Genomic DNA, 72089 nt, shown 5'->3' on the forward strand with positions numbered 1-72089 from the left:
ATGCGGAGAGTTTTACTAACAATTATATATATGAACATTATGTTAATACTCTTAAAATATTAGCAACTATATTTAAAAATACGATATGTAAAAATAATATACGATATGTAAAATTATTGTGGTTTTGTTTTCCTCTCAGAAATCCTGTAAAGGGAAAGTGTGCCAGTTATGGCCATATAGGATCCCTATTTGGCCATATGCAAAATTTGGATAACTTTTACATTTTTAATCTTTTTGAATGTTTTAACGTCAAGATTTATCCTTTATTTAACTGTCAAAACACAAAAGACTTTCCAAAATGTGAAGGCATTCAAGATATCACGTATGGCGAAATAGGGAACTACTATGGCCATAACTGGTACACCTATCCTAATACTAGTTATTAGTTACTGGGATTTTGACCCTTACCTATTTTTTCCTTGCATAATGTGATGACGCGTTAGCGCCCCAAAAGCTATTCCACGATGCCCTCCAGACCGTTATTATCAGAAAACAATCCTCATCAAATCTGAGCTCACAGCATGGTTGCGGAAACAGCAAACCCGCCTATTCAGGGACAAAAAGCTTCGCTAGGAAAAGGAGAAATGCCAATAGAAGAAGTTGCTGAAGCTCAACGCATCCCGCATAGGCTTCGTGCCGCGAGCTGAAATGTGCAGGATTTGAGATGGGAGTGTCTTGACGGACAGACGCAAGGTGATTGAAAGGTGGAAGCAGCTCTGCGATGAACATCTCAATAACGCAGAAAACAAAGGTACATACGGTCAGGACAGCGAAGGTGATGGCTACGTCAGCCCAGCAGACCTTAGGAAAAGAACCAGCTCCCACGATGGGGGATGTTAAGGATGCCATTCAACATGTCAAGATCAAAAGATGGGCCCGGAGAGGTTGACCGCTTACTTATTTGTATCGGCTATTAGTCAGAATCTGGAAAACGGAACAGCCTACAGCGAAGGAGTGGAGTTATCTTCCATCGTCCAATAGCAAACGACTTCGTGAGATGTTATCAAGCTGGTTTCTTCGACAGCCGCTCGACAACGGACCAAATCTTTTCCGCGCGGCAAATACTCCAGAAATGGTACGAATACTAGGTCCATAAGCGCCACCTGTTCACCGATTTCAAGGCGGCATACGACAGTATTGACTGTGTAGGAAGATCGTGGACGAAAACAGCTTTCCCGGGAAGCGCAAAAGATTGATTAACCCCTCTACCGGCAGCTTCATTTTTTACCACTAAAAATCGCGATAACCTTTTTGTTTATCGATATTTTTGCACAATTTTTCACAAGATCTCAAAAAACTCTTCTAGTTTAAGAATCCGTGTCGACATTAATCATTGGTGATCTAGTTTCGAAGACATTCCGATGTTCCTTGGGAAACCGACATTCTTCCTATAAAAAGTCTTTGGCAGCCATTTTGTTTTTGGGCAACTTATCAAAAAAATAAAATGTGTACTATACAATGCGCGTCGCGTCTTGTGAGTGCCAGTTAATAAGGTTAATGGTTAATGGTCATCTGGATCCAGAGATATTCCAAAATTCTCTGGATCCAGATGACCAATTATCAATATCGACACATATTCTGAAACTAGAAGAGTTTTTTGAGAGTTTGTGAAATAATGGTGCAAAAGTATCGAGAAACAAAAAAGTAAGAGGTTGTTTCCGAGATACGACCGCCAAATTCACGTTGGATAACATGAAGACCGTCACGAACATATGATAGATTTCTACTGCTAAAAATCCAATCAATTTTCACACTATTTGTTGCATGTCAATTCTGACCTATTATGGACATTTTGTGTTATTATTTGTTTGGTTAGAACCGGTCGATGGAAGAAGAAGCATGAGCGGTAACTTTTGCTCTTGAAACAAATATTCCGGTTGAACGTTAGATCCACACCCCTTTTTTGGTTCCCACTTCCCACTACACGGAGCCAAAAATTACATACGAGTTTCATAAGAAAACGCTTGTGAGTTGCTTTCTTAACTGGGTTTTCCCTCTTTCATAATATTCTTATGAAACAAAACGTCCGATAATCACAAGAAATGCTTGTCGTTGTCATTAGAGACCTTATGAATATCTCTCTTTTCTTAAATTCAAAGAGCGATTCTCTATCTTCTGATATTATTTCCAAAGTTTAATCACCGCATGACTTTATCATTGTGAGCTTTTATTGGTGAAAGCGATACTACTCAAAGTGGAAAGGAGCAAGGAAAGTAATGAAAGAATATGATGGATAAAATCGCAAGCGAGCGACGAGAGAAATGAATAGAAGTTGAAAACTAACAGAGGGTCATATTTATATGAACAACACAATCCAAGCGACAAATCGTTGCCTAACGTCCTGGTTGTGAACGGCTAGATGTTTTAGCGTTGGTCACTACTAACACTAGACAGGCAAAAATTTGTCGCCTCGACCTGTTAACTATATTGTTTGGCGGATGTTTCAGTTCTATCGATCGGTGGCATATTTTCGAAGATTCATATGAAAGTCGCGTTACTTATTGGATTTTTCGCGCCTCGACTCATTTGTATCATGAACGCAATGATCGATGGAAGTTCACAAGTTTTTCTTATGAGTCTCATTAGCTACTTTTTATGTCTGTATTCCATTAGAAATTCGTATTAAAATCGCTCCTCGTAATTCATAAGATTTTCGTATGAATTTTTTACGAAAATAGTACTCCATTAGATTGTCTTATGAAAGACGAATGATTACCGAAAAGAGGTTCTTATAAAATTATATCTGTTTATGTTATGAGTATTATTTTATAAGTCTTTTATGGAATATTATAAGATTCTCGAATGAAAAACAAAATACTTCTAATGCCGTTATTCCAAAAGAAAATCTTGTGTACCTCATACGTTCCTTTCCCTCAGTGAATAACATAATATTACCGACAGAGATTCATAAGTGTGCGTATGACAATGATTAGTAACACTTGTGAAAAAAAATCAACTTCCTTTAAAAAACACGTAGGAATTTCATACGAATTGTACCCCCATATGTTGCCGAAGGACGTTGTCCAACGTCAAAACACATTTGTTAGAAAATTTTGGCACATGAATCAAAGAGGCTGACCGTCGTACTTGTTTTCCTGCATTCTTTTGTTTGGCATTTTCAACATTATTGAAAACAGACAAGAAAACCATGAAAAATGACCAATTTCACCCGAAATTACGGTACCGTAATCCGGGGTAACATTGATCACAATGACTATAAAAATAACATCGCAGAAAACGATCCCGTTATCAAAACTTTCATAAATATGTTTGGGTAAGCATAATTCACAAATTATTATAAAGAATGCCGAATTCCATTAGGAAATTGCCTACCTTTAGGTGTATTCTACAATTCAAGGTGTTTTTAATTTGAAATAACTCAAAAAGAAAATGGCTTGTACTAGTTTGGCCCTCATATTCGACTTCATGACCATGATTTTAGTAAGTAATGATATTTTCAATATTACCGAACGTTGTTTTTATGGGTGATCAATGTTACCCCATATCAGCTAAATAAAAAAATCCCTTAAAACATTGTTTTAAACATGCTTCAAACTTTCAGAAAACAAAATATAGTATATAGACACGAGCATTGGGTGTCAGTACTAGTATTAAAAATATAAAACTTGCAATATGCATTTTTAAATGAAATTTTTAATAAATATTTAAAAAAATATCAATGTTACCCCGGATTACGGTAAATGTAAACTTCAATACGTCAAAACCTTATAACAGCAAGAAATATGTGCTTTTCTATGGAAAATAAGACATGCCTCGATATTTACCCATTCATCAATAGTTTAGTCATGAAAATCAATAGTTTTCATTATTGGAGTCGATTCGTAGAAAGATTTCCAATCGATTGGTGCAAGAATCTCGAAAATCTATCCGGGCGTTAGTATGTTATTAACAGTCAAAATCTAACCACTTTTCGTGACGCGAGCGATTTTCGTTTTTCGAAATTTTTTCTAGAGGTAAAAAATGAAGCTTCCGGTAGAGGGGTTAAAGCAACGATGGACGGTGTGCCAAACTGCGTAAATATTTCAGGCTTCTTCTTCTTTCTGGCGTTACGTCCCCACTGAGACAGAGCCTGCTTCTCAGCTTATTGTTCTTATGAGCACTTCCACAGTTATTAACTGAGAGCTTATTATGCCAATGACCATTTTTGCATGCGTATATCGTGTGGCAGGTACGAAGATACTCTATGCCCTGGGAAGTCGAGAAAATTTCCAACCCGAAAAGATCCTCGACCGGTGGGATTCGAACCCACCACCCTCAGCTTGGTCTTGCTGAATAGCTGCGCGTTTACCGCTACGGCTATCTGGGATTTCGGGCTAACAATCCAGTTTATTCGAATCTCGCCGGGGACTACGAGAAGGCGAAGGGCTTCCGTGCATGCAGTTCAATCTTGCGCTTGAGGGTATCTTGCGGAGAGCCGCACTTAACAGTCGAGACACGATTTTCACGAGATCCGGACAATTTCTTTGCTTCGCGGACGACATGGATATTATTGGGAGAGAATTTGAAACGGTGGCAGATTTGTTTACCCGTCTTAAACGCGAAGCAACAAGAGTAGGCGAATGGTGAATGCGTCGAAACAAAGTACATGCTGGTAGGCGGAACTGAGCGCGACAGGGCTCGCCTAGGAAGCACTGTCACGATAGACGTGGACGTGGTGGACGAGTTCGTCTAGTCGGATTAACGGCTGATAACAACGTTAGTCGAGAAATACGAAAGCGCATCATCTGTGGAAGTCGTGACAACTATGGGCTCTAGAAGAAACTGCGGTCAAGAAAGATTTGCCCCGCACCAATGCTCATATGACCGGTTCTCTACGGGTATGAAACGTGGACGATGCTGGAGGAGGACTTGCAAGCTCGAACGCCGAGTGCTTAGGACGATCTTCGACGGCATGCAGGAGAACGGTGTGTGGTGGCGAAGAATGAACCACGAGCTCGCCCAACCCTATGGCGAACTCGGTATTCTAAAGGTGGCTAAAGTTGGAAAGATACGCTGGGCAGAGCATGTTGCAAGGCCGGACAACAACCCCGTAATGATTGTGTTCGCATCGTAACCAGTCGGAACAAGAAGACGTGATTCGCAGTGAGCTTGGTGGATTGACCAGGTGCACCAGGAAGGGGCCTATCTTAGCTGTGTGGTTAGAGTCCGCGGCTACAAAACAAAGCCATGCTGAAGGTGTCTGGGTTCGATTCCCGGTCGGTCCAGGATCTTTTCGCAATGGAAATTTCCTTGACTTGCCTGGGCATAGAGTATTATCTATTAGTTAATAACTGTGGAAGTTCTCATCAGAATACTAAGCTGAGAAGCAGGCTCTGTCCCAGTGAGGACGTAATGCCAAGAAGAAGAAGAAGAAGAAGAAGATCAGGACCTGGAGAGCATGGGTCGCAGTTGAGGATGGAGTCCTCGGTTTGAAAGGTGTTTTTTTTTTTTATTTATAGTAGGGTACAAAAAAGCTTCAAAAGCCTGGCCTGTTGTGTGTTGGCACGGTGTGGGACTCACGTTAGGCGAGCTTAACCACTAAAAAACTTTCCCTACTGCTCCTGTGCCTCGATCCCCCCCGGAACTACATCAGGCAACTTCATCGGGGGAGGGCTGTGCTCGCGCACTTCTGTGCTCATGCACTTCTTCAATCTCAGCCTCTAACTGTTCTGCTAGTTCGCTGTTGGAGCGTTTTGCCCAATTGGCGGTTGAACACCTCGCCGGGACTTTGGACAGCTTTCTGTGCGACGACGCATACTTCCCTTGGGCTGGCCTCGCGTCAGAGCTCTGTTGATCTTCTACTGGACGCTCATGTGCACTTCGTTGCTCTACGACGACTCGTTCTCCGCTGCTTCGAGCTCTCCTTGTTGACCAGTTGGATGCCGTGGTCGGTCCAGCAATTCCGGTTGGAGGATGACTTCCGGTTCACTGGCGCCCAGACAACCCAAAACTGGTTTGTGACGATCGATGCTACTCGGCTTAGTCCCTGACGGTGGAGCTAGCCTACTCCGGCTACGCGCTTCTTCATGATTCGATACTGGCCGGTGGAGTGCCGAAGTCGATCCAGCGATTCCGGTTGGAGGATGGCTTCCGGTTCGCTGGCACTCCGACGACTCAAGCCGGTGATACGCTACGTACTACTCAGAGTAGTCCCCGGCGGTGGATCTATCCTACTCCGACGAAGATTTCCCCGGCAGCGGAAGATCTCCCGAACCGATGCTATCCGGGCAGATGCCGAGGTCGGTCCTGAGATTCCGGTGGAGGGACGCTTCCGGTTCACAGGCGCCCCGACGATCATTTGCCGGCGCAACAACGCGATCTACTTAACTAGTCCCCGGCGGTGGACTTAGCCTACTCCAAAGCTGGCCGGGCAGATGCCGAGGTCGGTCCTGCGATTCCGGTGGAGGGAAACTTCCGGTTCACAGGCGCCCCGACGACCATTTGCCGGTGCTATTTCGCGAATTACTCAGCTGGACCCCGGCGGTGGACTCAGCCTACTCCGACTCGACGTTGGTCGGCCAGGGTCGGTTGGTGCCAGGGTCGGTTCTGCAATTCCAGTTGGAGGATGGCTTCCGATTTGCAGGCGCCCCGACGACTATTAACCGATACTACGCTACGCCCGCTCTACTCGGTCTAGTCCCCGACGGAGGATCTAGTCTACTCCGATCGCGACCCGGAGCTCTCTGGTCTTCACGCCATCTCCTTTGCAGCAACGACATGATCGCCGTTATTCCCCTGTTCACCGCATTCCAGGTGCTTTCATGCTGGCACATGTTCTGCACGATGTTGTCCGGATTTAGGACGTTTGCGGTTTCTGGTATCATCTCGCTTCGTATATCCCTGAATCGAGGGCAGTCGAATATAACGTGCTCCGGTGTCTCCTCGATATTTGGACAAGCCGGACAATGTGGAGATTCTGCGTGTCCGAATCTGTGCAGATATTTCCGGAAGCATCCATGGCCTGACAGAAACTGGGTCAGGAAGAAGTTAACTTCTCCATGTTTTCCGGTCGTCCACACCGACACGTTAGGAATGAGCCTGTGGGTCCACCTTCCTTTCTCCGAGTTATCCCACTCCTGCTGCCACCTGGCCATTGTGTCCAACCTAATGGTATTCCTCACATTCCTGGTGTCCCTTTGCTGGTAACATGCGATGTCCTCAGCCAGAGCGATGCAGATGGGGATCATTCCGGCGATAACGCACACTGCCTCCGATGATATAGTGCGGTAGGCACTCGCAACCCGTATAGCCATGAGCCGGAACGTACCTGCCAGCTTATCTCGGTTACGTTTGGTTCCCAACGCTGCAGCCCAAGCCGGGACTCCATACCTCAGTATAGACGATGATACGGTCGCTAGAAGACGCCTCGTGCTGCTTCTTGGTCCTCCAATGTTGGGCATGATCCTGGCTACGGTGTTAGCAGCTTTCGCTGCCTTTTCGCAGGCATAGTCTACGTGGCTGTTGAAGTTTAGCCTGTCGTCGACCATTACTCCGATATGCTTTAGAGAGCGCTTCGATGGGATTGCGTGCCCTCCGACGTTGATTTAAAACTGCTGTACCGCCTTGCAGTTGCTGACCATCACCACCTCCGTTTTATGATGAGCCAACTGCAGCTTGACTCCAGTCATCCACGATTCGATGGTGTCTAGCGATTCCGCCGTCAGCATCTCCACCTCCTCCGCAGTCTCACCAGTTATCGCAAGAACGACGTCATCTGCGAACCCGACGATCTCTACTCCATTCGGCAGTGACAAGGTTAGCACTCCATCGTACATCATGTTCCACAATGTTGGACCAAGTATGGATTCTTGTGGAACTCCCGCCGTGACTTCAATTGACATCCGTCCCTGGTTTGTGTCGTAGACCAGTACCCGGTTCTGAAAGTAACTTTGCAGAACTTTACACAGATATCCGGGAACCCGCATTCTGTGTAGGGCTGCGGCGATAGCCTCCCAACTGGCACTGTTGAACGCGTTATTGACGTCTATTGTTACCACTGCGCAGTATCGATTGCCTCTCCTCTTCTGCTTGGACGCTTTCTCCACGCAAGTCGAAGTCTTTTTACGGAATCCGAACTGCCTTTTCGACAATCCGTTCTCGCCTTCCGTGTAGATCGTCAGCCTACCGAGGATGACCTTCTCCAAAAGTTTGCCAAGAGTATCCAGCAAGCATATTGGTCTATATGAAGCAGGATCTCCTGGCGGTTTTCCCGGTTTTGGCAGTAACACCAGCTTCTGCACCTTCCATCTGTCTGGGAAGCAGCCTTCCGCTAGACACTTCTGCAACGCTGTCCTGAATATGTCTGGGAACACCAAGATTGCTGCCCTTAGCGCAACATACCATCTGGTCCGGGAGCTTTGTTCAGCTTCAATCCTTTCGCAACCGTTATCAGCTCGGCGTTAGACACTTGTATACCGGCATTTTCCTCATCTACGTCAGCGTACGGTGTGGGCGGCCACGCTGTTGGAGCATGCGTAGGAAAGAGACCGTTCACTATCGCCCTCAGTTTGTCGGGACACATTTCAGCTGGGCTAACTGGGCCCTTGATCTTCGCCATCACCACTCGATAGGCGTTGCCCCAGGGATTTGCGTCAGCTTCCCGGCACAACTCCTTGTAGCAGTTCGGTTTGAAAGGTGTGTCTTCTAACCACTACACCAGAAAATATGATTATACTAGAGAAACGCGGAGAGGATTTTGACTTTGTTTATAAACAACATTTGCAATGACTATCAATAATTAAGGTCATTCAAACAATATTTTAGTATGCGTGTCATCCTGTCAGTCGCCATAAGAAACGAAGCTTATCAATGACGTCACTAACGTATCGCTGTTCACCATCACACATCCATCGTCTCTTTTGCATAACATCTTTTTGAGTCTCATTGATTTTGCTCGATTGGAACCACGTTTGACAGTTCAATTGGAACCTTTGATTTCAGAATTCGCGCTTCTCTATAATAAACAAATTCTATGCACTACACCAGGTCAGTCTTCATAACTATTAATAACAAATGTGGGACTGATGCACAATTGTGGGAATTTGGGCATCGTTGTTGATGAAGCAAATGATCTTTAACTCCCGTTTTATAGAAAAATGATTAAAATAAATTCAATAACAAAATATGTGAACTAGGTATTTAAAACTATTCCACCGCGGCTTCAACTGCAATCGGAGTAGTGGAGGTGTACAAACTGGCCGCAAACACAATGTCCCTTTTGATGGCATTCGATGCCTCCTCCATTTTGCTATGCAGCACCGGGTCTCCAATGATACGGGCAGCGTCCTTCACGTTACACAGCGTTTCATTCAGTTGTTGAATGCACCGCACGATGATGCCCTCCTTGATGTCGGTCAGTTCCATAATCTCTGCGAAAGGTTTATTCCGAGCCCACTCGTATACGACTTCGATCAGTCCAAAATTTAGCTCGTCCTTTTCCAGAATGTCCGTCACGTTGTACATTTTCTCCACGTACCGAATGTCGTTTTCAACCTCCTCAAACAGCACCTTTGCCTGAAAGGTTAATAGAGATTAATGTTTTTCGCATAATTTCACATCTAAGCTAACGGTTTAACCTTTTTCAACGTTTCCGTCATTTTTGGCTCCACTTCCGTTTTAGCCTGGAACACCAAACTGGATAACAGGGCAGCGATCTCCGCCGGTTGCAAATCGGTAAGAATGTTTCTTAGCACCAGTTCCGTTATCATCAGTTCGTTTTGGCCCATTTCACATGCCACTCGGCCCTTCATAGCCACTGAGGGAAAGATGAGAAAAATATTGTGGATTAAATCGACCGGTGAATACCCAAGACGACCTTATTTAGCCAAAAATGCTATAACTTGCTGTTTTTGGGCACAATGTTCCAAACGAAAAGCGTTCAGTGTAGCAGCGCCGACTCGTATCGCCCAGAGAATATGATTATACTAGAGAAACGCGGAGAGGATTTTGACTTTGTTTATCAACAATATTTGCAATGACTATCAACAATTGAGGTCATTCAAACAAAATTTTAGTGTGCGTGTCATCCTGTCAGTCGCCATGTGAAACGAAGCTCATCAATGACGTCACTTTTGTATCGCTTTTCACTAACACACATCCATCGTCTCTTTTGCGTAACATCTCTTTGAGTCTCATTGAATTTGCTCGATTGGAACCACGTTTGACGGTTCGATTGGAACCTTTGGTTTCAGAATTCGCGCTTCTCTATAATAAACAAATTCTCTGGTATCGCCCAATGCTGAACGCAACGATGTGCGTTTGGAAAGGAAGGAACGAAACGCAGCGAAAAGGAACATTACGGAAGAAGGAAAGCGAGGGAAAAGCGAATGCGAACGCCATTATTAGTTCAGTTTTAATAAAGTTAAATTTTAGAGAAGTTAATTCCTACTCCGATTTATTTCTGACCGCGATTAGAAAGGAAACCCGAAATTCCGCCCGAAGAACTGTACTCTGGAAGTTCCGAAAATACAGTCCACCGAAACACGATTTTTTCCCGACCGAACACGAAATTTTCTTCAAAAATCAAGGGTATGAGTTGTACACTAATAATTGCACTAATTCCCCCTTTTCTTCATTCAATTCCATGTCAAATTCTTATAAATTGTAATGTAGCAGTGTATAACTGTTCATAATAATCCATTCAAATTTTAACCTCAAAGGTCTACAATATACTTGTAACTTGGTGCTTTAAACCCTGACTAAAAAAAATTCGGAATAATTTTGCAAAATAGATTTTAAGCATTTCACAGACCCCCAAAAATTACTATAACGCCAGTGCGATACTTATAGATAATCCAGACTATTTAAACTATCCTTGAGCCTTCAATATCAGTTACAGTTTTGGCATTTATGGACCGAATTTAATGAAATTTTCACAGCGTTTCACAATTTTTTTAGTCACAGGTTCAAAAGCAATAACGGTTTGACTAAAATTATTTTTTGACACATAATGACATTCCGTCGTTGGGGGTTGTTGAAAATAAAACGACTTCTTAAAGACATACTTAGACACATTAAAATCGAACAATGCACTCACACAATTGAACAAACGAAAACATCTAGACAACGGATTGTTGAATCCGTAACAAGTCCTGTGACGCCTAATCTGCAGCAAATCACGTTCCCTCAGTTGACGAAGCGGCGCGTAGAACTGAACGTCTTGCAAAAGTGCAGGACAATCGATATTGCCCATGATGAGATCAAAAACGAATAGCCTTTGCAGGTTGTTACGTCTGGCGTCCAACATCTCCAAATTGATGAGCCTACATCGTGCTGGGTAATCCGGCAAGTTGACCGGATCTGACCAAGGCAGCTGTCGAAGGGCGTACCGAATGAAACTCCGTTGAACTTTCTCCAGCCTGACGATTTGAGTGGTGTGATGCGGTGCCCATACACATGCTGCGTACTCTAATATGCTGCGAACTAACGAGCAGTACAGCGATTTGAGCGCATAAATATCAATAAAATCGTTTGTACTGCGACGAACGAACCCAAGGGCCGCGAACGCCTTAGCATTAATTATAGAGATATGATCGTTGAAACGCACTTTTGTATCGATGATTACTCCAAGATCACGAATTGAATCCACGCGTTCAAGCGGTTCCGATCCGATCTTATAATCGAATTCGGTGCGTGATTGTCGACGGGAGAAAGCGATGGATTTACATTTTTTTATATTGAGCTGCATTCCGTTCTCCTGGCACCACAATTCAAGTTCATCAACATCAGCTTGAAGAGCGCAGCAGTCCAGGTGAGATGCGATGGTTCTATAAATTTTTAGGTCGTCGGCGTAAAACAGCTTTCCGGATTTCAGACGAAAGCACAGGTCGTTTATGAACAAAACGAAAATCAGAGGCCCAAGCACACTTCCCTGCGGTACACCAGACGTTACAGAGATGACTCGAGAATATGTGCCATTGATGTTAACAAATGCCTTTCGGTTTGTCAGATAAGACAGCAGCCAATCAGCTATCCAATTTGGAAAGCCCAAGTGTTTGAGCTTAGAAATGGCGAGATCATGCGGTACCTTGTCGAATGCTTTGGAAAAGTCAAAGTATATGGCATCAACTTGGTGCTTATTTTCAATTTCCGTCGAGAGGAAACTGGTAAACGTCATGAGATTCGTTGTCGTTGATCGCTTTTTAACAAATCCGTGTTGGAATTGAGATATCAGCGGTTGAGATGCAGTGTACAGGACATTATGAACCAGTTCTTCGAAAATTTTCGCCAGACAGCGCAGAATTGAAATTCCTCGATAATTTTCAACACTACGAGTAGAGCCTGCCTTGAAAATCGGGATGACTGAGGCTGTTTTCCAAAGCATCGGAAAAGTTCTGCTTTCGAGCGACTTGTTGAAAATGACTGTCAATGGAATTTGGAAAGAATCGGCACATTCTTTGAAGAGTAACGGCGGAAGATTGTCGGTACCGGGGCCTTTACTGGGGTCCAATTTTTGCAAGGCAGATAATACATCCTGCTGAGCAAAGTCAAAAGGCTCGAGGTTTAGATCGAAAGTGGGACAATTCCTGAGACTGTCCGGCGAGAACGTCGGCGGGTTTGTGCAGTGTACGTTTTCGAAAAAGTCTGCAAACAAATTAGCAATACCTTCGGGGGAGTTAGCGACGGTGTCTCGGAAAGCCATTTCAGCTGGGAATTTGTTCACACGTTTGCGATTCCGTATGAAGGTCCAGAAGGCGGAGGGATCTTCCTTTGCAGTCGTTTCCATGCGAGCAACGTAACGTCGGAACGAGGTTGTTTGACAGTCGATATAGCTGTCTTCTAGGAGACGAAGCTTGTCACGGTTCTCAACAGTTCGTGACTGAAAATAACGCCTTCGAGATTTACGAACAATATTACGAAGGTGTTGCAGCTCGGATGTCCACCATGGATGTTTGAAAGGATGTGTACGTCTCCGTCGTTTACGCGGAACGTGCTCGTCCAGAATGCGATGCAAAACTTCATAAAAAGTACATACCATTTCGTCCGTGTCTTTACCAATGAACAGTGTAGCCCATTCGACGGTAGCGATAGCGCCTTTCAGCTCGTCGAAATTACAATATCGAAAGTCAAAATCGTCGGCGTGGTTTGAATCACCTACTTGCGTGCAGCTATCGTTAACGTCAATGCGGAGAACAAACGGCTTGTGATGGTTGTCCATTCTGAGGAGAGGAGTCGGAGGCTCAAGCAGCTCAACGTCGTTGTTGTCATTCACGAAAGCTAGATCCAGAAGGCGTCCATTTGAGTTAACAATGTTGTTGATTTGCTGCAATCCAGAAGCAACCATTGTTTCAAGCAGGGTGACTTCTTGTTCGGAAGAGGCGTTGGAAGGAAGTAGTCAATTGATGTCATCATCAGTCTGCCAGATTAATTGAGGGAGGTTATAATCTCCAACGACGACGCAAGATCCGTTCACTGAGATGTTGGATTGCTGCAGAGTGCGATGAGTACAATATAGGTTGCGAGTTGGGACGAAGATAGATTCCGCAGATGTAAATTGATGACTTCTGCAGCTTTACACAAGCAATCGCTTGCTCGAGATGGTCACAGTGTTCCAGATCAACTGACCTACAATTCAGTGATGCTTTCACTGCAATTAGTACTCCGCCGCCTCTACTAAGGTCGCTGGTGGCTGAGCTTCGATCACAACGAAATATATTGTAGTTCGGAGCTAGTTCTGCATTCGAGATGTCTGGACGCAGCCACGTTTCGGTGAGTACTATGATGTCATAGTCAGAGGACGATAAGTTTAAAAATAGTTCACGCGTTTTAGTTCGGATGCCTCTTACGTTTTGATAATACAGTGTGAGGTATTTCAAAGTAGCACTGGATGGGTACGATGGGCAGCTTTCTAGATCAACGTGATGGACGACTGCGTTGACATTGCTTGATTGGTCAGGGCCTGGCTCGAAGAAGATGCTCCCGGATCGATGCGCTGCGGGGGCTTCCAAAAATGTCGAACGTTCGAGTCGTGATCAACAAATTCACGGAACTGTATCCCTTGGGGCCAGGTAGCGGGATCCATCGCTTTTGCTTTATTATCATGAGGAACTCCAATCTTGAAGGACACAAATGAGAGCATCGATGCAGGTTTTCCTCTAGGAACTAGTGATTTGACGGTCTTCAAAGATCATCATTGCTGCACAGATATTTTGAAAAGCATGCTTTGAAATTATCAATGATTCGCGTAGGATTCGCGCCTTTTCAATTCAATTGCTCCTGTGCTCACTTGATCAAAAATAATGCATCATTGATTCAAATCATTTCACCGCAAACTGCATACTCTAGCTCTCGGATTGCCAGCCTCGGTAAGCATAAAAACAACCCCTTTCAAAAATGCAGTTTTCAGCGAGCTTTCAATTGGAACTTCTTGAAACCTATCTCAAACCTATCTAAAGGGCAATGTAAACAGTATAGTAAATAAATAAAAGTGCCGTAGTCTAATGTACTTACCATGGGTATAAACTTTTAATTTATATTAGTAATATCATTCGTTTAAAGATTAGCTCTTTCTACGAAAAAAAAGACAGTTTGATGTCAAAGGTCAGTTATATTTTCGCTAGTTGAGGTCATCTATGTAGTCAGTATTCTGCTAGTACTGCAGTATTAGCTTATCATCACATAACTCAGAAACATATTTCCTATTGGCAAGAGACAATTTATAGTGGGAATTCGCTCGCTGGGGGTCCACTACATGGAATGACTCGATGTTCGGATGTTCGCTGGTTGGAAAAAAAAATCCAACTTTAAAGCACTCGAATGCCAAGAAAAGATGTCAAGCTGATTTGACGTCTGAGTACCGGCGCAATGAAGTATCCCTATATAGAACAAATGTGTATGTACGCACATATTTCGTGAGGATTTGCGCTCCAGATGCGTTAGTCTGGAACATTTTCACCAGCTGTTAGTCGCTCCAACTAACGGGTCGGATTAACTTGATAGAAGGCAGTCGTGTTCCAACCAGCGAATGCCCGCTGTTTATGTTTAAAAACATTGCAGATCAGACTGTCAATAATTTTAATTGCTTTGGTTTGGCACCCAGTCTTATGGAATCAGAAGAAATAGGGTAAATGATGGCTTCGGCACCCTGAGGGTGTTTTCGGCAGCACTAACTTATCGTCCTTGTTTAAATTTATCTACGGAACAAGAGTTAACTTCAATGTACTCAACATATTCCTTGAACTATAATCTTCCATGTAAATCACATCTTACACAAAAGTATAATATATCATGGGTTTTATCATTAAATCAAATAAATGCTTACGAAATTATCGTCATTTGTGAGCTGCCGAATAAAACAACACAAGAACAGCTTACAAAAACTCACCACTTTAAAAGGTCCAATTCTCCGCTCCAATGCCATTTTTCTACAAAAGCTACGCACCGATCACTTATGCACTATTGAACTTTTGATTTATATATAAAGCACTCGATAATACTTAATTTTTATGCTTTAAATCACAAATTGAAATTAATGCACTTTGATTTCCTCGGCAATCACTTTTTATTACTGGACTAGGTTGCCAGAAAACCATATTCAATTGCGGTGTATTTATCATTCACGATTTAAATTCACCGAAGAAATCGAACACAACAAATTAATTTATTTGAATTAGGCAACAAAGCATGCATTGGTAACAATTGAGCCTTTTTATACTTTTTTATTAGAAGATTGTAGTGCATAATCTTCAATATATTGAGAAACATATAAAATATACGTCTTTTAATAGTTGAACTATTTTGGCAACACTCCTGTTGTTCTACAGGCAATCAGAGGATGATGTTTTTGTGTCAAGTCATAAGTGAATTGATTTGCAAAGGGCCTATTCTGATTTTCTCATACACTGAGAAAAATGGGAACGCAAATAAATTTTACTGGCAAAGTTTGGATTTTGATCTGAATGAGCCGATCGAACAATATTCATAAACCAAAAAAAAGTCGCATTCGGAATTTTTTTTAATGTTACCATTCATTCTCTCGGTAATAACTTGATGATAGAGCGTTCAAGAGCAGCAACCTTTACAGACCACAACCATATCGAGCCATTCAGCGTGTCAGCGAATAGTTCAACTCATGGTGAAATTATTTACCTTTCGAATTTAAAGAAATTTGAAAACAAATGTGCAAGTACCGTCGTTGGGGGTGAGATTTGGCCAAAAATGCGTTAGTCCTCATTTATTTTTGAACAAATTTCGCAATTTGACTTGATGTGTCCGGCTAAATAAAAAAAAAATATGTATACTCATTGCAAATTCTGAACAAACAATTGAAATTTGATTATTTTCCTTTAAATTGAAGACGTAAAATTTCCCTACCCATAGTGATAGTATCATTTGATAGTATCAAAAGATGGACGTGATAATGATAAATGAGAGGGATAAATTTGAAGCCTGTTACCTGGAATCGAACCAAGAACCTTGTGATCGATAGGCTCGTGCGCACTCCCCTCGTCTATCGGGTTTATGGACAAAAGGTCGAAAGACAAAAGGTCGAAAGAACAAAAGCAGTGTTGCTCAGACTCATTTCCCCGAAAATAACATTTTCCGAACTACGAAGCCACGAACTACTACAACCATGCTCTATCCTCCTAAGCTAGAAAAGCAGATGGTTAAGCTTGAGTACTGCACTCAAAATCGATCAATTTTGATCCCAGAGAGCCACAATTGAAGTTTCGGTGAAATGAAATGAGTGAGTGAGTGAGTGCGAATCATTTCACCGAAACTTGAATTGCGGCCCACCGAGATCGAAACTGTCGAATCCCATGTGCAACACTCAAGCCCAACCACCTCCCCCTCCATCTCAGGAATACAACGCACAGTTATAACAGTTCATGGCTTCACAATTCGAATTTCGGGGAAATGAGTCTGGTCAACACTGATCAAAAGGTCGAAAATGATTTGCTTGGTGGTAAATTTTTCTTTCTTTGAAAAAAGATTTTCGACCTTTTGCCCCCCTATTTTGTTCTTCGACCTTTTGTCATTTCGACCTTTTGTCCTTTCGACCTTTTGTCTTTCGACCTTCTGCCCTTGACCTTTTGTCATAGATTACGTCTATCGACGCCTTGATGTGGGGTGATGCTAAAACGATACATAAAGCTTTTGTATTGCAATAATCGTTCCTTCTTTCTTAAGGCAAAATGTATGAATTTCTATAGTCCAGATCGCCGCGTGTTGAATTGATACGCAATAAGAACAAATCAAGCTAATCGTGTTCGACCATTCCCCCCTCTGCAACGGTCCTTGTATGAAAAACATATATTTTGTGTTTGGGCCGCAACGTTTGAGCCTACTCCCACTCCCCCTAGAGCGTTACGTAATTTGTGGACGGCGCCTTAGTCTGCACAAATTTAGTGGCGTTGTGTATTCAATATGACTCTCAGCTATTCTATTTATACCTGCAATGCTGTTCTCAGTGTAGTCTGTATTTTTCTGCTTTGGCCCTTTCAACAAATAGAACATAATGAGTGACGTTCAATTTCAGGCATTGTCAACAAAAACAAAAAGTTATCAATACATAACCTAGTTTTTGTATATTTTTGGATTGCCGAAGAGAACAATTTTGTTGCCGACAATAGTAATTGCATTGCCGATAAAAGAACAAGTACCTCGTGACTTTGGTGACGAAAAATAGTCGATTTAGAGAACAAAATAGTGTTTTGTGCATAATGATTAATAAATGAAGTGTGCTCAAGTGTAGTTCAGGTGTCTCCTGTTAATTATTGTGCTTTGTTGTTGTGTATAATTGCCTTCCTAAAAGTTCAACTGCTTAGGCTGCCGACAATACGTAAGTTCCCCTACATTGCGCCGATTCATCAACTGGATAGGTACTGACAAGCACTTTTTGACCTTGCAATGGACATATGCACGGGTTCACTATTTGACGTTTGAGCGGTGCCGTGTTATTTACGTTACCATGGCAACAAGTGAATTTGGCACCGCTCAAACGTCAAATTAGTGAACTCGTGCATTGGTCCATGAAAAGAAAACATTCTTGGTTGCTAAGCCTACCAACAATGTTTGTTATCCTCCTGCAGCCTAGTGCGCTAAGTCGAAGGAGCCACAAATGATTCAAATAAATGATGCAGTATTTTCACCGAAATGATTGGAGCAAATCAAAGCCTTGTTGGATTGGAAAATAAGGATCGCGCATTCTCTTTCTCCTCGTTTTATACATCAAAGCAACGAAATGCAAAGGCAATTTTGAAGACTGGGTGTTTGTTTTGATTTGACGGGAGGCACTGCGCACGTAGCTGGGAGGTGCAGTGCAAGTGGAGAGCGGCGAGGTGGGAGATTTTTGGGGAGCAATGGCGGGGGCGATTTTCTCGGACCACACTCAAGCCGACTCGGAATTATGCAAAATCCACTGATCCTACCTGACTGAGTGCTTCAGCTAATTCGTGCGGTGAAAGATTGGTCGGTTGTGGGCGATGTTAAGTGGCGAGGAGCAATAGCAATTGTTGTTTTCGATAACAAATTGATGAAAAAGATAGCACGTCGGAAAACACAGTTTCAAACACAGCAGGGTTGCCAGAATTGAGTCCAAGTATGATAAACCTACTTAAAAGTACGATAGAATCGTACTTGAAAATTGATGAGTTATGAGAAAAAATATATAAACCCAGCAAGTTACAAGTTTACATAAATTTTCTTGTTTATTTTCCTTCAAATTGACTTTATAGTCTCATCCCTATTGCCATAGAGCCTATTCAGTTTCCCCAAAGGTGTACTGAAACAGTTATTATTTTAAACCTTCGCAAATAGTTAAATATCGGTGCGACATTCCACGATCAATACATTTCATACAGTTGTTGACGTCATAATCCTGGTATTTCAGCGATCCAATTCATTTGTGCTTCCGTGAGATGCTTCTGCAATATGAAAACAGTAATAAATAATTAAATTTGAAAAAAAGAAATCCATTTGATTAAATTTTACGTTGTTAACGCGCGAAAAACAGTTGCTGGTTTGAGAAGTTGTCAAAATGCGTTGTATTGTTATTCAATGCACGGAATCCTCAAGTAGACTTGTTTGATGTTTCAGGACGTTGTATTTAGAAAGAATTAACACATCCTAACGATGAAAGGGCTGCAAAATGGTGAGTCGACGGAGTCCTCACAAGTTCCTACCTCATGCTTCCACGGGTCGACGGATGACAAATGACCGCCAGCTAAGAGTTGCGTGCTTAGCTGGTAGTGCAGCGTGGGTCCTGTAGTCCTTCTGATTTCAGCTAGATTGAGGAGGTACGTCCACCGAGCGTCTGTTCACCAAGGAGGTGCGGCTCAAACAGCGTCTGTCTGGCATCCAGCGGCTGAATAAGAAATGCTCTTCCCCGGAAGCTACACCTAAGATGGCAGCTCCATCACGGCGGATAGGGAACCTTAGGCTAACCACCTACTGTTCCCGAAACATCAAAAAATGTTGACTCTTAGCGCGAAACAACGGACACGAATTGGAACATGGAACGTACTAACCCTAGCCCAGCAGGGTAAACTGGCACAACTCGCCAACGAGGCGTGTCGCATGAAGCTGGAGATCCTAGGACTGAGCGAAGTCCGTTGGCCAAACTTTGGAGAACACAGAATACCATCGGGACAGATTCTGCTATATTCTGGCCTGCGAGGTGAACACGCTCCTCGGCACCGTAGAGTTGGCTTTCTGCTCAGCGCCCAAGCTTACGCCGCGCTTATGAAGTGGGAGCCTATAAATGAGAGAAAAGTCGCCGCCACATTTAGAACACGGGTCTGAAACCTTACCATAGTCCAATGTTATGCGCCAACCGATGCTGCCGAATTGCAGGACAAAGAGAACTTTTACAGTCGACTCAATGCTGTCGTGGATAAGATTCCGAAGGGTGATATCAAGATCTACATGGGCGACTTCAATGCGAAGATCGACAACTCGAGCTATGAGCCCGTCATGGGACGCCATGGTCTCGGAGAAATGAGCAAAAACGGAGAGCTGTTGGCAGAGTTTTGTGGCAATAACGACATGGTGATCGGGGGATCGCTCTTCCCCCATCGTCCGGTTCACAAAGTCACGTGGGTCTCCCGTGACGGCTTTACCGAAAATCAAATTGATCACATCTGTATCAGCTGAAAGTGGAAACGGAGCCTTCTTGATGTGCGGAATAAACGTAGCGCTGACATCGCATCCGACCATCACCTTCTCATCGGCGAGGTGCGTCTGCGCATTGCGCGGATTCGTCGACAGGAGGAAAGAGTTGGACGTCGATTTAACACACGCCGACTGGAAGATGTCACAGTGAAAAGGTCCTTCTTCGAAGAACTGGAGACTCGTGCTGGTAATATTTCGGAAGGTGGCAGCGTAGAAGAGCAATGGACCGCCATCAAGAATGCCTTCATCACTACCAGCGAAAATAATCTGGGTGAGCTACGCACTCGGAGAAAACAGTGGATTACCGATGAAACCTGGAGGAAGATAGAGGAGTGGAGAGAAGCCAAAGCCGCGATAGAGCGGGCGAAAACCAGAGGAGCCAAGGCACTTTCCCGTCAACTATACTCGGCTCTAGAAAGGGAAGTTAAGCGCTCATGTAGGCGGGACAAACGAGCGTGGGCGGACTCCCTTGCTGACGAAGGTGAGAAAGCCGCAGCAACCGGCGACATTCGTCTTCTCTACGATATCTCACGACGCCTTAGCGGGGCAAAGATGAATACGACGATGCCCGTGAAAGACACGACTGGACAACTGTTAACCGACTCCACTGACCAGCTAAAACGCTGGTTTAAGCACTTCGAACAACTTTTCCAAGTGTCAACTCGACCACCAACACCTCACCATGATCCGCCTAGGGTTCGGCGTATTAGTCGCGTTAACACCGAAGCTCCATCACTGCATGAGATAGAACCAGCCATCCAAAGTATGAAATCCAACAAAGCCCCTGGGGTCGATCGCATATCAGCCGAGATGCTCAAAGCAGACCCCGCGATATACGCTCAACTGTTGCATCAACTATTCCGCAATATTTGGGACACCGCGACTTTTCCGGCCGACTGGATGCAAGGCGTGTTTAGTCAAGGTACCCAAAAAGGGGTGACCTCACTTTATGCGATAATTGGCGGGGCATCATGTTGCTATGTATTGTTCTCAAAGTTCTATGCAAAGTGATCCTAAACCGGATACAGGAGAAGATCGATGCGATTCTCCGTCGGCAGCAAGCGGGATTCCGTGCCAGACGATCCTGTGTGGACCATATTGTCACGCTCCGTATCATCTTGGAGCAAGTCAATGAATTCCAAGAGTCCCTGTATATGATATTCATTGACTACGAAAAAGCTTTCGACCAACTTAATCACGAAAATATGTGGGGTGCCCTGAGACGCAAGGGTGTTCCTGTGAAAATCATCGGCCTCATCGAAGCGCAGTACGAGGCCATTACGTGCAGAGTATTGCACAACGGGGTCTTGTCTGAAGCTGGAGTGAGGCAAGGATGTATACTATCACCACTACTGTTCCTCATCGTAATTGACGAGATCCTGATAGGCGCCATTGACCGTGAACAAAACCGTGGGCTGCTGTGTGCTCCAGTACCATTCAGTGATCCTGCTTCTGCGGTGAAGAATACATGGTGCCTGATACAACAACAATTGGACGTATTCTGGAAGCGTTGGATTCGGGAGTATCTACCGATGTTGACCAGGCGGATGAAGTGGTTTGGCGAGGTGAAACCTGTAGCTGTGGGAGATCTGGTTCTCATCGTGGATGAAACCCGGAGGAATGGATGGATTCGTGGAAAGGTGATGGGAGTTATGTCTGCGAAAGATGGGAGAGTTCGGCAAGCTACAGTACAGATTGCGAGGGGGATGTTACGGAGACCGGTTTCGAAGTTGGCTGTGTTGGAGGTTGAGTTGTGTGGTAAAACTGGGACCGGTGGCCAGTGTTACGGGGGGGAGGATGTTGCTGCCAGCACTGCTCCGTCGTGTAACCGCAACTGAATAGTCTCTCACCCGTAGACAAAGGCCAGAGACGAAAGAATGATCATTATCAATTTGTGATGTGGAACGTGGTAGAAGTACATGCAAGTGCGTGATGTGAAATTGGTTTAGTTAAACTCATGAATTAACCTTTTCTAAAATCTATTTACAGTTGAACTTATTCCTAAATTTGTAAAGCTAAATTTATCCCTAAAAATTCGAATCACAGAGTTATTATCACAGAAGTAAGTTGCATTTGTACAATCAGAACTAAAACTAACCTTAAAATTAATATCACAGATATACGTAGACGGAATCTACGGCAGGAAGAAAAGTAAAGTTTCCTGAGAAAAGGCTCACCGAAATTTGTAAGTTAGGTTTACATCTTAAAAAACCCTATCTAATGTTAAATAAAACTTTTAGCTTAAAGCTGTACACGCACCACAAATTCGAGTTTGCGTTCTGCTGAAGACGTCGGAAAGAGCCTCTTTTGTTCTAGGAACAGCGAGCTTAAGAAATATTTGGAAGAACAGTCTGATTAGTCAACGCACCAAAATTCGAATATTCAATTCCAATGTCAAATCTGTGCTGTTATACGCCAGTGAAACGTGGTGTGTATCAGCGGAGAACACTCAACGGCTGCAGGTGTTCATCAACAGATGCCTGCGGTATATAATTCGGGCATGGTGGCCACACAAATGTATTTCTAATGCTGACCTCTATCGTCGGTGCCACCAGCAACCGATACAAATCGAAATTCGACAACGAAAATGGGGAGGATTGGTCGGCCACACTCTATGTCGGGGGGGAAACGATATCTGCAAACCAGTCTTCAAAATTGCCTTTGCATTTCGTTGCTTTGATGCATAAAACGAGGAGAAAGAGAATGCGCGATCCTTATTTTCCAATCCAACAAGGCTTTGATTTGCTCCAATCATTTCGGTGAAAATGGACCGATGCACGAGTTCACTATTTGACGTTTGAGCGGTGCCGTGTTATTTACGTGACCATGGCAACGAATGAATTCGGCACCGCTCAAACGTCAAATTAGTGAACACGTGCATTGGTCCATACTGCATCATTTATTTGAATCATTTGTGGCTCCTTCGACTTAGCGCACTAGGCTGCAGGAGGATAACAAACATTGTTGGTAGGCTTAGCAACCAAGAATGTTTTCTTTTCATTGCAAGGTCAAAAAGTGCTTGTCAGTACCTATCCAGTTGATGAATCGGCGCAATGTATTTCTTCTGATTCCATAAGACTGGGTGCCAAACCAAAGCAATTAAAATTATTGACAGTCTGATCTGCAATGTTTTTAAACATAAACAGCGGGCATTCGCTGGTTGGAACACGACTGCCTTCTATCAAGTTAATCCGACCCGTTAGTTGGAGCGACTAACAGCTGGTGAAAATGTTCCAGACTAACGCATCTGGAGCGCAAATCCTCACGAAATATGTGCGTACATACACATTTGTTCTATATAGGGATACTTCATTGCGCCGGTACTCAGACGTCAAATCAGCTTGACATCTTTTCTTGGCATTCGAGTGCTTTAAAGTTGGATTTTTTTTTTCCAACCAGCGAACATCCGAACATCGAGTCATTCCATGTAGTGGACCCCCAGCGAGCGAATTCCCACTATAAATTGTCTCTTGCCAATAGGAAATATGTTTCTGAGTTATGTGATGATAAGCTAATACTGCAGTACTAGCAGAATACTGACTACATAGATGACCTCAACTAGCGAAAATATAACTGACCTTTGACATCAAACTGTCTTTTTTTTCGTAGAAAGAGCTAATCTTTAAACGAATGATATTACTAATATAAATTAAAAGTTTATACCCATGGTAAGTACATTAGACTACGACACTTTTATTTATTTACTATACTGTTTACATTGCCCTTTAGATAGGTTTGAGATAGGTTTCAAGAAGTTCCAATTGAAAGCTCGCTGAAAACTGCATTTTTGAAAGGGGTTGTTTTTATGCTTACCGAGGCTGGCAATCCGAGAGCTAGAGTATGCAGTTTGCGGTGAAATGATTTGAATCAATGATGCATTATTTTTGATCAAGTGAGCACAGGAGCAATTGAATTGAAAAGGCGCGAATCCTACGCGAATCATTGATAATTTCAAAGCATGCTTTTCAAAATATCTGTGCAGCAATGATGATCTTTGAAGACTGCTGCAAACAAGCGCTGGAATGGAATCCAGCAGGACATCGCAGCAGAGGCAGACCCAGAGGATCATGGCGGCGCAGCCTCAACAAAGAAATAAAAGAAGTCGACGGCAATTTGACCTGGCCGCAGGTCAAGACGATAGCTGGTAAACGCCCAGGATGGAAATCTTTCACGTCGACCTTATGCACCAGAATGGGTGCCCAGGACCCATAGGTAAGTAAGTAACGATGAAAGACTACACACGGCACCGTAAAACGACAAAAACGTAGATTTTGTGATTTGAGTCACAATCGTTCTTGTATGATCCAATCTCACCCCCATTTTTAATGTTTTAGACACCGTACCGAAAAATATTAAATTTTTGTGGAAAAATAAAACAGATTCAGGAAAATACGATTGAAATGTATTGAAAAGACTTTCGACCTTCTACTAATAGAACCATAGAGGTTAAAGTACATGCGTTATACTTTGCACAAGAGAAATTTAATGTTGTAAATTTTCTTTAGTTTCAACATACAAGTTTATTGATATATCAAACAAAAACTACTACCTATTTATAAAAATGTATATTGTGATCAATTATGTGTAATTATTATTATTATTATTATTATTTATTAGAGACACTTTACACCGAAGTGCATTCATGTCGAAGCTGTAATAATATGTTCCCTAACATATGAATTATAAATTTTAGTAATATCAGTGTTATTAGCTGAAATATTTCATATATCATATTTTCCGTTTTGACCCAATCTCACCCCCTAGATCCATTGTCACCCCCATCGACGGTAGTTAAAAAATGAAGGAGTTACTTCATATCCTCAGCAAAGTTGTAAATTTAGATGAGATGAACAAGTTTGCCAGGGCTTTCATACTTTCAGATGAATCGTTTGTAATGTTTCGTCAAAAATTTCACTTTAGTCAAATCGCTAATTTGAACGGTACCTCATTAAAATGAGGCAAAATTAATTTGGAATAATCTACGTGATTTTTCACGTAACAATGACCTTTAGATTATTTTGAGTGTACCGCATGCGTGGAATGAATAGAAATTACACTAGAACGTGTAGATCTTGGCCATAACTTAAAGGTAGGCTATCTACTTGATTATCCAAAAAATACCATAATGCCGTTCTAGTGATTTCTTCAGGGTCTGAGAATAGGCTAAAATCTACTACGCAAACTTGCCCGCAATTTTTTTATTTGTTGGCTATTTAGGATTGAAACAACACACTTAAAAGTATATTGGAGGCCTTAGAATACAAACTGGAATGGACTATTATAAGTACATAGTTATATATTGCTAATCGATGATCAGCCAGAATCATTAATAATGAATAAATTTATAGGGAAAAGACATAACATGAGAGCCACGTAATTTTAGCTGCCAGAAAAAGGAGTCATGGTGCTAGGGAGGAGGCACTGTGTACTCGTTAGCATAACTAATCCCCATGATTTTGAAGAAAATTATACCTACAAGTTTTAGCATTTTCAGAAAAATAAGATCGTCCTGAGTATTATGGGTTAAGTACGATGATATTGAGGGGACAGGATCCGTCATTGATTTGAAAATTTTCAAAATCAGTTTTTTCGTTCAAATTCAAGAATTCACTGTATTCTATTCACCAACTTCTACACAGTGAACACATTTTTATCGAATAATTTTCAGTTTTGAACAGAAAAAATGATTTTGAAGTTTCTATGATGACGATGATTACAATGACGGATTTTTGAACATTAAACTGAAAACTCACCTTGTTGCATGTCATCAATGTATTTAAGTTCCTGAAGAACTTTCAATTTGTTACAGTAATCCGGATACAGCGACATACTCTTGTACGAGACCTGAAACTTGAGATCATCCAGCTTCTTCTCCACCTGCTTACGGTCGAATACGATTGCAAACTCGTGAACGAAATCAGCGATATCTGTATAGGGCAGATATCTATCTAGAACATCCCTTGCCTTCTGCAGTTCTTCATTTTGCTTCAACTGGGTCAATGTAAGTTGGTACTTCAAACTCTCTAGTTTGATACTTTCGTTAACTACGGCAGTGTTGAGTTCGGTGAGTGCCGCCATGGCGTCCAGCACAGATTGCGAAGGTGGTTGATCTTTAAATCTTGGAATTTGTCTGTTGTCCCAATTCTGGATGATTTTGGCTGGGTCACATTTGATGGTTTGTTTCGTTACATCCACCACATCTTTTTGAGTGATTTGCAGCACACAATGTCCCCCGATGCCCTCCGGAATGAACTGGCGAAATTGAGCCGACAATGCCAGAATGCGGTGCCAAAGTTCTCCGCGTTCAAGGGTTTCCACTTCTGCCGCGTTGGTATTTTGGTGGTCTAGCACAAGAACTTTGTAACGAGCGGATTTGTGATCCTGTTGTAGAACTGAAAGCAGAATCGCTAACTTATTGCGATGAGTCTTATGGGTGATTACCAGAACTCGGCCCGGTTTCATTTCGTTGGACACTTTTTGCGTTAGGAACACCAGAGGCTGTTGGGGAGAAATATTCGTTATATGATCGTTATACTTGAAATACTGTTAAAACTTCTGTCTGTGCCTTGGTGTCATGTTTACCCCAAATTCATACCGCAAAATTTAAATGGATTTCCGTGAAAAAAAAATGACGTAATTAGATACTTTGGACGATTATATCTCAGAAACAGTTTTATATAAACAATTGGTCGATGTTCAAACAGATCGGACTAGATGGCGTGCTAAAGATTCACTAAGGGCTTCATCAATTCTGATGTTTCCGATGCTCTTTTGATACAGATGTATCCTCAAACAGATAAGTTGCATTATTACAGGAAACAAAGCAATGATTTTGATATTCCGATGGCCTGGGGTATGTTTTCCTGAAACCATTAAAAAACGCTTGTACCAACCTATTTGAACACCGACCAATTGTACATCTTCATTTAAGACAGCGAAAATTAGGCCTTTCACTGCTTGATGGCATAGAAACAATATTGCTCATTGGATCACGGCTGATAGCGACTGCGTGTCTCTAAAAATAGAAACTTTAGAAACCTCATGCTTGGAGAACAAAAACCAGAGGAATAAAAATAATGCAAACAGGAAGCAGGATATAAGCGTTTTTATAAGATTACTAGCTTACCCGACGTGGCTAGCCACGTTCCAACCAATTTTTATAGCGAACGGTTACGTATAATCTTTCAAATCGCTGGATACTGATGACCGCAAAATCGCCTAAATTTATGCTCTGGCCATACTTCTTCGAGCACGTGGCCTCAACACTGTTGTAGTGTTTTGATCTGAAATAATTATAGCCTTATTTGCTGTTGTAGTGTTCCTTCTGTTGTGAAATGTTTCAATAGTTCCAGAAGATTCTATGAATTTAAGAGTAGAATTTTACCAAAAATTCTAGCATATTCTCCCGAATAGCTGAAATCATTGCCATTTTTCAAAATCTCAGTCTTGGGGAAAAGACCATCGACACAGGGAAATATCGAATCATGGAACAGGAATGTTTTGGAAAGCTGTTTTAAGGGATCATCACAGAAACCATAAAGTTTTGTTTTAAGTATGCATCCATGAGTCGATATCGAGTCATTCAACATCGACTCAGAGAGGTTTCACTGTAAATTAATTAAACTCGAATATTTGGCGCACATTCACCTCATTCATGTTTGTCTTGCTTTTACACATGTGACATGTCGAACTCGTTTTTGAACTGGCGAAACCCGTTTCACATTTCTAGCCCGATTCAAGTTCGACCGAATTACAATTTGCATGAAGTTGATTCCTAAAGAGACGACTATTATGAAGGGTTCGAGAATATTCCACGAATTGGAATGAACATGTTCCTGAAAACTCCAGAATATTCTGTCAAAGAGCTATTGTAGTGCTCCGCAATTTGCAATAGTAATGTTCTAATATTAAAACAGGCTGTTGTACTGCTCTTAAATTGCTATGTAGTGCTCAATGAAATATTTCGGTGAAACTTTTCAAAGCGTTACTGACAGACAGACAACTCTGGGATTTATATATATGATAATACAACACATACACGGAGAAAATGAAGTACTCAATTTGGGTTGTTTCAACCCAACTCGGCACGTTCGTGCGTTACCCCAAATTTGAGTAAATAGCCTAGTACTCAAATTTGAGTAGTCGCCATTAAATTGCATCAGTGGGTAGTATTTACCCAATGTAACCTCGAGTGGAAAAAACTCAAAAATAGGTAGTTGTTTTATTCAAAGCGAAATTCAAAACAAACAAATAGTTAAAAAATGCACAATCTTATTTATTTTAATCATACGTGGGGATGACCAGAATTCAACTATATATTGTTTTATTTAACAACATTATTATCACATTTTATTTTATTAATTTCATCACTTTCAAGTAACAATTATATCGATCAACTTGTCGGTTCCTGCAATCGTTCTCCGGGAACGCAAACGAACGATCTGGAAACGAACGGATGGGCGGCAGCAACAACAGTTGGAAGCAGTAACCAGCTTCTCGGTTCCGGAAATCGTGCATGATGGATGCAGGAACGGCGAACAGAAGTTGAAACGGGGTATTAGTAATTGGGAACACCCACTTCTTCAGACAATCGTTGACTCAAGACAATTGAACTCCTGAAAAAAGAAAGAAACCATTTGACATTATTACTTTTTCCGCACACCAAACACTTCGACGGACATTTACCTTTTTCCGGAATATTTGTTGACCAGATGCCGCAGCTTTATTTATAACGATCAGGAACATTAATTTGGCACAAATAACGTTTCTTTAACATAATTTTAACAATTTTGGGATTTTATTTTGAAGAAATTTATCACTTTTCCACTAATGCATGTCACTTTGACGGTGGCTGTTTTGAAATGATCAGCGTTGACATTTCAAAATGGCTGGCTTTTTTTTCATCCAAAATTGAGTTTAAACTACTCAACGGCTAGTACGCAACTCAAATGCCACACGTTGAGTTATTTCTACTCAACTCTGCGTTTTCAAAGTGTTTGGCAAATTTGATATAGTTTTGCATATTGTATGAATAATCGGTAGGAGTGCTATTTGAGGCGATTTCAAATAGGCTGAATATCTGCAGTAATGTATTTAAGCATAAAAGGTTTATTATTATATTTTAATAAAGGAAGTACCTCAATTCAAATAATAAAAATTTGTACGGCGCTATAAATAGAACAAGTAATTTTTAACTCAAATTTGAGTTTTCGCCAAACAACTCAATGTTTGGGTTATATTAACGTATTTGGCAGAATGAAAATCACCCATTTCTTCAGTTCGACTGCCTTTACTTATTTTTGAGTATAAAAAAACTTATTTTTGAGTACTTCGTTTTCTCCGTGTATCAATAGGGATAGTATTTTTTTATTACAACAAGCAATACTGTATGCATTTTTTCATTTTTTTATGGATTCCATCAGAAACTAATTCACATGTTTGACCATTGTTTCCTTCTGGTGGCACTCCAAAGATTGCACTTGGATTGTACTTGGATTGGCACTTCCGAAACATCGTCAGCCGATATGAAAAGGACCCGCTGCTAGCAAAGCAATCCAAGATGACATCTCTAAACTGAACTCAACTGTTGCAACCTTGTCTGCTAGAATAGAATCCAATCATCTAACCCCACAACCAACTACTTCCAAAGGATTCAAATGGGGTGACCACATCACAACGACGACGTGGAAATAACGGTGATTTACTGGCTCCAGTGCCACAACCCAAGCAATGCAGTGAATTTGTGCCTCTGTTAGGACGATTAGCTTACTGAGAAACTTATTTTGGCTTCATCTTTTGGGCTTCCACCCAACTACCACCTAAGATGATATTAGCAGCCTGGTTTGCGAATGTTTGACGAAAATCAACAGATAAAAGTCGTCAAACTCGTCCCGAAATGCCGTGACCCATCGACTCTAAATTAAGGTGAAACAGCTTTGAATCAACTTCTAAGATTGCACTAAAACCTTAAAGGCACAAATCTCGCGAATAAAGCATCAAACAACAGTGCACTTTTTATTTTGGCTCTGTGCACTAGCAGAAAGTTTAAAATAAGAAGATCAGAAATGTATTTCAACTATTTCTCTAGTTTAGTGCCTTCGAAAACGTGAGTAGGGGCACAAGTCGGCCATTGTGCCGGCCATCTTTGGATTCCGAGATGTTTCACCTTAAGGAACGATGCCCTCTCACGCGAATCTTGGCCTAAAAATGTGCTGTTTCGCGAATTTGAAGACCTCCGTTAAAAAAACATGCCAGCCATTGTCAGAATTTCACCAAAACCAGCTCAAAATCCAGCAACGAGCGACTCTGCAAGCAACGCATCATTTCCTACGACAACGAGTTAGAATCGTCTCCTGCTGAAGCGGAATGCATAACATAAAGCCTTTCGGAAGACCCTTCTTACTAAGACACAGTCGTGCCAGCAACCAGCGACGTTCTTCGTTGTAATTCGTTCACACATCAACCATGTTCCAGCCATGTTCTGTGTTTGTGTATATAGAAGGGGTCTTCCAGACCGCTTTCCCAGGCAAACATCCATATCGTAGAACCTCTTCGCTTCCTGACATAGGTACAAGTTTCAGCTCCCAACTTCATGTTCGGCTGCCTTGATCACGCAGCCTGAATTCAACAGCCGCATTCGTCGGCTCTGCAACACTAGGCGGACTACAACCGAGACGCATTTTGGAAAGCCTGATGGAAGCCCCCAATCTCTTCAACCCAGTCCGGTCCTATGCAGTGTCCGTTCATCACATCCGTCTCGGTCCTGTGGTTGCATGTAGGATCTTCCAACCCTTCCAACAAGCTTTCACAGGCAAGTACCAATTCCGTAACTGTTCTTTGTCGCGCGGCTGGGCTTAACGTTACTCCTGCATATTGTTCGTTTAGTTGAGGAATAGATTATCGTGCACATCTTCAACGAGGAAAAATAAATACTCACACATCAGTTTATATGGCACTTTCATAGAAGCACGCACCTTGCATTCAATGTACAATCCAACATAATGCGTTACATGTGCGTTACTTGTTGGTTTTGTTAGCTACGACGCCATCCAATATATGGCAAACATGGTGGGAGAATATTTTGGTGGGACAAAATTATTTAGGTGTGAGTCTATTGGAGGGCAAAATCCTCAATACAATTTTCTACACAACCGATCAAATCTTCAGCCAGGACACACCGTAGGAAGCTTTTTGGAAGCCCCTAGTTCCTCTAACACAGTCGTGCATAATCCTGCCAGCGCTCATCAAGCCGTCTTCTAGTCTGCTTTGACAGGCAATGCTGTGACTGATGGGACACTCAGTTTTCGGTTCAAACTATGAAATTTTTCGCTGCGACCGCAATCGAAGCCGTAAGCCAAACATTAATAGCTCGTCCAATGAAAAACGATTCATGGACCTGCTTGGAACAAGTTTGGATATCCATAAAATTAGCAAACCGCCCGCTGTTTTTACCATACCACCATACGTGCGTACGAAATTCATTGTCGATCAGTTCTGGCGGTTGCAGAAAATGCTTCTGCTAACGACAGGTCATCGTATTGGGTGATTTCAACATGTCTGGCATTTCATAGTGCTCATCCGGAAATGGTTTTCTATATCCAGATCCCCCGCGTTCAACCCTGCATTAGTGAAGTCAACCATTCACCATATCCCTCTAGTTGTTTCCGTCGAAAATCAACTGATTTGCGAGTTTACTATCGTTCCCACGGCTGTTCACTATGACTTCTCAAAAGCCGATCACCAAGTATAGCCAATCTGATTTCTAGCCTGGATTGGGACACTGTTCTTGACGCCGAAGATGCAGCAGTGGAAATCTTCTCGAACGTGCTCTACTACGTTATCGATCGACACGTTCCAAAACAGTTTTTTCGGGAAAAAATCGCGTATCCCTTGGATGACCAACGAGCTTCGGCGACTAAAAATTACAAAACTAGCCGCCTTATGACAATACACCAAGCATAGCACTCCTCAGCTAAAATTCCGGTGCCTCAGATTGAACAAGGGGTATAAGCGCGTGAGTCAACGCTCCTACTCACTTCATCAACGTGGAATTCAACGAAAACTGAGAGCTAATCCGTAATCATTTTGGAATTTTGTGAATGAACAGCGTAAGTCAACTCTTTGGTGCCAAATTCACCGAAGTGTTTTCCACCGAAACGTTGAATGCGGACCAAGTCAACCTTGCCGTCAATGGGCTGTCTATGTTTAGTCATTCGCTGAGAACCCTCTATATTGATGAATCGATGATAGCCGACGCTGCTTCCCAACTTAAAACATCATTTAATCCTGGACTTGACGGTGTACCTCCAGCTTTTCTCGAGACAAATATCGATCATTTACTGCGGCCTCTTTGTCGGCTGTTCCAATTGTCATTATCATGCGGAACTTGCTCTTCGCTCTGGAAGAAAGCACACATGTTCCCGGTTCATAAGAAAGGGTGCTAACGAGACGTCAATAATTATCGTGGAATCACATCGCTGAGTGCTGTCTCGAAGTTATTCGAAATAGTAGTCATGGGACCACTACTTTCCCACTGCAAACAGTATTTGAGCGATGATCAGCACGGTTTCATCGCTGGTCGCTCTACAACCACCAACCTGTTGTGTCTTACTTCTCACGCAACTGAAATTATTATCGAAAGAGCGCAGACAGATGTGATCTACACTGATTTGTCCGCGGCCTTCGACGAGCTAAACCATGCCATAGCGATCGCAAAATTAGAAACGTTGGAATTCACGGAAATCTTTCATAGCTATTCCACAGACCGCCATCTACTTGTTGCCATTGGAGACTATCACTCCGACACTTTCTCTGCATCATCGGGTCTCAAGGAAGCCACCTGGGCTCTCTGATATTTTTCCTGTATTTCAACGATGTGAATTTGGCGCCTAAAGGACCACAACTGTCTTACGCGAACGATCTCAAAATATTATCTCATACGGTCCATCGACAATTGCCGCTTTCTTCAACAGCAACCTGCCTCGGGTTTTGCGTAACAGTGCAATGCTGCGACTGCCCTATCGTAGCCCGAACTACGCAATGCATGGATCTATCAATGGACTCCAGCGAATCTTCAATCGCCTTTCGTCACTTTTTGACTACCACTTGTCTCGCGAAGTACTCCGTAGTAGATTTTTAGAATATTTTAGTAGATAGTTGTATTTCTAATGTCTGTTCTTGCTTTCATTTTTTTTGTAAATTTTGTTTGCATTTATTGTTTGATCAGTGAAATATCATGTACTTGTTTTTTTTTTATTTATCATCATTTGGGCAAATCGACCCAATCAGCCTGTTGATGAATTCCAATAAACATAGACATACACAAGTATCGCATCTACTACAGCGACGGCGACAGAGCGAAACGTGGAGTTGGCTTTATAGTGGTTGGGAAACAGATAGAAGCGAGTTATTCGATGGAAATCGGTTAGCGACCGAATCTGTGTGTTGAGAATGAAGACTGGTTTGATGAAGAGTGCCAGAGCGTGACAGACGTGATGAACGTACCCTACAGAACAGCCAGTGCCGAAGAATAGCGAATCCACCGCAAAAAGAAAAGCCAGCACAAAGAAAGTGTGATAGCTGAAGCTCAAGATAGCATGAACCGGAACGATATGCGGAGAAATGTGCCAAATTCAGAGGAATTACCGTGTTAAATTTGGCGTACAAAATACTGTAGCGCATCCTGTTTAACATTGAGACTGCTCCTCGAGTCCTTCGTCGGCGAAATCCAAGCTGGTTTTCGTGAGGGACGTTCGATAACGGCCAGATGTCTGCGAAAGATCTCAGATAAATTCCGGGAATATAAGTCAACTTGCAAACTCATCATCTGTTTACTGATTTCAAGGCGGCGTACGATTCAATGAGAAGAAACAGTGGCAGATAATGTCTAAACATGGTTTTCCAGTGAAACTAATTCGGCTGCTAGTGCTACGCTGGATGGTTCGAAATCAAGTGTTCGGATTGCGGTCGAGGTGTCAACTTCGTTTGTGGCGTTAGACGAATTGAAGCAAGGAGATGCACTTTCGAATTTACTGTTCTCGAGGTTGCTGTTAGGAGACCTGGCGTGCAGAGAAACGGCACTATCATCACACGGTCGCACATGCTCCTTGGCTTTACGAACGATATCGACCTTATTGGAATCGATCGCAAGTCAGTGGAGGAGGCCTTCGTGCCACTGAAGAGGAAGACAGCGAGGAGAGACCTGACCATGAGTCCTTCCAAAAAGAAATACATGGTTGCAGGTAGAGATAGAAGTAGGCTTGGTGGTGAAGGTGCTGAGGTAGTGTTTGATCGGGATGTGTATGAAGTTGTTGAAGAATTTGTTTATCTTGGAACACTTGTGACATGTGACCACAACGTTTCCCACGAAGTGAAAAGACATGTTGCGGCTGCGAACAGGGCCTTTTACGGCCTACAATACGCCCGGCACGTACTACTGTTCCCCTTATCAATATTCTTATGATTTTTATAAAACTATACAAAAATTTCAATTCTTAAAACAAATCGAAAATCTGTTCAAATTTCGCAAGGTTTTCGCGATTTAAATTTGTGGTCATTTTGATTCCAAGTCACAGACAACGTACTCTAGTCAAGAATACTACTTTAGACAACTTTTATTCAAGCTAATTTCAATTGGTAATTGTTGAAATATTTCAAAAATAGGTTCATTCAAAAGACACAGCTCTTCAGAGGGATATATAGACCCCTGAACACAACCAAAAGGTTAAATAGAAACTTACCATGAATTCGTCCCACTTAGCTAGATAATATACAGCGGCATCGTAGAACTGACATAAAGGTTTCAAGTGCTCACTCAACTCATTGAGTTTGGAAATTTTTTCCTCCATCCTACTGAGCTCCGATTTACTTTCCGGCAGTTTTTGGCGTTTTTCAAACTCCCTAAAACTATGCAGCATCATGTTCTCAACGGTAACAAGCTCCACTCTCAACAGGTACAATATCATCGCATAGGTTAGCCTAAACTGCGATTCCAGCCGCATGGGTTTTCCGAGAATCATGTTCCGTAAATCGCTTTCGCTAGGGACATCCACTTTACAGATGATAATGACGGTTCCGTTCTTGTCCAAACCTCGCCTTCCGGCGCGACCTGCCATCTGTGTGTACTCTGCAGGTTGCAACAATCGCGACGTTTGACCGTCAAACTTCTTAGTGGAATCGAAAATGACCGTTTTAGCCGGCATGTTGACACCCATGGCAAAAGTCTCAGTAGCAAAAAGGATTTTGACGAGTCCCCGGGCAAACAACATCTCTACAATTTCCTTCAGAATCGGTAGAATTCCACTATGGTGGATTCCAATGCCACGTTGAAGGCAATTCTGGACCTGAATCACCTGAGGCAGGATACGATCCGGAGGCTTGAGCTTTTGCAAACATAGTTGAAAGAAGGAATTGATGAAGTATTTTTCGCTTGGGGTCGTTAGATCACACGACATCAGAGCATTAGCATTGTTATCGCAACGGTTTCGCGATAGTGTAAAGGCCACAACGGGCATTTTTTTGTTCTTTTCCAGATGGTGGATCAAACCGACCCATAGGGTTTGTTCCTGCTTCTGATTGAACTGTCCTTGTCGAACAGCATTTTTGGTGGTGTTTTTGGCCAATTTTGCCTCCTTGGCCTTCCGATATCCATCCATTAGGAAATTACTCTTCTCATCAACGACGAGAAACAGGTCGTCCTTAGTCTTGCCTCCGCAACCTATACAGGATGGAATAGAAGATAGAAAAGTTAGTCGGATGATGAAGGGGGAGTTTAGTGTGAACGAACGGAATCAAGGATAATATGAAACGGATGAACCTACGCAAGGCCCTCGTTATCAAAACTGAGGACATGAAATACGCCTCAGTCTTGAAAGCAATGCGCGGCACGGAGAAGCTATCGCCATTAAACATTGCATCCGAGGTATTAGACGACATCTCACATGAGAAAGAAGACGTTGACAATTTCCCGCCATATACTTACCAGTGTAAAGATAATGCTCCAAAGGCACCGGTCTCTTGGGTGTGCTCACGACGTAGACGCGTTTCTTCTTGGTTTTGCCCACCCAATTGGCAAACTCCAACGTGTTGGGAACCGTTGCACTCAGCATGACAATGCACACGTGATCCGGTAGGAGAATGAGCACTTCCTCCCAAACGTGTCCCCGATCGGCATCCGTCAGATAGTGAACCTCATCGAAAATTACGTATTCCAAGTCGCGAGTTATGTCACTGCCACAATACAGCATCGATCGAAGAATCTCCGTGGTCATGATCAAGCAAGAAGCGGTGGGATCAATTTGTATGTCACCTGTAATCAAACCAACATCTTGAAATGTGGTCTTAAAATCCCGATACTTTTGATTCGATAACGCTTTTATCGGAGAGGTGTAAATCGTTTTGGTCATATGTTTCTTGGAAAGAGCTATGGCATACTCTGCGACCACCGTTTTGCCGGCAGAAGTATGTGCCGCCACGAACACGTGATTATGTTCTTCTAGCTTGATGATGGCCTGTTTTTGGAATATGTCCAACTCGAAAGGATATTTGTGTGCCATGTCTGGAATTTTCGTGTAAAAATCTACAACCGGCTTGGATACATCTAAAATTTCGGCCCACTCGGCTGAAGTCGCTGAATTTGATCCAGTTTCACCTAGAAAAAAAAACATAAAAGTTATAATAATAATTGCATTACGTTCAATACAGACGTGGTAACGAGTCATTTGTTAGTGATTTGGTTGGTCACTTTGAAAGCGGTCACTATAAAGTTTTTTTTTTTTTTAGCACTCCTTCATTTTTCATTCATTTCATTTTTTATTTTTTTTTCATTTTGCCATGTTTCCGTATCGTGTGAGGCAACAGCCTACAAAGAGGGTCAGTTTGTCTCAGTCACCATCTGATACTGACGAAGGTTGGATGTGTTTTTCCCCAATACACGGTCCTTTGTGCGGCGTCTTCTGGTGGCTGGACGGAGTTTTTGTGTGGGGGGATAGGGAATCGAACCCTTGACCTTCCGCTTGCGAAGCGAAAGCGTAACCTCGAGGCTACGGCACCCCCCTATAAAGTCTCTTGTTGAAGGCATTTCTCTAAAGTCACTTTTTCCGACAACTGTTTTGCGAAAAAAATCAAAAAAAAAAAAAGTTTTGAATCGACCATTTTTCTATAAAGGTAGGTATCTCCAGGTATGTCCAAATCATAAACTTACATGTAAGCAAAGGTGTTTGAATGCAGTGAAATCATCGAGGATAATAGTAGAATTTTAAGCCATGCTGGGAATAAGGAAAGTTAATGTATAAGACCGTGATACCACCGTCGTTGTTATACGGAACTAAAGTGTCTGTTATGACTAAGAAAAGCAGGTTAAAAATAGGTAATTATGAAAAACGTATACTCAGGAATATTTATCAATATTGTAAGAAACCAAAAGATTTAAAATTCAATGCTAGAAAATTATTAGACGGAAAAACCATTGACAGAAGAATTAGAGAAGGAAGAATAAGATATTTTGGTCATGTAAAACGAAGAGGAAAAAAATCCATTGAAGTTAGCATATAAGTTGAAATTTGACAAAAAGAAAGAAGGCAGACCATCCTTAACATGGCTAAAATCATTAGATCAGGACTTTGAAAGGTATCAGAATATGAATAGAAGTAGTTGGGAGGAGCTATCAAAAGACCGAGAAAAGATTAAAAAGAAACTAGATGACATTTATAAAAATGAGGAGAGCGAAAGTTCCGATGGGGGTCTTCAGATGGGGACCAAAATTCGAGATACAAACATTTGAAATTGAAAAGGAGGAACGAGAAATGATTTGATTCAGAACGACGGGAGTTGAAGAAGAGAGGGGAGAAGAACACCAAATTGTGCATTATCAGAAAAAAGGTATTGTAAGTCAATGTTTTATATATGTAAAAGGAAAGTCAAACAAGTATAAGTTATACTGGGAAGGTTTAATCTAATAATAAGTGAATTAATTACAATACATTATCAATAGCATCAATCGTAACTATCATATATTATATATCAAACAGGATACAAACAAACCTCAATGACTCTTTCGCGTGAAGGACAATCCCAAAAAATTACTTATGATTAGCCCCACAATTCGAGCATATGAACTAGGTGGTATCTTCCTTCACAGGACAGACGTCCTTGGCGTGAGAAGAACCTCCGCAAATCATGCATTTAGCATCCATGCGACAATTTTTAGTACCATGACCCCACTTTTGGCACCGACGGCACTAAGTGGGGTTCTGAAAACTTCTTCCAGGTTTCTGGAAATATTCCCATGTCACACGGACATCGAACATAAGTTTAGCTTTTTCTAAAGCTTTAATATTATTTAGTTCTTTTTTGTTAAAGTGAACTAAATAATATTCTTGAGAAAGCCCTTTCCGAACAATGCCAGATTGGTTCTCTTTTTCATAATAATCACTTGGACTGGGGAAAATCCAAGTAAATCATTTATTCCATTTTTGATCTCTTCAGTAGTCACTTTTGATCTCTTCTTATAGTCACTTGAGAGACCTTTCAAGACGACTTTGAACAAACGTTCAGTTTTGTCCTCATAAGTAAAAAATTTGTGCTTCTTCTCTTCAAGATGTTTGAGAAGAAGTTCGCGATCTTTAAGAGTTTCCGGCAAAACGCGACTGTCGCGTTCCCCTGATGGAGTTCAAGATCTCCTGCCTAAATCCCCCAAATTCGGAACAACTGACCACGATAGGCGGCACTCTTTGCTTCCTTACTTGAATCAAGGAGCCTAGGCTAGAGGCTGCTTCGATTTGGTGTTCGGAAAATTTGTCTAGAGCATCGAACTGATTGCTCATTTCGATACAATTATTCATTTCACCCTTGGAAGAAAGATTGCATTCCGGGGAAACGTCCTTTCTTCAATTCTTGCCACGTGTAGCGACAGTTTTAAAACCCACTTTTTTGGAAGGAAGTTGTGAATTCAGAGATTCACTCTTCCTTTTGTTTGTTGTTGATACCATGTTTAATAAATAAACGAAAGAAGACGAAACCTTCGAGAGGTTTTTTTTTCCCAAGACGGTGTCCAAGAAGGATTACCACCGCTAGCTTTCGCCAACGGGTCCAACGAAAAATCGAAGGCACGGGTCCAAACAAGGATCGTAAAGGGATCAATAGTAGAAAAATAGTACTGAAAAGTACTGTTTTAGTAGCACTGAAAAGTACCGTTTTTAATTTTAGCACTGAAAAGTACTGTTTTTGTAGCACTGAAAAGTACTGTTTTATTGCTTCAGGTAGTTTTTAAGAAAACTTCCAAGAGCAGAGAGAATTCGTGTACGCACAGACAGCACGAAGGTACGATGCGCACTAGAGACAAGATATGATGTACAGTCATTTCTCCATAACTCGATAATGAAGGGACCATCGAGTTAAGGAGATATCAAGTTACAGAATACTAAACCAGTGCAAATGTGCGATTCAAGGGACCATCGAGGTAGCCATTAACACCAAATTTTACTATGGTTCTCTAACTAAATATTGGGATACGGAGGTCGAGTAAGGGAGAGTTGACTGTACCTAAGAGCATACTTCAACCTTCGAGTTGACAAAAAAATTGTGAAGAACTATAAACGCGTTTAACTCCCGAAGACATTTTCATCTGAATACGAGCAACCGCTAATGTAACATGGACGGCGACATATGGCGAATCGATCTATGGCGCTGATCAAGAAGGAGTTTATGTAACTGACCTATGATCTCGCTAATATGCTCCATACGCTGTACATCATGCAAAGATTGAACCCACAAGGCATGTTCTGACATACGAAGCACCCCTCTGTGTGTTTGGTGTAAACTTTGATGGTGCTAATCATAGTGTCCGAGCATAGAGGACAAAGTGTCCGGCCATAGATGACACATTTCAGTGCATACAATTTTTGGTACATAATGTAATCCATCATAAAAATGAAGTGTAAAGGTTTATTTTTTTTCTCATGTTATTTTTATTTGCAATGCAGGGACCGATTCCGGAGACTCGATTATCCGGGGACTCGATTATCCGGGATTCGATTATTCGGAATTTTAGACTCGATTATCCGGAATTTGTTTTTTGATGTTCTGTTTTCCAATTTTTATGCATAAATCTAAGATAATTTGGTATTGCAATACAGTCAACTTTCGTTCGTTGCACTAAATCCGTGGCCCATCTAGTGAAAGACTTTCACTAATCGGGCTAAGTATTGAGCTGTCAAATAACCGATTACAATAGAAATTCAGGGCTACCAACATTGACAAATTGCGGTTTATGTCAGAAAGTGACGTTTGCCTTCGTTTTAGGTGGGCTATAGCCCACTTAACGGGAGCCCAATTAAAACGAAGTGCAATTAACGTAGTGCAACGAACGAAATTCGACTGTATACAATATGAATGGTTTTGAAGTTTTAAACGTATTCAAGAAAAGGGGGGTTTGAAAAAGTGTTTTTTTGTGTATGCTGGTCAAACTTTTTTTTTCTTGTAGAGACCCCTACTGTTCCTAGAAATAATTTCTGGCTACACCACCGCATCATGTAATTAAAACAACAAAAAAGATAATGTTTAAGTTCTTTTATCGAAGATTTAAATATTTTTCTTAGTGATTCGATTATCCGGAGAATTCGATTATCAGGAGTGAAAAAAAAATCGATACTCCGGATAATCGAGTCCGACCTGTATTGTTAATTTGCAATATTGTTCATTTTTTAGACTGTACAAAAATAAACGGTAGGTTTTGAAATATCACCAAAAAACAAAAAGTGTCCGGGCATAGAGGACTTGTTGGGATTGCTGCAAATATCTCATCAAGAATTTGCCATGAATCTTAATGGAATTATATAAAACATCTCACCAAGAATCTTGACAGATATCATAAAATATCCTTCTACAATGTTTTCAAGAATTTCAAGGATGGTCCATAAAACCTTTTTTGGATTCTGCTCAATGCCTGGCCGCCAGAAATCTTCAAAACATTCACAGACAATTGATAAAAAATTGTAAGCAAAATTTTCTAGAGTCAGGAAATCAACAATTGTTATTTGCAGGATTTTGCTTAATAAACTTTTAACTATCTCTGTTAAAAAAGTTAGGCGTGATGCAAAGCGCGAGTTGTCAGACAGTCGCACACCTCTTGGCAAAATTTTCTAGTTTCGTCCGTAGTGCTCCGAACGGAATGGTATTCTCATGCTTGAAATACATATTTTCCCGGTGTATTCTGAAAATTCCCAGGTATTTCCCGTGTTTTTCCCGGTCGTTTATGATTCCCTGGTGGGCTTCAATCCCACGACTCCCAATACGCTAGACTGGGCGCCGTATCTATCACTCAAAACAATCCAAACGTCATTGTTACGTGAAAACATACGTGGTTTTTTTTCCATCACACTTTCCACGTAGCTCTTACGTGAATCATAGGTAGCCCAGAATGAACGCATGAACTTTTGAACTTCGTCCATTCCACCGGCGCTACACGTAAGAGTTACGTGGATTTTGCATTAAATTTATTTGTAATAAAGACCAACTTTATTTCTAATAGGCTTTGGAAGAAAACTAATTCCCAATTGTAAAATATAAACAAACTTAAAAGATTGTGATATTATTATATTCAATCATAGCATTTTGAATCCTGTTTCCCAATTTTTGTGAGTTTGGTCTGTCTTGTTGTAGCCTTCGCGTGCTATAATTGATAGAGGTTATAAATCATGTAAAAATATGAAGTAATGCAGGGATTCTTCGGTTATAAGAGTCGCGGATCGCGTGATTAGTGTTAGTAGTGTTTGATCTTTTGGTCGCGTTGCTTGCTCTTGCGAGGGCGAACGATGAACACTTGTTCGGCATACAATTCATTTATCGAATAATATCGCGAATCCGGTCAGGCGTGAATATATCAAGGATCGCATCATCAACTAAAGATGACACCCAGATCCTTACCTTTTCCCACTAACCCAATATCCTTTCCATGACAACTATGGAGATGCAGAAGATTCTTCGGTCTCTAAAACCAATGGTTGTCTAACTAACATGCCTTCCCTTCCCCGATGACCGTAAGGACGTGGCCGGCACCGTTATTGATTTCTAAAGTTTGAGCTCTCGATTTGTGCACATTGAAGAATGGTAAGCTAATACCAAGCCCCATTCACTAAATCCCTGTGCAACTTCGGTTGCTCTGGTCAATCATGGAGTAGCAACTATGAATTGTACGGTCATTTATGCTCATGCTCATGCTCAGTAATGCAGGGATTCTTCGGTATTCAAAGCATATTTACCTTGAAATCAATCTTACACAGGGTTTAAAGTTCACCAGGTTCTGAAGTTCTTTAAAAATCAAGCGGGCGCTATCTTAGGATTTGAGCTCAACACCGAATGTACGTACAATATGCAGATGTCAAAATGAACTTAGGCACCTACGTGAATTTCACGTAAGTGCGATAGGTAACCTCAGTAACAATTACCGAGTCACTGTTTGGTGGTTATGAATGGCTTAGTGATCTTTATCTATGTCAGGTGAAGTGGAGGTAAAATGAATTTGAAATGATCTACGTGATTTTTCACGTAGCAATGACATTTGGATTATTTTGAGTGTATTACTACGTCCAGAACGGGAAATGATTCTGCAGCGCCGTCGGCCAACCTGAAACCAAAGTCCGTCATGACCCCGCATTCTCCTTCTCAACTCTACATCTCCTTCAGCTCTCTTAGTTGCCCATATCGACTCTCCTTAGCATACCTATTAACAACAGTGAGTGTTTTGGGATACAAATTTGATGTTTTGTTAACAAGTTTTCGAGACCAACTTTTGAAAAGGGCTTATAGCGGAAAATGCGTCTTTTACTAATGATTAATCCAGCTTTTTACGCTAGCAAGCCATAAATTTTAGAATCACCCCCGTTAGACATTTCTTGCATATGGACCTATGCACGGGTTCACTATTTGACGTTTTAGCGGTGCCGTGTTATTTATATGACCATAGTAACCGGTGAATTTGGCACCGCTCAAACGTCAGATTAGTGAACTCGTGCATCGGTCCATACTATGAACCGATGCACGAGTTCACTAATTTGACGTTTGAGCGGCCGAATTCACTTGTTTCCATGGTCACATAAATAACACGGCACCGCTAAAACGTCAAATAGTGAACTCGTGCATTCGTCCATAATTTCTATGGCTTGATCAAAGCAAACTGAGCGATGAAGAAGTTGTTATGTTGATATAGAAAAGTCAAGCCTAAAATTTGTGTTTTTGGAAATTGGAATGGATTTTTTTTTTAAATTACCTATTTTATTTGTATCTTTTTCTTGTGTTTCTCTGAGATAATCGGCTGCCCTTCTTCAGTCTCTATCCTGAGGCTTAATAAGGGTGGGATTATGAATATGTTGACATTTAATTTAAATTATCACCTATATGGATTCGCATTATGCGTTTTACACAGTGTATTCTGTGCTCTTTCGCCTTTGGCGACTTTAAATAGATACCGATCTGGTTTTTTCGTTGCTGGTCTTTTTCGTGCTGAGATTGCAAAACAGCTTAATCCTGCCTAGTTTGGGTAGTGGCTACGGTTAGGTTAGCTCAGATCAATCTTCAGCATAAAAGAACAGCAACGATCAATCTTTGCAGACTCATGCAAAATGGTGCAGCCCAAGTGGCGCTAGCTCAAGAACCCTACTTTCGTAGAGGAAACTTCTATCTAGGTAACCTTGTGGACCCAGTTTATGCTACTTTCAGCAAACTTGAAATGGCAAACTCGCGCTCCATGCCCCGCGCATGCGTGCTCGTAAATAAAGCAATCGTTGCTACACTCATTTCTGAGTTGACGACCAGAGATGTATGTGCTGTTACAATTGATGTTTCTGTTGGTGACCTCAACAGGAAATACGTCTATTGTTCGGTATATTTACCACATGATGAACCATCCCAACGGATGACTTCAAACGAGTTGTCGTACACTGCGTAACAAAAGGCCTTCCGCTGATTGTGGGCAGTGATGCCAATGCTCATCACATCATCTGGGGCAGCTCAGATATCAATTTGAGAGGCTCCAGTCTGATGGAATACTTAAGTAGTACAGACCTTGGATTACTTAACATAGGCAATCGCCCAACCTTCATGGTTTCTAATAGAGAAGAAGTGTTAGACATAACGCTCTGCTCGAATAGAATCAGTCACGAGTTGACGAATTGGCATGTATCAGATGAGGAATCATTATCTGATCATCGCTACATCTTCTTTGAACATTCAAATGTAACTGCGCAGACTTTGCGTTTTAGGAATCCCCGGTCAACAAACTGGGAACTCTATATTGAATTGGTTGCGACCAAATTTCATGGATATTCTCCGTCCATTGAAAATCCAAGTGATCTGGATGATGCCGTTGATACTACAACATCCTACATTATGGAAGCTTTTGAAGACTACAAAGACTACAAGAGGGACCCCATGGTGGAATTCCGATCTGACTAGACTCAGGAAACAATGTAGAAGGAGTTGGAACAGACGCCGTTCAGCTGGATCAGAGTCGTTCAAGTCGGCTCGCAAGGCTTACAAGAAGGCTCTTCGTTCTGCTGAACGATCCGGCTGGAAAAACCTTTGTACAAATGTTTCCAGTTTGAGTGAATCAGTCGGCTGAACAAAATCCTTGCAAAATCTAAGGATTTCCAAGTGAACGAAATTCGCTTACCTAATGGTGACTTTACTTCTTCCGATGAAGAAGTTTTAGAATGTTTATTCAATACACACTTCCCCGGATGTGTGGACATAGCATCTACGGATGAACCAAATGTCTTTTCATGTAGTTACGAGTCTCTGGCCTCGGCTCGCAGTATCGTAACTACTGAATCGATTCAATGGGCACTTAACAGTTTTGCTCCTTTCAAATCTCCAGGAGCGGATGGGATTTATCCTGTTCTGCTCCAAAAGGGATTTGAGTCTATCAAACATGTTTTGAAAAAGCTACTTGTAAGCAGTTTTGCTACCGGGTACATTCCCAGATCCTGGCGTGATATTACTGTAAAGTTTATCCCGAAAGGAGGACGTGCGTCTTATGAAGAAGCGAAGAGTTTTAGACCAATCAGTCTGACCTCTTTTCTTCTGAAATGTCTGGAACGCATTATCGATCATCACATCCGTGATGTTTATTTGGCAAACATGCCTCTTCATGTGAATCAACATGCTTACCAATCTGGAAAGTCCACTGTGACTCTTTTACACAAAGTTGTATACGATATCGAGAAAGCATTCGCTCAGAAGCAATCCTGCTTGGGTGTTTTCTTGGATATTGAGGGTGCCTTTGATAACGTGTCTTTCGATGCCATATTGGAAGAAGCACGAAACCATGGGCTACCTACAATGATCACCAATTGGATTCATCAAATGCTCAAAAACCGACATCTCTTCTCGACATTGCGTCAAGCAGCGATTCGAAAATTAAGTGTTTGCGGATGCCCCCAAGGGGGAGTCTTATCACTACTTTTGTGGAATCTCGTAGCAGATATGCTATTGAGGCAACTCAATAATAGCGGTTTTCCAACATATGGATTTGCCGACGACTATCTAGCTCTGATAGTTGGTATGTGCATAAGCACCCTATTCGACCTGATGCAAAGTGCTCTTCAGGTAGTCGAGAGTTGGTGTCACCAATATGGCCTTTCGGTTAACCCGAATAAAACATCTATTGTTCTGTTTACGGAAAGACGAAACCGCGATGGAATTCGACCTTTACGTCTTTTTGGCACAGAGATTAATGTGACTGATCAAGTAAAGTATGTCGGAGTCATTCTAGATTCCAAACTTTCATGGACACCTCACATTGATTTCAGAGTCAAAAAAGCTTGCATGGCCTTCGGTCAATGCCGGCGAACCTTTGGTAAAACTTGGGGCCTCAAACCCAAATATATCAAATGGATTTACACAACAGTTGTTCGACCAATATTGGCATATGGATGTCTTGTGTGGTGGCAAAAGGGCGAAGTGAGAACAATCCAATCAAAATTGGGCCATCTCCAAAGAATGTGCTTGATGGCGATGTCTGGTGCGTTCTCTACAACTCCCACAGCGGCGCTCGAGGCCCTTTTCGACGTTGCGCCACTACACATATATCTTAAACAAGAAGCACTTTCTTGCTCTTACCGTTTATGGGTACTGGATCTACTGGAGAAAAATCCAGTGAATCGTAGATCTACACACACTTCGTTGTTTCCACTTTTAGTGAATTGGGACAAAATTGTCCTTGCTCCAAGTGATCTCACAATTGCTTGTCACTTTCCTTACAGGACATTTATCACACAATTCCCTTCACGGGAAGAGTGGACGTCTGGCTATTTGGAAAGAAGTATATCAAACAATATAGTATGTTACACTGATGGCTCCCTTCTTGAAGGTAGAGCTGGTGCAGGAGTATATTCTCGTGAGCTAAGGCTGAATCAGTTTTACTCACTTGGTAGAAACTGCACCGTTTTCAGGCGGAAATATTTGCCCTTATGTGTGGAGTGCAATCAGCACTTCAACAGCGCGTAATGGGTAAAGTCATATACTTCTGTTCAGATAGTCAAGCTGCTATAAAAGCTCTCGCTTCGGCCAACTCAAGGTCGAAGCTTGTTATCGCATGTCGAACTCAAATTGAGGAACTGAATTCAGTCAACTCTGTAAACCTTGTATGGGTACCTGGCCATTCTTCCATCGTTGGAAATGAATTGGCTGATGAGCTAGCTCGCGATGGAGCATCGCATGACTTCATTGGCCCTGAGCCGGCTATTCCAATTTCGAAGTGCTGGGTGAAGCTTCAGATAAATTCTTGGGCGGCAACTCAGCACAAGCAATATTGGAATAGTTTGGAGTCATGTCGTCAAACAAAATTGTACATTACTGAGCCATCTCCAAGGGTGGCGAAGTATTTAACAAATCTGTCAAAGCAGAATTGCAGTCTCTTGGTCAGAGCGTTGACAGGACACTGCCGACTCAACTATCACATGGCAAATATTCAGCGTGCTGACTCATTTGTGTGTGATAGTTGTGACTCCGATTATGGAACTTCGTATCACCTGATATGTAACTGTCCAGTTTTTGCGCAAATGCGATTCCAATTACTTGGTAAACACTTATTAAGGTGAAACAGTTTGGAATCAACTTCTAAGATTGCACTAAAACTTCAAAGGCACTAATCTCGCAAAGGAAGCATCCAACAAGAGTCAACTTTTTATTTTGGCTTTGTGCACTAGCAGAAAGCTTAAAATAAGAAGATCAGGAATGTTTGCCTTCTATTTCTCCAGTTTTGTGCCTTTGAAAACGCGAGTAGGGTCACAAGTCGGCCATTGTGACGGCCATCTTTGGATTCCGAGATGTTTCACCTTAAGTGAAACTGAATTCAGAAGCTTGAATCTTCAGGACATTCTGTTATTCTTAACCCGCTGTGGTAATGAGCTATAGGCTCTCTACGCTCATGCGTTTTGCAGTGCCCTTCTTAGGGCGCTGTTCGAACCCATTGTGGTATGGAGCTACATGCTCTCATTTCGCTTATGCGATCTTCCCTCTTCAAGGGACCCCACTCCTATTTCCTCCCATCTTTCCCTTCCCTTTCCTCTTCCATCGGGTAGATGATGAAATAGGCTCAAATATGGCGATGGCACAAATCTCCCAACTGGTGGGGAACGTGCCTTTGGAGCCGGCCTTCTGATACCTGATACCTGATCTTTTTACTTTTTAGGTCGATGTTCAACTGTCCGCCATCAAGGAATTTTTGCCTTTGGTTCAAATTCATGCTAGATACAAACCAAATTTTTCAATGATCCAACAACGTCATATTTTAACGTGCGTTGTTTCATTGCAAGACAATCTGTTTCGGAAAGTACTTGGGAATGTTACTGCATTATGTGCGATTGTGCAAGGTCTCGTCCCCTCAACTACGTTAGAAGTAGCGGCGCATGAGGACAGAATCATGACTGCTATCAACAAATCGAGAGGGATTCGCGATAAGGGCCTATCTGACAAATCAATAACAATGAGAAAATAATCAATGAAATTCTCATGTGCAATTTTAAATCCCAATTGGAGAAAATATACTCAAACTTTAACCTTTTCACTTTAATACACATTTCATAAACCTAGTTTTAAAATCCTCATCAATACCACACACATCTCCTACAATTCCCCTAGCTATTTCGTACTCAAAAAAATCTTTAAAGGTTTCGCCTAAAACGTACTCGAGAATGCCAGTATCGCCCAATGTTATGAGCCTGTAATCGATATTATTTTCAGTGTCGCCTATTACTTTTGCGCCGTGTTTATATTCTGGTTTCAAGTTAGCCCACTATGTACGCCTTGTTTATTTTTTGTTTGCAGTGTCGCCGTTTACTCTCGCCGTGTTTTGATTTCGATTTCAGATGCGCCCATCACTTTGATAAACAAAAACACAGGCGTAATCAATAAAGTGTGTGGTTTTGCATGAGGTGAAGTTTCGTCTTCTACAAATTTGCGTTTTTTGAATAGTTAAACTATCGATAGGGGAAAAGTTCAAGTGCAGTGAATAGACAATTAAGCTACAATTTCAACGCTATACTCTCTTAAATTGTGTACATTTTGTCAGTTTCGCCTAGTTCGCGAATCTTTCTAGAAATAATTCCACCAGCCCTCATTTATGATGGAAGTTATCCAAATATTATCAATAGTAATCATTCAAATTTTCGTATCAATTATTGAAGATTTAAGAGATAAGAGCCTAAATCTCCAGATTCCAGGAGCTTGATCTAATTTAGATTTGGCATAATCACAACGGAACTTCCGTTGATTCAACCAAGTATGAAGAAAATAAATATGTTAATCTACCGAGTAATAGAATACGATATGCAGGGAATGTTGTGCTCGGAAAAGTACGGATTTGTGCTATGTTTTGACCTTTGGGAAGACACATCGGAAGCCATGACAAAAGATAAATTCTATTGAGACTGCTTCTATAACATTCGACCAATTGGGTTGTTCAGTGATGCAAAATTCACAGTTTTTTGTAGTTAGATCGAAAGAGCTCATTTTTCTAAGTGTAATACGATTTTATTGCCCTCTAATATCTTAATTTTAATATAATAAATGATTAAAAAAGATTTCATTCCGTCGACTCAATAATATTTCAATTCAGGCAGCGTCCATTTATATATATATACGTATATATAATACGTAACGCTTAAATTGGAAATTTTTGACCCCCTCCCCCCCTCCGTAACGCTTTTTGTATGGAAAATTTCAAATTTTTGTATGAGCCGTAACGCTTGAGCCTACTCCCCCCTCCCCCTAGAGCGTTACGTAATTTGTGGATGCCGCCTTACATAATGACAGTTCATCCCGAAGCAAAATTTGCCGAGGGGTGATTCAAACGCGATTTCCATACTAAATTCAAACGTGTTTTAAAAATAGTTCCAGAAAACGGAAAATTATGAAACTTTGGATTCTGGCTCAGTTTTTAACGTAGAATCAGAAAATGTAAAAAACAGGATACCCCTAAACAAGCCAATTAAGACCCATCCTTCATAATCCTCTTGGAAAACCTAAAATTATGTAAAATAAATTAGTTGAATGAATGAATTTCAAAGAAATTAGAGTTTCAAATTACAAATCCTGAGTGCATTCCAACTGTTGTGAAAAATTTTGACATTCTAATCAACAAACTAGAATTACAGCCTACTTTGATTTAACTATAAAATCTGTTGGCAATAATTGTCAAAATCGAATCACCCCTCGCAGTTTTATAGCCAGCGTAAAAAGCTGGATATGGGCCACCTATGCAATTAACGTTGTGAAAACCATTATAAATAACAAAACTTACATAATAATGATGATATGAATCATTTAGCCATATTCCATTATCCCCTGAAATTATCTTTAGCTGATAATAAAGAAAAAAAGCCAAAAATATTGAAAAAAGTCAATGAGCCCTAACTGAAAAAAATGCAAATATTTGCAGCTAAATTCTTCACGATCCTTTATTTTACATCTTTGAATAATCTTGGAAATGAATTTTAGCCTGGGACAACTTGGGACAAAAAAGTATGGGATGTGTCAAGTTTTGGTAAAAAATCGAATATGTTTTTTTCAATGTAGTCCCCACATTTACCTGAACTAAAGTACGAATTTTTATTTCATTTTTTTTTCTAAAAGAGCTCTTTTAGTAAGCTTTCGAACAGTGTATAAAGATATTTCATCCAACGTATACCTTGTATTTGTACTGAATTTTTTGTTTTTCTTAAAAACTCTAACTTTGGCATACTGTATCAATGAAACTACAAAGGATCTTGCTCTAGTATTTCAGGAGTATCTTAATATAAGTGTTTACTATGTCTTTATGTACCAGAAGAAGCTATCATTTTATTTTTCGATTATTGGCCACCTGATCGCCGTTCTACTCATAAGCCAACGTTGGCTAAATCCATGAATGCCAAAACATCTTTTCAAAAATCTGGACGTTTTTAAAATTTGTCTGGAAAAGTCTGGATCTCCTTACAAATTAATGGAGAATCTTACAAATCAATTTCAAAACCATACAAATTTTATCTGGATCTTCCAGATTTTTGTGAAATGGGGCCTTACAAATCTGGAATATTTATTCCTGAAAAATCTGGAAGGTTGGCAACGCTAACTAGGCGCATTAATCCTGTACGACAGACCTACGGATTTATCGGTTCACCATTCGGAAGCGAAAAAAAAAATTACATAGAATACTTTATTGAAGCGTGCGAGTAATTTTACCAAAGTATCAGGTATATTTACTCCACAGTGTGATTGAACTTCGGCTAGTTTTGATCACTATAAACGTCTACTTTCCAACTTCACGGATAGTCTTTAAAATATATAATTGAAAGGTTTAGTAAATCTATCTAACCATCAAATTCAAACTCTATACATTGGGATAAAATTTCAGATTATTAGCACCACCATCCAAAGGTTTTACAACTGAGCTGGAAGGATTCTCAAAGTTATTGTGAAGAATTTAGTCGAATTTCTATGTTGCTGGTGGACGCATAGCTGTCCCATGTTACAAAACTGACATTCGAGAAAATCGCGTGGAGAAGTGCAAATTGTTGTATCACATTTATCGAATAATTCCCAAGTTCAATCTTGTAAAATCTTGCCTGGTGATAAACTTACACTGTATTTTGTGTGGCCCGATAGAGTTTCACGTTTTTGTTCGAAAAATCATCAAATTTTTTCTATAAAAATATGTAATGGAACGCTTATGCCACGAACCTTGGTAGATTTTCCTTGAAGTCAAAATTGCATTCGTTGATAGGATAAAATAAATGCATGCAAGGTGATTGTCACGACACATGCCCTTACTCTTGCATCACACCTTAGGGGTTTGTCGATTTTAAGGCCGTAAAATAATTTTCCAACAAATCTGAAGGTCATTCTACTGGTCTTGCTCATCTAGACTTAGAAAAAGCATTCGACAGTGTTGTTGTGCATGAAGGCTTGATTGTAAAATTATTTCATTTTCATTTTCATTTTGCAGCGTTTGGTGGGGCAATGAGAGCGCAAGTCAGTCCAAAGCCGGGGGAAGGGATAGGTAATGGCCGTAATAGTCTATGCGGACCACTTGAACACCATCGGAAAGGATAAGAAGGGTTGGGGTAGGGTATAGGGAATTGGAGAAGACTTGACACAGTAATGCGATTAATGCTGCAAAATGTAAATGTGCTGAAAGCAATTTAATTTGAGTTTTGAAGTTTGATTTGACTTATTAAAAATCCAAATAGATCGGTCATTGTACAAGCAAGAAAGAATATGCTGATCGCTTTCTAGAAATTTTATAAACAACAAAATAATAACAATATGAGAGTGATGCTAAGGGCTGCTGATGGCACGATGCGACGCTTTAGGAGATTTTGATACTGATTGAACATTACTATAAAGAGCGCAATTCAATCGATGGTGATAGCTTTACAAACTTTATCTGTTTTTGCACTGATTGACGATGCTGATTTATATAAAAATATTTGATATTATTAGTTCATTTGTTTGTTTAATCTATGAGTTTATAATGAAAAAAATTAACATACCCTTGATGATAATACTTCCCTGACCAGAAATATTCTATTTTGAGCATCCTTTTCGAAGGTATTCTATCCAGGTATCCATGTACTGCTTTCAATCCTGAAATTATTCTTATTGTGCATGCTCATGCATTATATTAGTGATGCTCATAATCATGCAACAGATAAGAAGGAGAGAAAAAGAGAATATAGGAACGGTGATTAGTAATGAGTTAATTATGTAGTTTTGCTAGAATTATAAACAATTAAACAGTAGTAATGAATAGCTTACAAAAACTTTGCAGCATAGCTGAGCCTTTCGGATCGTAAGACCGATGTATAAAAATGATTTGTTTCGAAATTGTCCGCGTGGTCTTCTAGTGCCCCTATTAGATAAGAATCAGTCATAGACATACATACCGAATGCTCGCCATGACCCTATGACCAACATTTGTATATGTATAGCCTTAGCTGATGTGGCTTTTCTAATAGGTAGTTCTTTCACTCATTGATTGTCTTCAAAACCTTGTCAAGTATAGAAAATTGATTTTATTTCATTTATTACTACATTGAAGCTACATTGTACTTATTAAGTATTAGGTATTATTTTATGTTTTTACCACTATTGATATTATCAAGGCCAGAATTCCCAGTGAGTGAAGAATTTTATAGTACTAGAACACCATAGAAGATCACTAAACATTACCTAATCATGGAACGGCTTTTTGCTCTATTATTTTAGGTAGATGCTATTGATCTCCCTTTGCTCCTATCCGCAACCCGGTGCACGCGCCCTGTTGGTTTTCGAAAACCTCGTAGAAGATTACAAACCGTCAATGGCAAACAGCGATCAATTATCAAAATTCATCGTCCCCTGGAAAATATAATTCCAAGCCCAGGGGAAGGCTTGATTGTAAAATTATTGAAAAAAAAACTTTAATTTTCCAACATACATTGTTAGAATAATCCAAAGTTATCTGTCACATCGTACACTTCAGGTTAATTATCAGAACTCCAGGTCTGAAAGACTTCCTGTAGGAGCTGATATACAATATTTTCACATCTGACTTACCTGAGTTACCTCATGGATGCCAAAAATCCTTGTTTGCGGATGACACAGGCCTCTCCGCTAAAGGACGAAGTCTGCGTATCATCTGTAGTAGATAGCAAAATAGTTTGGATATTTTTTTCTACATAACTGCAAAAATGGAAGATTTCTCCTAATGCTTCCAAAACTCAACTAATAATATTCCCACATAAACTCTTTATTTGAAACCTTCAAGTAGACATGTTATCACGATGAGAGGGGTTCCAATAAATTGGTCAGATGAAGTTAAGTATCTAGGGCTTATGCTAGATAAAAATGAAACTTTCAAAAATCACATTGAGGGCATTCAAGCCAAATGTAACAAATATATTAAAGTACTAGTGGTCCCGGCAAACTTCGTCTTGCCATCAAGTAGGCTGTTGAAAAATGTCATGGAACCTCCCATACAATATGACATATCAGTACTATCCCACTGTACCAAATTTTCCGAACACTTCCCTAAGTTTTTTCGTCACACGAACACGTCGGAACCCTTCAAGAACACAACAGTGAAAGAATTGTGCACATCGGTTGTCCCGTTCTCAAGCCATTTCGTGACATACAAACATTACTCCATTTTTATTTATATATATAGATATAGATGTATCCACTTATTAACAGAAAATCGATACTTTGTCTTAAGAACAAGTTTTTGTGATCTTCAAACAAATTTTCTGGCCGTCCATATTGTATGTCGTACCAATATAGACTAGCTGTTGTAATACCAGGAAGATTGGGGTGTTATATATTTAGATTAAGTTAATTGAGAGCATTTTTTTTCTATTATATTGAAAACAACTCATCTGTAAACATTTTGAACTGCTACGGCATGTGAAATGTAATATATTGTGACCAAAATGTTGATAAAAGCATAATTTAGTTTTACCAAATTATGATGATAGTGTTGTCTAACACAGAACACCTAGATTAAATAAATGAATGTAATGTTTGAAACAATACTTGTAAAGGATTCTAAAAATAATAATTTAAGAGAATCGAGATAATGTGAAAAAAACATTAAATAGAATAGGGCGTCTGTACCAGTGATAGTGGCAATAGTAACGGGTTGAGGAATAAAAAATCGCCAAATAATTACGGAAACTCGTTTTTTTATATCTGAATACGTCATTCGAAACCTTTTTATTTATATTTCACGTTAAAAATAATCTTAGAATGATAAAATCATTGAATCTATCAAAAAAGCATTTCCTCCATAACTGGAACACGTTCCAGTAATAGTGGTATTTGCTAACTTCTGTTCCTATAATAGTGGTTTACATTGATTTCCCATTGAGACTCACTATTATAGGAACGCCCCACTATAACTGGTGCAAAGGAGCAAAAAAGTTAAGCATTTTAATTGTTTTCTACTATTTCTTTACTATTTCACAAGATTTTTTTTCACACATTCATATAATTTTGACAATTTCCATGTTAGAAAAATACACATAAAAATAAAAATTGCCTATAACGCCTATAACACGCTTGAAACGGCACTACCACTATTATTGGTACACACACTACGACTGGATCAGACACCCTATACCTAATTAAAACATAAATATGCTGGAAATTTAAATTTACTTTCAAATAATTAAAAATGGGATAGATGATGAAATAGGCTTAAATTTGGCGCTAGCACAAATATTCCAAACGGCGGGGAACAAACCTTTGAAACCGGCCTTCTGATACCACTAAATGAACTTTTTTTTTTTATAAAAAAGGTAAAACATAAAAATTTCAACAATTACTCACCGATTTTTAAAACTTTCGTAGTTTTCTGCTCAACATCCAGTAACGATTCGTCCAGATTATCATCCATGGGAACTTTCTGCAATGTGCTGGGGTCAATTCTAGGCTCATCATCATCATCTTCACTATCCTGTGAATCCCACATTGTAAAACCCTCCATCTCCTGTTCTATGGCAGAGAGAAGATCCACGATGCCGTCGTCGGAACTTTTCACGTCGCTAAAATCCATCCCATTCGCAAATCCCGGAGGACAGGTCTTGAGATTCTTTTCAAACACCGAATTGTCAATGTCCAGCATTTGGATGGCTTTCTCCGGCTCATCGAAACCGCCTGGCCAGAAGGGAAAATACGATGCCGATCCGCGGGTTGAATCATCTCCCGGACCCGGTTCCCTTTTCAGGGACATGGAATTTTTCGCATTGCTTCCGGCATTCTCGATCGGGATTTCAACGAAATCGACTATCTTTCCCGTTTCCTGACACCGTTCCGGAACGATGCGGGTGCTTAACGGAGCGGACGGGATATCGTACAGCGAGTCCACGTTTGGCATCCGTGGCAGGAAGTGGGGTTTTGGCTCATTTACCGGAATGACCGGCTCGAGGATATATTGTCGTAACACATCTTCAGTGCTGTCCACTATTGGAGGAGGTTTTTGCCTCCACGAAAACTGAGGAGGTAGAGGTACATAATTTTTTTTTACCTGAACAAAATACTTAATTATTTTATACTCACATCTATAGACATTTTTTGTAGTTTTGAATCTGAAATAAGGTGAAAATTTCGATCTTTTCTATTTTTTTGTGTTTCAAAACTGTCACCGCACAAACAAAACGAAAAGGAAAACAATTTTTGACAGGATGAGTCGGAGCACAGCTATAAATTGGTTGAATGTTATACCGACTCTTTTGGGGAGTAATACCAGCGGTCGACACAAGGGTAGACCGACGAGAGCACGGGAAAAAAATCTGACACGAAATATGAAAAGTTTTTTCAAACTGCAAGATAACTCCAACTTGCCAACATAAGTACCATATAAATACCCATTTCCAACTAAGTGGCTCAACTCATTAAATAAAAGAGTATAGTATAAGCCTGATTTGCTGCTGAACAGGAATCGCTAAAGGATTTTCTCGCCGATTCCTTGCAGAAATTTTCTACAGCGACTCCCGTTTGAACTGACAGTTCTTTTCAACTGCATACTGCGATCAGAAAAAAAACGCTTCCTTGATCGATTCCTTGCAGGAATTTTCCATGCTCAAGATAGGCCAAGAAATTACTTGTCAGCAGCGAATCTTAAAGAGTATTGGCTTTGAACTTCAAATAATGGGTATTTTTCACTCTTGGTCTTTACAATTAAAATGAGTAATAAAACCTCATTTATTAAAAGAATGTTGCCGCAGATTGAGGTTAGGGATCCAGAAAAAAAAATCAAAAGACCATCCAAAAACCAAGGCCAAGAAATTACTTGTCAGCAGCGAATCTTAAAGAGTATTGGCTTAGAACTTCAAATAATGGGTATTTTTCACTCTTGGTCTTTACAATGAAAATGAGTAATAAAACCTCATTTATTAAAAGAATGTTGCCGCAGATTGAGGTTAGGGATCCAGAAAAAAAATCAAAAGACCATCCATAAACTTCATGAATGTAACATACTTTATTTATTATTAATTTTTATTATTTCAATCTACAAATTTAACAAATCATATCATTATTTTGTTTCTTTTGTCGGAAGTTCCCAAACATATGGCGCTTGGAAATGAAGACTCTGGATCACTTTCTGCTTCAAAAACATCCTCCTTGGAGCCGACCCGAACCGTTTGGATGAATTGAAACAGATGTCGAAGGATCTGCAACAAAACGGCCCATTCACAAATTTCATAACGCTGGAGGGGGTGGGTGGATGTCCTAACGATGTTACGGCCCATACAAAAACTGAATGATAGTCATACAAAAAGCGTTATAAGGGGGTGGGTGGGTGTCCAATATGGCCAATTTCAGCGTTAAGCCAAGTACGGGCCTGAAACGTAAATCACTCAAGTAAAATTTCTCCTTTTTACCAAAGTAATTTTGACAGCTGATTCAGTATGGACGAAATGTCACTTTTACTTGCGGAATAATTGAGCGGCACATTTTTCCGTTCGGAAAAGTGACAGCTCCCTTTGATTTGTTTGGCAGGCGTTACCGACGTTATGAAATCAGCTCTACTTCTCAGCTGCGTACAGCTAAAGCAATTTCGGTAGCGGAATCATTCCTTGACCGTTTCTTGTCCTATCCTTTTGCACAATACTTATGATCAGCGTACCGGCCTATGAAATAAATGAATGAGCCCAAAAAGCAATTTGTAAAGATGTCATTCAAGAGAAAATCGTCGCATTACTTACATGCCAGAAAAGCATCGTATGAAACAAAAATAATAGGAATGAAATTGGTCACTGGATTGGTTTGAAATAACGCGTGAATTGCACTTTGTACAATTTGTTTTTTCATTAATGCTGGGTGGCAATGAAACAAAATCGAACAATGGCGGATTTGATGATATCAAACTAGCATATATACAATGTACCCATTATTTCCACGAGAGGGGAAACTTCGAAATGGAACTAAAGTACCCTTTTGTATGTCATTGAAAAATAGCCTTTTTCTGACATTCTCATTCGTCATCAAACGTCAACATCCCACCGCAAAATCGCTAGTGTTTGGAGAGGATTTTAACCTCCAAATTGCCAAATAACCTCCAAATCATCACCTCCAAGTTAGTTCTAATACCCTCCGTTAAATGAAATATGGTGGCGCGTCAATCGTCACAAGTTTATCGTTAAACAGTCTATACTGATTATGAAAATGGGTACATGGAACTCATATAAAGGGTACTTCTTCACGCTAAGAAGACAATCAAGGTAGACTTGATGAAAATCGCTAGTTTCTTGCACTTAAAACGGCCTAAAACAGCTTACAACGGCTTAAAACTCTAAAAACGGATTAAAACAGCTTAAAACGGCCTAAAAAGCTGAAAACGGCTTAAAACATCTAAACACGGCTTAAAACAGCTGAAAACAGCTTGAAACAGCTTGAAACGGATTAAAATGGCTTAAAACAGCTTATAACGAGTTAGAACGGCTTAAATCGCTTAAATTAAGCAGTTTTAAGCCGTTTTTAACTGTTTTAAGCTGTTTAAGCCTTTTTAAGCCGTTTTAAGCTGTTTTAAGCTGTTTTTAGCTGTTTTAAGCCGTTTTAACCCGTTCTAAGCTGTTATGAGCCGTTTTTAGTTTTTTTTTTTTTTTTTTTTAAATCTTTATTTGAGTGTATTTTAACGCACGAGGGCTAGTTCTACACTCGTTTTTAGTTGTTTCAAGCCATTTCAAGCTGTTTTAAACTGTTTTTAGCTGTGTTGAGCCGTTTTAAGTTGTTTTGACCTGTTTTTAGCTGATGTAAGCCGTTTTAAGCTGTTTTAAACTTTTTAAGCCGTTTTAAGACGTTTTAAGCTGTTTTAAACCGCTTTAAGCTGTTTTAAGCCGTTTTAAGCCGTTTTCAGCTGTTTTAAGCCGTTTTTAGCTGTTTTAACCCGTTTAAAGCTGTTTTAAGCCGATTTTATGTTTTAAGCCGTTCAAGGCGTTTTAAATAGCTTGAAACGGTTTTAAGCCGTTTTGAGCTGTTTTAAAACTGTTTTAAAGCTGTTTTAAGCTTGTTTTAAGCCGTTTTAAGCTGTTTTAAGCCGTTTAAACCCGTTTTAAGCTGTTTTAAACTGTTTTAAGCTGTTTTCAGCTGTTTTACCGTTTTAAGCTGTTTTAAGCCGATTTTAGCTGTTTGAGGCCGTTTTAACTCGTGTTAAGTCGTTTTAAACTGTTTTAAGATGTTTGATGCCGTTTAAGCTGTTTTAAGCCGTTTTAGCTGTTCTAAGCCGTTCTTAGCTGTTGTAAGCCGTTTTAAGCTGTTTTAAACTTCTTAAGCCGTTTTCAGCAGTTTTAAGTCGTTTTTAGCTGTTTTAAGCCATTTTAAGCAATTTTAAGCCGTTTTAAACCATTTTGAGCCGTTTTAAACTGTTTTAAGCCGTTTTTGGCAGTTTTAAGCCGTTTTAACCCGTATTAAGCTGTTTTAAACCGTTTTAAACCGTTTTCAGCTGTGTTACCGTTTTGAGCTGTTTTAAGCCGATTTTAGATGTTTGAGGCCGTTTCAACTCGTTTTAAGCCATTTTAAACTGTTTTAAGATGTTTGATGCCGTTTTAACTCGTTTAAGCTGTTGTAAGCCGTTCTAAGCTGTTTTAAACTTCTTAAGCCGTTTTCAGCTGTTTTAAGCCGTTTTTAGCTGTTTTAAGCCGTTTAAGCTGTTTTAAGCCGTTTTAAGCTGTTTAAGCCATATTTTGCTGTTTTTAACTGCTTTAAGCCGTTTTTAGCTGTTTAAAGCCGTTTTAAGCTGTTTTTAGCTGTTTTAGCTGTTTCAAGCCGTTTATGTCGTTTTTGGCCATTTTCAGCCGTGTTTTGACGTTTTAAGCTATTTTAAGCTGTTTTTATCCGTTTCAAGCCGTTTTCAGCTGTTTTAAACCGCTTTCAGCTGTTTTTGCCTTTTTAACTCGTTTAAGCTGTTTTAAGCCGTTTTTAGCTGTTTGATGCCGTTTTAAGCTGTTTTAAGCTGTTTCAAACTGTTTTAACCCGTTTTAAGCTGTTTTAAGCCATATCTAGGTGTTTTAAGCTGTTTTAAATTGTTGTAAGCCGTTTTAAGCTGTTTTAAACTTTTTAAGCCGTTTCAGCTCTTTTAAGCCGTTTTTAACTGTTTTAAGCCGTTTCAACCCGTTTGAGCTGTTCTAAGCCGTTTTAAGCTGTTTTAAGCTGTTTTAAACTGTTTTGAGCCGTTTTTAGCTGTTGTAAGCCGTTTTTAGCTGTTTTAACCCATTTAAGCTGTTTTAAACTTTGTTAGCTGTTTTAAGCTGTTTTAAACTGTAATAAGCCGATTTTAGCCGTTTTTAACTGTTTTAAGCCGTTTCAACCCGTTTAAGCTGTTCTAAGCCGTTTTAAGCTGTTTTAAGCTTTTTTAAACTGTTTTAAGCCGTTTTAAATGTTTAAACTGTTTTAAGCCATATTTAGGTGTTTAAGCCGTTTTTAGCTGTTTTTAGCCGTTTTAACCCGTTTATGCTGTTTTAAACTTTGTTAGCTGTTTTAAACTGTTATAAGCCGATTTTAGCCGTTTTTAACTGTTTTAAGCCGTTTCAACCCGTTTAAGCTGTTCTAAGCCGTTTTAAGCTGTTCTAAACTGTTTTAAGCCGTTTTTAGCTGTTGTAAGCCATTTTAACCCGTTTAAGCTGTTTTAAACTTTTTAAGCTGTTTTAAGCCGTTTTAAGCAGTTTTAAGCAGTTTTAAGCCATATTTAGGTGTTTTGAGCCGTTTTTAGCTGTTTCTAGCCGTTTAGACTTTTTAAGCCGTTTTAAAGTGTTTTAAGCTGTTTTAAACTTTTTAAGTCGTTTTAAGCTGTTTTAAACTGTTTTAATCCGTTTTAAATGTGTTAAACTGTTTTAAGCCATATTTAGGTGTTTAAGCCATTTTAAGCTGTTTTTAGCCGTTCAATAGTTTAGCTGTTTTTAGCCGTTTTAACCCGTTCATGCTGTTTTAAACTTTTTTAGCTGTTTTAAACTGTTATAAGCCGATTTTATCTGTTTTAAGCCGTTTCAACCCATTAAGCCGTTTTAAGCCGTTTTGCGCCATTTTAAGCCATTTTAAGCCATTTTAAACCATTTTAAGCCGTTTTGAGCCATTTTAAGCCATTTTAAGCCATTTTAAGCCGTTTTAAGCCGTATTAGGCCATTTTAAGCCGTTTTAAGCCATTTTAAGCCATTTTAAGCCGTTTTAGGCCATTTTAAGCCATTTTTAACCGTTTTAAGCCATTTTAAACCGTTTTAAGCCGTATTAAGCAATTTTAAGCCATTTTAAGCCATTTTAAACCGTTTTAAGCCGTTTTGAGCCATTTTAAGCATTTTTTTTTTTTTTTTTTTAAATCTTTATTTGAGTGTATTTTAACGCACGAGGGCTAGTTCTACACTCCATTTTAAGCAATTTTAAGCCATTTTAAGCCATTTTAAGCCATTTTAAACCGTTTTAAGCCATTTTTAACCGTTTCAAGTCATTTTAAACCGTTTTAAGCCATTTTAAGCCATTTTAAAACCGTTTTCAGCCATTATAAGCCATTTTAAGCCATTTTAAACCGTTTTAAGCCATTTTAAGCCATTTTAAGCCATTTTAAGCCATTTTAAGCCATTTTAAGCCGTTTTAAGCCGTTTTAAGCCATTTTAAGCCATTTTATACATTTTAAGCCGTTTTAAGCCATTTGAAGCTGTTTTGAGCCGGTTTAAGCCGTTTTAAGCCGTTTTAAGCCATTTTAAGCCATTTTAAGCCGTTTTAAGCCATTTTAAGCCATTTCAAGCCGTTTTAATCCATTTCAAGCCATTTTCAACCGTTTAGGGCCGTTCTAAGTAGTTTTAAGCCGTTTTAAGCCATTTAATACACTTTAAGCCGTTTTAGCCAATTTTGAGCCATTTTAAGCCGTTTTAAGCCGTTTTAAGCCGTTTTAAGCCATTTAAAGCCATTTCAAGCAATTTTAAGCCATTTTAAGCCATTTCAAGCCGTTTCAAGCCGTTTTAAGTCATTTTCAGCCGTTTTAAGAAATTTTAAACCGTTTTAAGTCATTTTGAGCTATTTCAAGCCAGTTTTAACCGTTTTAAGTAGTTTTGAGCCGTGTTAAGCCGTTATAAGCCGTTTAATACATTTTAAGCCATTTTAAGCTGTTTTAAGCCATTTTAAGCCGTTTTAAGCCGTTTTAAGCCATTTTGAGCCGTTTTAAGAAATTTTAAACCGTTTTAAGCCATTTTAAGCTATTTCAAGCCAGTTTTAACCGTTTTAAGTAGTTTTGAGCCGTTTTGAGCTGTTTTAAGCCGTTTAATACAATTTAAGCCATTTTAAGCTGTTTTGAGCCATTTTAAGCCGTTTTAAGCTGTTTTAAGCCGTTTTAAGCCGTTTTAAGCCATTTGAGGCCATCATTTAAGCCGTTTCAAGCCATTTTAAGCAATTTTAAGCCATTTTAAGCCGTTTTAAATCATTTTAAGCCGGTTTAAGCTGTTTTAAGCCGTTTTAAGCCATTTTAAGCTGTTTTAAGCTGTTTTAAGCCATTTTAGGCTGTTTTGAGTCGTTTTAAGCCGTTTAAAGCCATTTGAGGCCATTTTATGCCGTTTTAAGCCATTTTAAGCCATTTTAAGCCGTTATAAGCCATTTTAAGCCGTTTTAAGCCGTTTTAAGCCGTTTCAAGCCGTTTTAAGCCGTCTTAAGCCGTTTTAATCAATTTTAAGCCATTTTAAGCCGTATTAAGCCATTTTAAGCCATTTTAAGCCGTTTTAAGCCATTTTAAGCCGTTATAAGCTGTTTAATACATTTTAAGCCGTTTTAAGCTGTTTTGAGCCATTTTAAGCCGTTATAAGCCGTTTTAAGAAATTTTAAACCGTTTTAAGCCATTTTAAGCCGTTTTAAAGCCATTTTAAGCTATTTTAAGCCGTATTTAGCCATTTTAAGCCATTTTAAGCCATTTTAAGCCATTTTAAGCCATTTTAATCCATTTTAAGCCATTTTAAGCCATTTTAAGCCATTTTAAGCCGTATTAAGCCATTTTAAGCCGTTTTAAGCCGTTTTAAGCCGTTTTAAGTAGTTATAAGCCGTATTCAGCCATTTTAAGCCATTTTGAGCCGTTTTAAGCCATTTTAAACCATTTTAAACCGTTTTAAGCCATTTTAAGCCATTTTAAGCCATTTTAAGCCATTTTAAGCCGTTTAAAGCCGTTTTAAGCCATTTTAAGCCATTCTTAACCGTTTTAAGCCGTTCTGAGCCATTTTAAGCCATTTTATGCCGTTTTAAGCCATTTTAAGCCATTTTATGCCGTTCTAAGCCGTTTTAAGCCATTTTAAGCCATTTTAAGCCATTTTACGCCATTTTAAGCCATTTTAAGCCATTTTAAGCCATTTTAAGCCATTTTAAGCCGTTTTAAGCCGTTTTAAGCCGTTTCAAGCCGTTTTGAGCCATTTTAAGCCATTTTAAGCCATTTTAAACCGTTTTAAGCCATTTTAAGCCATTTTAAACCGTTTCAAACCATTTTAAACCGTTTTAAGCCATTTTAAGCCATTTTAAGCAGTTTTAAGCCATTTTAAGCCATTTTTAGCCGTATTAAGCCGTATCAAGCCATTTTAAGCCATTTTAAGCCGTTTTAAGCCGTTTTGAGCCATTTTAAGCCATTCTAAACCGTTTTAAGCCGTTTTGAGCCATTGTAAGCCATTTTAAGCCATTTTAAGCCATTTTAAACCGTTTTAAGCCATTTTTAACCGTTTCAAGTCATTTTAAACCGTTTTAAGCCATTTTAAGCCATTTTAAACCGTTTTCAGCCATAATAATCCATTTTAAGCCATTTAAGCCATTTTAAACCGTTTTAAGCCATTTTAAGCCATTTTAAGCCATTTTAAGCCATTTTAAGCCATTTTAAGCCGTTTTAAGCCGTTTTAAGCCATTTTAAGCCATTTTAAACATTTTAAGCTGTTTTAAGCCATTTTAAGCTGTTTTGAGCCGGTTTAAGCCGTTTTAAGCCGTTTTAAGCCATTTTAAGCCATTTTAAGCCGTTTTAAGCCATTTTAAGCCATTTCAAGCCGTTTCAATCCATTTCAAGCCATTTTCAACCGTTTAGGGCCGTTTTAAGTAGTTTTAAGCCGTTTTAAGCCATTTAAAGCCATTTTAAGCCATTTTAAGCCATTTTAAGCCGTTTTAAGCCATTTTAAGCCGTTTTAAGCCATTTTAAGCCATTTCAAGCCATTTTAATCCATTTCAAGCCATTTTCAACCGTTCAGGGCCGTTTTAAGTAGTTTTAAGCCGTTTTAAGCCATTTTAAGCCATTTTAAGCCGTTTTAAGCCGTTTTGAGCCATGTTAAGCCATTTTAAGCCATTTTAAGCCATTTTAAGCCGTTTTAAGCCGTTTTAAGCCATTTTAAGCCGTTTTAAGCCATTTTAAGCCGTTTTAAACCGTTTTAAGCCATTTTTAACCGTTTCAAGTCATTTTAAACCGTTTTAAGCCATTTTAAGCCATTTTAAACCGTTTTCAGCCATAATAAGCCATTTTAAGCCATTTTAAGCCATTTTAAAACCGTTTTAAGCCATTTTAAGCCATTTTAAGCCATTTTAAGCCATTTTAAGCCGTTTTAAGCCGTTTTAAGCCATTTTAAGCCATTTTATACATTTTAAACCGTTTTAAGCCATTTTAAGCCATTTTAAGCCGTTTTGAGCCGGTTTAAGCCGTTTTAAGCCGTTTTAAGCCATTTTAAGCCATTTTAAGCCGTTTTAAGCCATTTTAAGCCATTTCAAGCCGTTTTAATCCATTTCAAGCCATTTTCAACCGTTTAGGGCCGTTTTAAGTAGTTTTAAGCCGTTTTAAGCCATTTAATACACTTTAAGCCGTTTTAACCAATTTTGAGCCATTTTAAGCCGTTTTAAGCCGTTTTAAGCCGTTTTAAGCCGTTTTAAGCCATTTTAAACCGTTTTTAACCATTTTAAACCGTTTTAAGCCATTTTAAGCCATTTTAAGCCATTTTAAGCCGTTTAAAGCCGTTTTAAGCCATTTTTAACCGTTTCAAGTCATTTTAAACCGTTTTAAGCCATTTTAAGCCATTTTAAACCGTTTTAAGCCATTTTAAGCCATTTTAAACCGTTTTTAAACCATTTTAAACCGTTTTTAAGCCATTTTAAGCCATTTTAAGCCATTTTAAGCCGTTTAAAGCAGTTTTAAGCCATTTTAAGCCATTTTTAGCCGTATTAAGCCGTATTAAGCCATTTTAAGCCGTTTTAAGCCGTTTTAAGCCATTTTAAGCCATTCTAAACCGTTTTAAGCCGTTTTGAGCCATGTTAAGCCATTTTAAGCCATTTTAAGCCGTTTTAAGCCGTTTTAAGCCATTTTAAGCCGTTTTAAGCCATTTTAAGCCGTTTTAAGCCGTTTTAAGCCGTTTTAAGCCATTTAAAGCCATTTTAAACCGTTGTTTTAAGCCATTTTAAGCCATTTTAAGCCATTTTAAGCCGTTTTAAGCCATTTTAAGCCATTTTAAGCCATTTTAAGCCATTTTAAGCCATTTTAAACCATTTTAAGCCATTTTAAGCCATTTTAAGCCATTTTAAGCCGTTTTAAGCCGTTTTGAGCCATTTTGAGCCATTTTAAGCCATTTTAAGCCGTTATAAGCTGTTTAATACATTTTAAGCCGTTTTAAGCTGTTTTGAGCCATTTTAAGCCGTTTTAAGCCGTTTAAAGCCGTTTTAAGCCATTTTAAGCCGTATTAAGCCATTTTAAGCCATTTTAAGCCGTTTTAAGCCATTTTAAGTCATTTTAAGCCATTTTAAGCCATTTTAAGCCGTTTTAAGCCGTATTAAGCCATTTTAAGCCGTTTTAAGCCGTTTTAAGACGTTTTAAGTAGTTATAAGCCGTATTCAGCCATTTTAGGCCATTTTGAGCCGTTTTAAAGCCATTTTAAGCCATTTTAAGCCGTTTTAAGCCATTTTATGTAATTTTAAGCCATATTAAGCCATTCTTAACCGTTTTAAGCCGTTCTGAGCCATTTTAAGCCATTTTATGCCGTTTTAAAGCCGTTTTAAGCCATTTTAAGCCATTTTAAGCCATTTTAAGCCATTTTAAGCCATTTTAAGCCATTTTAAGCCGTTTTAAGCCGTTTTAAGCCGTTTTCAAGCCGTTTCAAGCCGTTTTGAGCAATTTTAAGCCATTTAAAGCCGTTTAAAGCAGTTTTAAGCCATTTTAAGCCATTTTTAGCCGTATTTAGCCGTATTAAGCCATTTTAAGCCATTTTAAGCCGTTTTAAGCCGTTTTAAGCCATTTTAAGCCATTCTAAACCGTTTTAAGCCGTTTTGAGCCATGTTAAGCTGTTTTAAGCCATTTTAAGCCATTTTAAGCCGTTTTAAGCCGTTTTAAGCCATTTTAAGCCGTTTTAAGCCATTTTAAGCCGTTTTAAGCAGTTTTAAAGCCATTTCAAGCCATTTTAAGCCGTTTTAAGCCATATTATGTAATTTTAAGCCATATTAAGCCATTTTAATACATTTTAAGCCATTTTAAGCTGTTCTTAACCGTTTTAAGCCGTTCTGAGCCATTTTAGGCCATTTTAAGCCGTTTTAAGCCATTTTAAGCCGTTTTAAGCCATTTCAAGCCATTTTAAGCCGTTTTAAGCCATTTTATGTAATTTTAAGCCATATTAAGCCGTTTTAATACATTTTAAGCCATTTTGAGCCATTCTTAACATTTTAAGCCATTTTAAGCCGTATTAAGCCATTTTAAGCCATTTTAAGCCGTTTTAAGCCGTTTTGAGCCATTTTTAACCATTTTAAGCCGTTATAAGCTGTTTAATACATTTTAAGCCGTTTTAAGCTGTTTTGAGCCATTTTAAGCCGTTTTAAGCCGTTTTAAGCCGTTTTAAGCCGTTTTAAGCCGTTTTTAGGAATTTTAAACCGTTTTAAGCCATTTTAAGCCGTTTTAAGCCATTTTAAGCCATTTTAAGCCATTTTAAGCCATTTTAAGCCGTTTTAAGCCGTTTTAAGCTGTTTAATACATTTTAAGCCGTTTTAAGCTGTTTTGAGCCATTTTAAGCCGTTTTAAGCCGTTTTAAGCCGTTTTAAGCCGTTTTAAGAAATTTTAAACCGTTTTAAGCCATTTTAAGCCGTTTTAAGCCATTTTAAGCCATTTTAAGCCGTATTAAGCCATTTTAAGCCGTTTTAAGCCATTTTAAGTCATTTTAAGCCATTTTAAGCCGTATTAAGCCATTTTAAGCCGTTTTAAGCCGTTTTAAAGCCGTTTTAAGCCGTTTTAAGCCGTTTTAAGTAGTTATAAGCCGTATTCAGCCATTTTAAGCCATTTTGAGCCGTTTGAAGCCGTTATAAGCCGTTTAATACATTTTAAGCCATTTTAAGCTGTTTTGAGCCGGTTTAAGCCGTTTTAAGCCGTTTTAAGCCATTTGAGGCCATCATTTAAGCCATTTTAAGCCATTTTAAGCCGTTTTAAGCCATTTTAAGCCATTATAAGCCGTTTCAAGCAATTTCAAGCCATTTTAAGCAATTTTAAGCCATTTTAAGCCGTTCTAAGCCGTTTTAAGAAATTTTAAACCGTTTTAAGCCATTTTATGTAATTTAAAGCCGTTTTAACCGTTTTAAGTAGTTTTGAGCCGTGTTAAGCCGTTATAAGACGTTTAATACATTTCAAGCCATTTTAAGCTGTTTTGAGCCGTTTTAAAGCCGTTTTAAGCCATTTGAGGCCATCATTTAAGCCGTTTCAAGCCATTTTAAGCAATTTTAAGCCATTTCAAGCCGTTTTAAATCATTTTAAGCCATTTTAAGCCGTTTTAAGCCATTTTAAGCCATTTTAAGCCGTTTTAAGCCATTTAAAGCCATTTCAAGCCGTTTTAAGCCGTTTCAAGCCATTTTAAGCCGTCTTAAGCCGTTTTAATCCATTTTAAGCCATTTTTAAGCCGTTTTAAGCCATTTTAAGCAATTTTAAGCCATTTTAAGCCGTTTTAAGCCATTTTAAGCCATTTCAAGCCGTTTTAAGCCGTTTCAAGCCGTTTTAAGCCGTCTTAAGCCGTTTAATACATTTTAAGCCATTTTAAGCCGTTTTAAGCCATATTAAGCCGTTTTAAGCCATTTTAAGCCGTTTTAAGCCGTTTTAAGTAATTTTAAGCCATTTTAAAACGTTTTAAGCCATTTAATGCCATTTTAAGTCGTATTAAGCCATTTTAAGCCATTTTAAGCCGTTTTAAGCCGTTTTAAGCCATTTTAAGCCATTTTAAACCGTTTTAAGCCGTTTTAAGCCATTTTTAACCGTTTTAAGCCGTTTTAAACCGTTTAAGCCCTTTTAAGCCGTTTTAAGCCATTTTAAGCAGTTTTAAGCCATTTTAAGCCATTTTAAACCGTTTTAAGCCGTTTTAAGCCATTTTAAACCGTTTTAAGCCGTTTTAAGCCATTTTAAGCCGTTTTAAGCCGTTTTAAGCCATTTTAAGCCATTTTAAACCGTTTTTAAGCCGTTTTAAGCCATTTTAAACCGTTTTAAGCCGTTTTAAACCGTTTTAAGCCATTTTAAGCCGTTTTAAGCCGTTTTAAGCCATTTTAAGCCATTTTAAACAGTTTTAAGCCGTTTTAAGCCATTTTAAACCGTTTTAAGCCGTTTTAAACCGTTTTAAGCCATTTTAAGCCGTTTTAAGCCATTTTAAGCCATTTTAAGCCGTTTTAAGCCGTAGTAAGCCATTTTAAGCCGTTTTAAGCCATTTTAAGCCATTTTAAGCCGTATTAAGCCATTTTAAGCCATTTTAAGCCGTTTCCAGCCGTTTTAAGCCATTTTAAGCCATTCTATACGGTTTTAAGCCATTTTAAGCCGTTTTAAGCCGTGTTAAGCCATTTTAAGCCATTTTAAGCCATTTTAAGCCGTTTAAAGCCATTTTGAGCCATTTTAAGCCATTTTAAGCCGTTTTAAATCGTTTTAAACCGTTTTAAGCCATTATAAGCCGTTTTAAGCCGTTTTAAGCCATTTTAAGCCATTTTAAACCGTTTTTAGACGTTTTAAGCCATTTTAAGCCGTTTTAAGCCGTTTTAAGCCGTTTCAAGCCGTTTTAAGCAGTTTTAAGCCATTTTAAGCCATTTTGAGCCGTTTTAAGCCATTTTAAGCCATTTTATACTTTTTAAGCCGTTTTAAGCCATTTTAAGCCGTTTTGAGCCGGTTTAAGCCGTTTTAAGCCGTTTTAAGTCATTTTCAGCCGTTTTAAGCCGTTTTAAGAAATTTTAAACCGTTTTAAGTCATTTTGAGCTATTTCAAGCCAGTTTTAACCGTTTTAAGTAGTATTGAGCCGTGTTAAGCCGTTATAAGCCGTTTAATACATTTTAAGCCATTTTAAGCTGTTTTAAGCCATTTTAAGCCGTTTTAAGCCATTTTGAGCCGTTTTAAGAAATTTTAAACCGTTTTAAGCCATTTAAAGCCATTTCAAGCAATTTTAAGCCATTTTAAGCCATTTTAAGCCGTTTCAAGCCGTTTTAAGTCATTTTCAGCCGTTTTAAGCCGTTTTAAGAAATTTTAAACCGTTTTAAGTCATTTTGAGCTATTTCAAGCCAGTTTTAACCGTTTTAAGTAGTTTTGAGCCGTTTTGAGCTGTTATAAGCCGTTTAATACATTTTAAGCCATTTTAAGCTGTTTTGAGCCATTTTAAGCCGTTTTAAGCCGTTTTAAGCCGTTTTAAGCCATTTGAGGCCATCATTTAAGCCGTTTCAAGCCGTTTTAAGCAATTTTAAGCCATTTTAAGCCGTTTTAAGCCATTTTAAGCCGGTTTAAGCTGTTTTAAGCCGTTTTAAGCCATTTTAAGCTGTTTTAAGCTGTTTTAAGCCATTTTAGGCTGTTTTGAGTCGTTTTTAGCCGTTTAAAGCCATTTGAGGCCATTTTAAGCCGTTTTAAGCCATATTATGTAATTTTAAGCCATATTAAGCCATTTTAATACATTTTAAGCCATTTAAGCTGTTCTTAACCGTTTTAAGCCGTTCTGAGCCATTTTAGGCCATTTTAAGCCGTTTTAAGCCATTTTAAGCCGTTTTAAGCCATTTCAAGCCATTTTAAGCCGTTTTAAGCCATTTTATGTAATTTTAAGCCATATTAAGCCGTTTTAATACATTTTAAGCCATTTTGAGCCATTCTTAACATTTTAAGCCATTTTAAGCCGTATTAAGCCATTTTAAGCCATTTTAAGCCGTTTTAAGCCGTTTTGAGCCATTTTTAACCATTTTAAGCCGTTATAAGCTGTTTAATACATTTTAAGCCGTTTTAAGCTGTTTTGAGCCATTTTAAGCCGTTTTAAGCCGTTTTAAGCCGTTTTAAGCCGTTTTTAGGAATTTTAAACCGTTTTAAGCCATTTTAAGCCGTTTTAAGCCATTTTAAGCCATTTTAAGCCATTTTAAGCCATTTTAAGCCGTTTTAAGCCGTTTTTAGCCATTTCAAGCTATTTTAAGCCGTTTTAAGCCATTTCAAGCCATTTTAAGCCGTTTTTAAGCCGTTTTAAGCCATTTTAAGCCGTTTTAAGCCATTTTAAGCCATTTTAAACCGTTTTAAGCCATTTTTAACCGTTTCAAGTCATTTTAAACCGTTTTAAGCCATTTTAAGCCATTTTAAAACCGTTTTCAGCCATTATAAGCCATTTTAAGCCATTTTAAGCCATTTTAAACCGTTTTAAGCCATTTTAAGCCATTTTAAGCCATTTTAAGCCATTTTAAGCCGTTTTAAGCCGTTTTAAGCCATTTTAAGCCATTTTATACATTTTAAGCCGTTTTAAGCCATTTTAAGCCGTTTTGAGCCGGTTTTAAGCCGTTTTAAGCCGTTTTAAAGCCATTTTAAGCCATTTTAAGCCGTTTTAAGCCATTTTAAGCCATTTCAAGCCGTTTTAATCCATTTCAAGCCATTTTCAACCGTTTAGGGCCGTTTTAAGTAGTTTTAAGCCGTTTTAAGCCATGTAATACACTTTAAGCCGTTTTAACCAATTTTGAGCCATTTTAAGCCGTTTTAAGCCGTTTTAAGCCGTTTTAGGCCGTTTTAAGCCGTTTTAAGCCATTTTAAACCGTTTTAAACCATTTTAAACCGTTTTAAGCCATTTTAAGCCATTTTAAGCCGTTTTAAGCCATTTTTAACCGTTTCAAGTCATTTTAAACCGTTTTAAGCCATTTTAAGCCATTTTAAACCGTTTTAAGCCATTTTAAACCATTTTAAACCGTTTTAAGCCATTTTAAGCCATTTTAAGCCATTTTAAGCCATTTTAAGCCATTTTAAAGCCATTTTAGCCATTTTAAGCCGTTTAAAGCAGTTTTAAGCCATTTTAAGCCATTTTTAGCCGTATTAAGCCGTATTAAGCCATCTTAAGCCATTTTAAGCCGTTTTAAGCCGTTTTGAGCCATGTTAAGCCATTTTAAGCCATTTTAAGCCATTTTAAGCCGTTTTAAGCCGTTTTAAGCCATTTTAAGCCGTTTTCAGCCATTTTAAGCCGTTTTAAGCCGTTTTAAGCCGTTTTAAGCCATTTTAAGCCATTTTAAAGCGTTTTGAACCGTTTTAAGCCATTTTAAGCCATTTAAGCCGTTATAAGCCATTTTAAGCCATTTTAAGCCATTTTAAGCCATTTTAAGCCATTTTAAGCCATTTTAAGCCATTTTAAGCCATTTTAAGCCATTTTAAGCCATTTTAAGCCGTAGTAAGCCATTTTATACCATTTTAAGCCATTTTAAGCCATTTTAAGCCATTTTAAGCCGTTTTAAGCCGTTTTGAGCCATTTTAAGCCATTTTAAGCCGTTATAAGCTGTTTAATACATTTTAAGCCGTTTTAAGCTGTTTTGAGCCATTTTAAGCCGTTTTAAGCCGTTTTAAGCCATTTTAAGCCGTATTAAGCCATTTTTAGCCATTTTTAGCCGTTTTAAGCCATTTTAAGTCATTTTAAGCCATTTTAAGCCATTTTAAGCCATTTTAAGCCATTTTAAGCCGTTTTAAGCCGTTTTAAGCCATTTTAAGCCATTTTATACATTTTAAGCCGTTTTAAGCCATTTTAAGCTGTTTTGAGCCGGTTTAAGCCATTTTAAGCTGTTTTGAGCCGGTTTAAGCCGTTTTAAGCCGTTTTAAGCCATTTTAAGCCATTTCAAGCCGTTTCAATCCATTTCAAGCCATTTTCAACCGTTTAGGGCCGTTTGAAGTAGTTTTAAGCCGTTTTAAGCCATTTTAAGCCATTTTAAGCCATTTGAAGCCATTTTAAGCCGTTTTTAAGCCATTTTAAGCCGTTTTAAGCCATTTTAAGCCATTTCAAGCCGTTTTAATCCATTTCAAGCCATTTTCAACCGTTTAGGGCCGTTTTAAGTAGTTTTAAGCCGTTTTAAGCCATTTTAAGCCATTTTAAGCCGTTTTGAGCCATCTAAAGCCATTTTAAGCCATTTTAAGCCATTTTAAGCCGTTTTAAGCCATTTTAAGCCATTTTAAACCGTTTTCAGCCATTATAAGCCATTTTAAGCCATTTTAAGCCATTTTAAACCGTTTTAAGCCATTTTAAGCCATTTTAAAGCCATTTTAAGCCATTTTGAGCCGT

The 72089-nt window shown here is 39.5% G+C and overlaps 2 protein-coding genes across 3 annotated transcripts in view; one reads left to right on the plus strand and one right to left on the minus strand.

Moving 5' to 3' along the window:
• The window catches only part of LOC5578714 (serine/threonine-protein kinase Warts), a 104648-nt gene extending 104532 nt beyond the window's left edge, over window positions 1-116 (plus strand). For both annotated transcript variants that reach the window (XM_021852186.1, XM_021852191.1), the window contains exon 8: window positions 1-116. This exon is cut by the window's left edge and continues 430 nt beyond it. The gene's annotated coding sequence lies outside the window, so the exon portion shown is untranslated.
• An 8905-nt stretch (window positions 117-9021) lies between these two features.
• Window positions 9022-55795, minus strand: LOC5578715 (helicase SKI2W). The gene is made up of 7 exons (XM_021852198.1): window positions 55678-55795; window positions 54949-55612; window positions 36089-36757; window positions 34848-35824; window positions 25863-26607; window positions 9576-9754; window positions 9022-9513 (listed from the first exon to the last, which is right to left on the minus strand). The coding sequence occupies exons 1-7, from the start codon at window positions 55687-55689 to the stop codon at window positions 9145-9147; spliced, it is 3615 nt and encodes a 1204-aa protein (XP_021707890.1). The 5' UTR covers window positions 55690-55795; the 3' UTR covers window positions 9022-9144.
• Window positions 55796-72089: the final 16294 nt, after the last annotated feature.

Source organism: Aedes aegypti, chromosome 1 (genome assembly GCF_002204515.2).
Source record: "Aedes aegypti strain LVP_AGWG chromosome 1, AaegL5.0 Primary Assembly, whole genome shotgun sequence".
Classification (NCBI taxonomy): Eukaryota; Metazoa; Arthropoda; class Insecta; order Diptera; family Culicidae; genus Aedes; species Aedes aegypti.

What these genes read in the sequence shown, in the direction of transcription:
- LOC5578715 (XM_021852198.1), bottom strand. An exon ending in TACGAAAGTTTTAAAAATCG is followed by an intron (nt 36,758 to 54,948) that starts GTGAGTAATTGT and finishes TTTTTTTTCTAG; the next exon opens with GTGAAACTGGATCAAATTCA. An exon ending in TGACGGAAACGTTGAAAAAG is followed by an intron (nt 9,514 to 9,575) that starts GTTAAACCGTTA and finishes TTAACCTTTCAG; the next exon opens with GCAAAGGTGCTGTTTGAGGA.